The 72,089-nt window shown below is 31.5% G+C and overlaps 4 protein-coding genes across 4 annotated transcripts in view; 1 reads left to right on the top strand and 3 right to left on the bottom strand.

Annotated features, from left to right (window-relative positions):
* Positions 1 to 10,407, bottom strand: part of Tusp (WD40 superfamily protein Tusp) — a 53,236-nt gene extending 42,829 nt beyond the window's left edge. The window contains exon 1 of the mRNA XM_067266826.1: positions 9,655 to 10,407. Within this exon, the coding sequence (XP_067122927.1) occupies positions 9,655 to 9,915 (261 nt within the window). The 5' untranslated portion in view covers positions 9,916 to 10,407. The remainder of the gene's footprint in view (positions 1 to 9,654) is intronic.
* A 2,860-nt stretch (positions 10,408 to 13,267) lies between these two features.
* LOC136972270 (uncharacterized) lies at positions 13,268 to 15,785 on the bottom strand. Its single transcript, XM_067266829.1, has 7 exons — positions 15,687 to 15,785; positions 15,358 to 15,493; positions 15,076 to 15,192; positions 14,917 to 15,003; positions 14,604 to 14,824; positions 13,703 to 14,059; positions 13,268 to 13,626 (listed from the first exon to the last, which is right to left on the bottom strand). The coding sequence occupies exons 2-6, from the start codon at positions 15,461 to 15,463 to the stop codon at positions 13,706 to 13,708; spliced, it is 885 nt and encodes a 294-aa protein (XP_067122930.1). The 5' UTR covers positions 15,464 to 15,493; positions 15,687 to 15,785; the 3' UTR covers positions 13,268 to 13,626; positions 13,703 to 13,705.
* Positions 15,786 to 18,120: 2,335 nt separating this feature from the next.
* On the bottom strand, positions 18,121 to 41,933 carry IntS10 (integrator complex subunit 10). The gene is made up of 20 exons (XM_067266825.1): positions 41,630 to 41,933; positions 41,487 to 41,554; positions 34,356 to 34,459; positions 34,206 to 34,262; positions 33,054 to 33,136; positions 29,417 to 29,498; positions 26,387 to 26,528; positions 26,039 to 26,318; positions 25,890 to 25,968; positions 25,696 to 25,771; positions 25,588 to 25,621; positions 19,720 to 19,858; positions 19,554 to 19,636; positions 19,408 to 19,476; positions 19,283 to 19,336; positions 19,099 to 19,207; positions 18,943 to 19,022; positions 18,693 to 18,858; positions 18,397 to 18,493; positions 18,121 to 18,316 (listed from the first exon to the last, which is right to left on the bottom strand). Exons 1-20 carry the CDS (start codon positions 41,765 to 41,767, stop codon positions 18,160 to 18,162), a joined length of 2,097 nt encoding a protein of 698 aa, XP_067122926.1. The 5' UTR covers positions 41,768 to 41,933; the 3' UTR covers positions 18,121 to 18,159.
* A 27,467-nt stretch (positions 41,934 to 69,400) lies between these two features.
* Positions 69,401 to 72,089, top strand: part of LOC136972262 (postacrosomal sheath WW domain-binding protein-like) — a 2,816-nt gene continuing 127 nt past the window's right edge. The window contains exons 1-2 of the mRNA XM_067266819.1: positions 69,401 to 69,514; positions 70,817 to 71,045. Coding sequence (XP_067122920.1) covers positions 69,463 to 69,514; positions 70,817 to 71,045 — 281 coding nt within the window. The 5' untranslated portion in view covers positions 69,401 to 69,462. The remainder of the gene's footprint in view (positions 69,515 to 70,816; positions 71,046 to 72,089) is intronic.

The following is a 72,089-nucleotide window of genomic DNA, read 5'->3' as shown; positions in this document are numbered from 1 at the left end:
TGATATAATGACAACATTAGTGTACACCAGTGGTCACCGACCTGTGGTCCATGGAAAAATTTGAACATTGATGAACTCAAGGTAACACAAAATATACAAAATAAATGCAAAATGATTGATTGTTTATATACACATCAAACAAAACCTAATATCATATGCAAATACACCTACAACTGCCATAAATGATCGGGCTAAATTTTGGATATATGATTATAGATTAGAAATGAATTTGGCACTAGAGTTTGGCGTTAGGTGCCATCTCTTATTAAAATTAATAATTATAATATTAAATTAATTAATTTAGATTAAACTAAAAGAAAAAAATTGGCCCAAAGCAAGACTCAAACCCACAACTCCTGCTTACGGTTGTGGATGCGTTGCCAGTATTTGCTTATGATATCGGGTTTCATTTGATGTGTATATTTGTATATATATATACCTTGCCATGGTTGCAATGGCCGACTGAGTGCCTTGAGTGAATGTTTCTGGCCGGGGAGTGGGTGTGTCCCCAGTCTACAAAGGTACTCCAAGGATAGATACATTTTAAAAATAAACTCCTTGGATTTAATTGAAGAAATGTGGTAATACCATAACAATACTGAAAATATTACACTTCAAACTAAAACATTTAGTGTTTGAAAACCCTGGAAGGTTATCATCAATTTTAGGTAATTTATGGTAATAATACCTACATAACAATATGAAAATTGGTAAAGTCCATTTTGTTTTTTGTCATTTTTTTTACTGGTTTTATATTTATGGACAGCTTAAAATTTGATTTTTTTTTGTTGACTATTTGAAAGATGATAATGTCACATTGACGAGATTATGTATAATTTTGCACCTCATCTTTGCACTTCTCATACACTAAACCAAATTCATTTGAAATACTAAATTTCTTCAATTCTAAAATGTATATTTTTTATATATTAATTAATATTTCTGAAATCATGGTGCATATTATAGTGATGGTAACTTGTATTCAATATCAAAACAAACTTAAGTGTCTAGTATTTATTATCATTTGACTGATTCTAGAATGAAGGCTCCCAATCTGACAACTGCATGAAAAGTTGTGGCTGTTTTTGTCTTCATATGAGCAAACTTCATATCTGTTCATTCTGCAATCATTTCAGTTATATGCATTGGCATTGGGTTATATACATGCAAATGTACTTTTCATTACTTGTGTTGTTGAATTAGATTAAAATTTGAACACTATTTTCCAGTTAAAATGTCTTCTAAAAACATATTATGATGTTGTACTGAAATTAAAGTCTATTATAGCAAAAAAGCTCATTTAAGTCCATTTCTAATGAGTAATTATTTATTGTGACATTGTCAAAATGCCAGACTGCAATTTTTAATAATTTTTTAAATTTATTTAATTCAAAATGTAGGCTTTGATTTTAGTAGTATCTTGCCCCTGTACATCATACTTTTCCTGTTAACAACAGAGTTATGCAATCATCTATAAAACTCCATTCAGGAGAAAACTTTTGAATTGAATTAACTTCCAGTCCATACTGGAAGTTTGCATATAGTTAATTGAAATCTAAGCTTTCCATATCTGGTCTCAACTTTCATCTATCTAACTCCTGCTCTCAAGACTAAGGAAGACAAGCAGATGGACACCAATGAGAACTTATAGATCTGTAATTTAAAAATAGCCCAATGTCTCTTGATTTCAAAACTATCAGTAGGGCACATGATTGAAAAATGACAAACAAGTAATATCCAGATGACAACAGATTTAGATAAAATGAAAAGTAGAATAGAATTTTCCAACCAAAATTGTGGACCTTTTCTTGGATTACTTAATCCTTGTGAAGCCTCATTATTGTGGAAGAACACAATGATTTGTCTTCCATAAGTAACAGATATGTAATATCAATGGTGTGGGTTCTTTATATTGTTTAAAAATCAATTTCTTTAAAAAAGATCTTTCTTTTTCAAAAAATAATTGATGAAACTTCACAGTTAAGAACGATAAGTTCAACCGTTGTTATTTTATCTGGACTGCATTTCATCAGAGACAAAGACTACTGGGTTTTATCTTTGTTATTCTTTATTTTACTATGCATTTCGGGTGAAATTTTCTGGTCTAACTTCCACCCAAAATGCATAGTAAAATAAAGAATAACAAAGACAAAACCCACTAGTCTTTGTCTCTGATGAAATATGGTCCAGATAAAATAACAACGGTTGAACTTATCATTCTTAACTGTGAAGTTTCATCAATTATTTTTTGAAAAAGAAAGATCTTTTTTAAAGAAATTGATTTTTAAACAATGATTTGTGATGATCAATGTAAGTTATTTTTGGAATAATGTATGAATTGCTCAAGCTGACTTTTTTGAAACTTGTATGTTTGACTTAAATCTGACTCAACAACATTATATTCATTATTATTAATAGGGCCTAGATGTTGATCATCCCTTAAAGAGTACAACATCAGTTCATTCCTTGATGAAAATTTTTTAAACCATTTTTAGCTGTGTATTCCTTACCTTCTCCAAATGTTGGACATATTTGTGATCTGTTTGTATAGCATTGCATGCCAAATTTATATTTATAAACAAACAGACTTGAATTACATTAAACTTATCATTTTTTAATCACTTATTTTTTTTAATCTCAACTTCATACTTGTAATTATAAACTGAATCATTGAATAATTGTCACCTGCAACACATTCCATGTAATTACTGTCAAAATAGTAATACTATGAAAACCATACAATTTTTGGATACTATTCAATATAAAAAAATTATTTTACTAAAGGCAATGTTATTAACATTGTCTTTAGTGAAATAGAAATGATTTGTATATAAATGCATATTTTTTAAATGTAGTATTAATTAAAATTTAAACTATCCTATCTGGATTATATTGATTATATAGTATATCTAATTATTGACTTATATTTTTTGACTGATATTGGATACTAAATTTTTTAAAGATTAAATATACTGATTACTAGAGATATAAAATATTACCATCTGTTTAATAACTTTTATAATTAAGCAAATTGATAATTTTTTAATTAATAATTTACACTTATCTAGAAAAGTTTAAAATGTCTAAACTTGAATTCCATAATAATAAATAAAGTTATACATTAACTTCTAAATTTATACAGTTTGGAGAGAGTCCAGCTTGCCGGGATTCAAATAATGTAATTTGTAATGTTGCCCATTTAATTTACAGGAAAAAAAACAGCTCAATCCAGGACTCAACTCTCTTGCCAATCTATACAACTCTAAATTATCAATCAATAAAATTATGAATTTGTTAATTTATTTATTAACAGATGACAACACTGTCTTTCTATATCTCACTAATAAATTTATCTAATCATTAAGAAATTTTTAAATAAAATCAATTAAAAACTATATTGTAACTCAAAAATTTTATAAGACTGCTTATGTTTGTATTGTTGTACATACATACATACATTGTAAACAATGTATGTATGTACAACAATATGTTGAACACAGATGGGGAAATGAGATAATATTCTTTGTATTTTATTCATATTGAAATTTTTACAATGTATTACTTACATACATACATTACTTATGTAAGTAATACAATTTTTACATGATATATAAGTGTAAACAATGTATTACTTACATACATTGTTTACAATGTATGTATGTAAGTAATACATTGTTTACACTTATATATCATGTAAAAATTTCAATATGAATAAAATACAAAGAATATTATCTCATTTCCCCATCTGTGTTCAACATATCATATGATGATATACTCTCTATTTCATTAATTTAATAATGGGTCAATTTAGCTACGATATTCGGCTATTTTTTAAAAACAAATAAATGAAAATCAAGACATTAAATATTTCAAGCAAACAACATTAATATATATTATATTTAATAATTAGCATTAGTAATTCAAAATAGCAAAACAAACTGAAACAGAAATAAAGGAATAAAATTGTTTTCTACTACTACTTTTTGTACAATTCAATATTAGTTAGAGATGAACTTCATGACTTTTTAAATGTGTACGGGTTACTAGATACTAAAATAAACAAGAGGACAATACTTTTTATGTCTATATTTACAACAAAAGTTCAAGAATAAGAAGTTAATCAATAAGTACTCATACAATAAAATAAAATGAATGTTAATCAGGAGTCATGGTAGTGACTCCCCACCAAGTAAAAAAGTCATTGACTGACTATATATACAGGAATCAGAGTTGCAAATTTTTGAGGGTCAGTTTCTCTGACCCCCATACACCTGAAGCAATTCTGAATATCTCATTTGAAAGACAACAGTTTTCTTAGGTAGTGTGCAAAATTTCAAAATTTTGTATAAAGTGGTAGCAAAAATACAAGCAATTGAAAAGTGCAAAGTTCACCAAAAAAAGCTGTATTTTCTTCTCATTTTTTATCTGGCACTGCAGAAGCTCATAGAGAAAAACTACTGGGTCTAGAAAGTTCAAATTGTAAACTTAAGCTTTTCTTGTTATCAGAGAGGTGCTCACAAAACATCTGGATTGATAAGTCAAAGTTTACGAGGGGTTTCCCATAGAGCTAATTCAGATTTAAGGCTTAATTTTATGGCTTATAAAAATAAAATTGCATGGAAACAAATGATTTTATTCAAAATGCTACTCAATTACAAAAGGTGAAATTTATGCAAATTAAAACTTTTTATAACGATTTTTCTAAATAGTGTATTTAAAGCTTCGGTCAGCAACATGTTTGATTGGCAGAGTGTTCAGTCACCAAGTACCGACCGAATTGCATGTTATCATCTTATGTCTTACATAATAATACAATTATTCAACACAAACAATTGATATCCAAACAAAAATATCTTCAATGTAAAAAAATTACACCAAGTAAAAATTTATGACAGTAAAAATTTTTCTAGGAGTTTTTCATTGATAAAGATAAGCTTGGCACTTGGAAGTGGTACCCACAAGATTTTACCTGTATTATTGTTTTCTTCCAAGCACCAAGCTTACCTTTACCAAAGAAAAACTAAGTAAAATTTTGACCGTCATCTAAATTCTCATAAATTTTTACCTGGAATAATTTTCTTAAATCTCAGATGTTTTTGTCAGCTATTCATTAACTTCTGATTTCAACTCTCAATCTTGAGTTGTGAATATACACATTATAATTGAATGTTTTTTTTTCTTTGAAATACACAGTATTTTAAGTAATAGTATTTATAGAATTACTGAATAATTTGATTTATTATTCAAACCATTCTTATCTTATATTAAAATTTCAGTTAGAAAATGAATTAAAATTAATATTTAAAACTTGAGTTTCTTTATGGTCATTAAGAAAAGAAAAATTCATTTTAAAAACATCAATTTTTAAATGCCTTTAAGAAGCTTTTTCTCATTTCATCAAAATCAATTATGCAAATTTGATTTTAATATTTATGAATTTTTAAATAATACTATGATTGGAAAATCAACATTTTGTAAAGATTTACTTAAAATATTTAAATGCTGAAACCCCTGGCTCACTTGTTGGGACCAGGCTAAATTATTAAAAAAGGTGTTTGATGTCAACAATTTAAAATCAATGGAAGTGTTTGAAATTTTCCAAGCTTTTAGAAAGGGTGTATGCATTAATTTCAAGGAGAAGGAAATGTTATCCACAGCTTGGCAATCTCTATTTGATAACCAGATGAAACAAGTGAACGACATAGGCTAGACTTAATGTTGGTTAATGACATGTAATTTATTTTATTTTAAATTATGTTTTCATTTTAATACGTACATTATTTGTGTGTCAAATTTTTAAATATGCATGTTGTTAGTTTTTGAAGGTTTTCAAATGTTGTAAATTTGAAATAAGCTGTTAGAACTCAGTTTCTTTTTTCTTAATTTGTAATTTGTACATTTTTAACCTGAGGCAGATCTCTGAACAGGATTGAAAACATTTGTTTTAATTAAAATATTGCTGGAAAAGTATATAAAGTGTAGAGTTATTAGTAAAAGAAATCAAATGAAATATTTCACTATTGAGATGACTTTGCTTTCAGAATTGTTTATACTTGTTGATCTTTCATGTATTTTATTATTTCAAACTACAATAAATTTATTTTTTGTGAATTATATTTAGTTTTGTTAATACATTCAGGGCATGTGTTTGCAAATTGATATATTAAAATTTGTTTGATATATTAAAAAATATATCAAACAAATTTAAATACCATTACTTTTAATTAAAGATGACTTATAGAATAATTTACTGCATTAATCTATTAAAATATAATGAAAATAACTTTACTTATCTTGGTCCTATTTCTTAAACTTTGTAAAGTGATTGGTTTGCATCGTTTAGGGTTTAGCCACTGATTAAACTGAACTGGGCTCATCCAAATTCACAATGCAATACCAGTCATCCTGCCATTGGCACCATTGCACTCATAGGTACCAAAGATTGGGATCATCTATTGCAGCTACTGATCTCCAACCAAATATTCCTGTTATTTGAGAGCAACATCTTTAGTAAGATGACAATTTTGTTCCTTTTTACCAGAACCCACTATTACATAATGATCAAATATTAAAAAATTATCTACAATTAAATTTTAATGTAGATAATTTTTTATAAAAATACATTTAATAAATATATAGAAATAATATATATAACAACCTGATTCAATTAGTATTGCAAAATAATCTGCTGGACTTCTAGCCAAATTACTTTACATGTATAATAATTATTAAATTAGCCTTAATATAGCCTGATAAATAATCCAACAAATCCATTTGGTAATATATTAAAATACTTTACACATTTAAAAAGAACAGTGAAAATAATATAAACAATATTATATATAATTTGAAACCATTTTGAGACAATATTGATATTGTATTAATTAAAAAAAATGTAAAGTTTTTATACAGAACAATTTAAAAAATTGAATTCAAAATCTGCTCTTTCAAAAATAAATATTTTCAGTTAAATAAAAAAACTGAATAATTATGTAATAATAAATTTAAAATTTTATATAATAAAGATTATATGAAATTTCTATGATACAGAGTAGTTCATTTTAATAAATCCACTGAAATAACTTGAGAAATATACAGCCTATAAAAAATTCATTACTCCAAAATTGTTAAGATTTCTTTTGTGTTAATTTTAATTAACATGGAGACCTCAAGCTGAGTTTGAGGATAAATTTTAAAAATCAACAAAATACACAAGCTTGCTTGGCTTTAACACACAGTGGCACAACTTTTTGTATCAGTTAATTATTTGAAGAAAAAGAATGATTCCTCCAAATAATAATAATTTCTAATGATTTTTCTTACTTTTTCAATGAACTTCACAGATATCCACAGATGCATGCATGGTTCATGTGTGGATATCTGTGGAGTTCAGAGACAGCCATGTAAAAGTTCAAATGCTCATAATTTCTGATAAGTGCATCTTTCAGAAAAAATGTTACAGATAAAAGTTTGTTTTTTATCTTAGAATCATAATATACAATAAAAATGAAGTTGACTCCATTTCCACCAATAGTGCCATCTTATGGACTCCTTGAAGTCTAACATACTTCATTCAATGAACTTATTCATAGGATACTTATTTTTCAAGTTATTCAAGTGAACTGATAAAAATAAACTACCCTATATATATTATTATTAGATTTAGACTTAAATGATATATTAAGGCATGGTTTTCTAGAGACTATTATCTGTCTGGTATGTGGATGAATCATAATTGTAAAATCAAAAGACCAATAACTGAAATCCTTATTGTTTTAAAGAAATATCAAATTTTCATCAACTATAATTACGTCGGAAACAAATTCATGTTCCAGACATTCATTCACGCTGTTGGCATCTCTTTTATATAGAAGGATAAGTCATCCATGACAAACAAAAAAGACAATACAAAATGCAATAATAGTGCAATGAAGAATTCTCTGTTTTTACTCGTTACTAATTAGTCATTCACAATTCATACCAATAATACTGATTTGGCTGCTAAAAATACTTCCTGCTAAGTTTGTTATAGAAAAATTACAACATAATTAAATATCTCTGAAATTCTAATAATACAAAATTGATTTTTTTCATTTAAAAAAAAAGAACTATCTCTGGCAGTGTTATAGTAATATTTTTATCGATAGAAGAATGCATCTTTAATTTTTTATATAATCCTTATTTTATAATTTAATATTTTAATGACTTAATTTAAATTAACATTGCAAATTTGATTTTTCATTTTGAACTTGTTTGTTTGTATCTATTGAATACTATACGAAAAATCTGTATTAAAACTATTTTTATAACAATCATCAGATATTCTATCAATATAAAAAGTTTTACTAATGTCATGAACTAACATTTAATAAAATTATTTACTAAGCTTTCTAAATATTATCTGATAGCTTTCACTTCTTTATTGATCAGCTTATCAATAAGGTTAGTTATATATACATACATACATATTTTTTTTTATATATATTTTTTTACTTGCACGATACATTTATTCATTTTAGTATCCAAACAGTACAATTATTCCTGAACTAATGTTTTAGGCTAAATATAACTTGGTTTGAACTGTACGAATTGATCAATGGACTATGAAAAACTAATTTATCTAAAATTAAATTCAGATAAAAATTAGTTATAGAGATTTACATTATTATTATTATTATTATTATTATTATTAAATGACGACTCGAGAAAACATTTTAAAATCAATTATTAATTCTATAATATGCATTTATCATGCAAACATATAAAGCAAAATAATTCTACATGTGAAAAATATATATAGAAATAATAAATTCAATTAGCTAACTATTGATAAATAAATAAAAAAACAAAAACTGTTCACTTATTACTTCTAAATACATTAAGCAAAGGTCTTTCTAAATATTTTATTACTTTAAAATAACACATAAATATCCTGCCATTCCATCCTCAGAAACTAAGTGATATAACATGAAATTGAAAATAATTAAACATTTATTAAATAATATTTGTATGGTTACTACTATTTATTTTTCTGCAATATAAAATTAGAAATTAACTGAAAAATTTCTAAATTTTCATCGATTTTAATTTTAACTTGTAGTTCATAACTCAATGTATGCATATGGATTATGTTACAAACTACAAATTGCAATAAAAATCAATGGGAATACTTGAATTTGTTTTTTTTTCTGTTTTGTTTTCTGAATTTTCATTTTAATATCAAAATATAGAATTTGTAGTATATAAAAAACTAATTTTGAAGAAGACAAATACCAAAAACATTTATTTAAAAACTGCTTGATAAAAGTTTAAGCTTTGGATATTTCGTATTTTTATCTTCCGATCGAATTAACTATTAATCAGAGATCTTAAAACGTGGAATTTTTGCCCTTCATTTAAAAAAATTGTGGTATTGGAGAAAACTACATCAAGATATACTTTCACATAATCAGTTTACTTTTGGAAATTTGTTTGAAAAATTATTTTTTCAATAAATTTGCCCAAACTAAGCTGTAATAATATCACAGACGTAACGACGAATCTACGTTTGCATTAAAATGGAATATTTGTAATTTTTGCCTATAATTCTTTTCGGTTATCAATGCAATATCAAAATCCGTAATCAACGGCAACGCAAATAAACAGGATACTAACCTTGGAATGGTGTCCCCTCAAGTTAAAATTTGCTCTCGACGGTACTTCGGTATTCTTTCTGCAGTCGCACGTGGTGAACGTGATACCGACGATACCTCTAGCATTTCCGGTACCCAACCATCCATCCTGGTAATAATTATACGGACTCGCTCTCCATTCTTCGTCATCGGGAATCTCTTCGGGAATCTTTCCCATCCAAGTCAACGACAAGATGGTACAGTCGGTACGAGCCGTGAATGTTCTCTCGAAGTGCAAGTGCATACTTTAGAAAAGTGTCTAAAAAAGGGAGGAAACTATCCAACAGAGATTCATAAAAAAAAAAGGCATAATTTGATCAGTGGATGTTAAATTCTTGTTTCTTTTGGCTTAAGTTGGAATCAGTAAGTGTTCGTGCTTAACTCTTAACAAATCGAATTTTAACAGTTCAATTAACAAATGTAAACTCCGATTTAACCAAAACATTATTTAACAAAACGGAGATACAAACTTGAAAAAAAAATTAATTGAAAACTTCTAAACAGTGCCTAACACATTCCCAACATACATATATATTAAAGTATATATTATATATTTACAGCGTACTACTAGTACATACTAACGATATGTCTTTCTACTTGGACTATTATTTATATATTAGGATGTTAAATACCATCAAAAACATTACAATTTAACAATTTACAAACGAAACAATCTCCTTTTATAATATCCTACATTCTGGACTTCAACACAAATCACAACCTAACAGCAATCACCAACTACACATGCGCACTTGTGATAAGCGCAACGCATTTCGGGATTAAAGTCAGGGTACGAGTATTTCCGATAACTGGATCAATATTTAGTTTATTTCTATCTACTCCTTAATAAAATATTAATTTATTGTAACTTATTATTAAAATATTTACAAAAAAAATTTATTAAAAAATAATTCTCTTTCGTTATTTCTTAAATAAAAATATTTCGTCTTTTTTTTTTAAATAATAAGAATTGATTTTTACTACATACAACGGAATATAGAATATAAATTATTTAATTAAAATTTTCGAAATTTTTAACTTATTTTTTATTTCGTAAAATTATAACTATTATTATTATTATTATTATTATTAACTTAAAAATTTGTAATATCCTCGATGACGTTATCTAACTAGCGACTAATTAACGAAAGGCTTAATTCTTCTTATATTAGAATTAACCAATAGAATTTTAGTTTAGTTCGGAATTTAATTTCAGATTTAAAAAGTTATTTTAAAATCTCGATTAGCCTATACTTCGGTTTACGAACTTTGATCAAAGTTTTCTCGGATCAATTTTGCATTATCCAATAATCATAACAAATCAATAACATAAATTAACGTGCTTTGAAGAGATTCGCCATAAATTTATATTATTTAAAGGAGAGATTAAAAAATATGTATATAGTATATTCATTGTATCCACTTAACTTAGTAACTTTAATTTGTTATTAAGTTATTCGTAATTATTTTAATAAATATAAGTCAATTATATAATGTAACCACCCACAGGGAAACGAGAAGAACACTTGTCGGGAGCGCGAGAGACACGAAAAACACGTGTTGAGAACTATATCATAGAACCCATGGTGAGGGCTTTTAGTGGAGCCTTCACTATGGAAAAAAACTTATGACTTCGCTTCTCTTAGTGGTCTTTTAGTCAGTTTATTCAAGTTAATTTGATAATGATTTTATTAAAATCTAATTTAATAGTTTTACACTTTAATAATTATTAAATTATACAAAAAAATTGTATTAAAGATCGATTTTGATACGATTTTCCAATATTTAATTGGTAAAAATGTTCGAAAATGGATAAATATAATTTGTTTTCCGATTAATTTTTAAAAAAATGCATTAAACAAATTCGTAAGGCGTATTTTAAAACACTTTTAAATCGAAATTTACTGTTATACAAAAGACCAACTCTTGTAATTATTGATGGAAGAATGTAAATTTAAACTGTATTTATATTTAAAACAAAATTTCTCCATTCAGTTTGTTTAAATATCATTTCATGAAAATGCATAACCGAAGAATTAGATTATAATTTATACAGAAACATGTTAAGTGAGTTGATTTTACCACAGAGACTCATCATTATAAAATATTCAAACCTTAGATAATTATTTATTCATTGGTAGAAAAACTTAAGTTAATATGTACCGATTGTCAATATCTTTCATTAAATGTATTTTCATCAAACGAAGTAAATTCGTTACGCCTATTTATAGGTTAAATGTTTAATTAAATAATATCCTCATTATGTAAGTCTACCGAATATTATATAATTGTGTACAAGCTAACGAAATAGTTATTAACGTGGAAAAATACCTAAACATAAGGTTGCAGCAATTATAAATAACTTAGTATACGAAAGGTTTTAAAATAACGTGATAAAGTAAATTTAGTTTAAACGAATTTATAAATATTACTTATGTTAAATATTAATATAAATTCTATTGTTTTGTTATAAAATTTGTAGGAAAAAAAAATATAAAAATCTCTTTCAAACTTTTTAAAACTAATAAGATTGCATGCGTGACAACTTGATTATCTTTCAAATGCAAAACAGGAATGCTATTACCGCACATATACGGTATTTCTCAACAGATTTCGATTTAAAAAATTCCATATATTAAAATTTTGTCTTTAAAAATGTGTGTTTTTTAGGAGAAAATAAAATTTTAATTAATAAATTAATACATTAAAAAGCGAACTAAAGTTAGAATTTTATGATCAAGCATTTAATTGCCTAATTTGAAACTATTCCTTAACCTTTTGCGCTATTACAGAGAAGCAACATTGCCAGGAAGTTAAACTAACGAATTTAATCCGATCATGTAAGAATTTATGACCTTTTTGTAATATTAAGTATAATAATAATAAGGTTAATTTAAAAATTTGTTTATGTTCTTATTTTTAAAAATTTCTTTAGGATTTTTTCCTTATATTCTGTATTAAAAATATACCTAAAAACTTCCACACAATGCATTCTTATGCCTCTAACATTGAGTTTCTTTACCTTACAATATTTTTCAATTTTATATTTTTCTTAACAAACACACATTTTTAACAAAATTATTTGAGATTAAAGCATTCAGAATAGAATGCAATTTTCAAATCCGAATTTACTTAGATAAAAAGGAAAGAAGGAAAATCTAGAAAATCAATAAATTCTGTATACTATGAACAAACATAGGAATAGCTTTTACAATTATTAACTACAGATTTTAATATGTTTTGGTAGAATGTCTTAAATATTTAAATTTAATGAATTTATTCTTATAGTGAATGAAAATAATTACCATTTAAGTGTATTAAGGAGCATTTCACCATTATCATTGCATTCATAGCTGTCGTGCTTTCAAAACTATCTTTAGCTATTAGTGAATTTCTACTAATTGAAATACAATCTGTGAAAGTGGCTCCACATAAAATTTACATATTTATTCAATTTTATAGTAAAATATATTTCATTGATAATTATCAATTACCAGAGAAGAGGGGAGAAAAAAATCAAGTGTCTTCTTATGATAAGAATGCTTGGAAGTTTATTATTCACATAAATATTCATTCTGAATAAATCTACACAATAATTTTTAACTGTAAATAATTTATTCGATTATCACAATATAGGAAACATCAAATCTTATAGGAGTAACAATATTTGGTCATGGTTAAAACAACAATAATACTTTACATATATATATATCAATATAATATAGCAATGGTAATATATATAAAAAATTAAAATCTTTCATAAATAAAAATCAATAAAGCATTTGTGTAAATATTTGTATATTTATTTTCTTTTATAAATATTGATATGAGGAGTTTTTAAGTAGGAAGATGGAATTTGTGATAAATAATTAAGTTATATATAAATCAAAACTAAACATAATCCAATGGTGGGATTCACAGCAATTTTTAAGCATTTCTTGAGTAAAAGTGGAGTCTGAAAAGGGAAAAATATTATACGTTAATAAAATAAAAGCAAATATTTTAATAATTTGATTAAACACGTAACAAACTTCTTATAGATCTCTAGGAATATCTCTTTCGTGTTGACCTAAAAAGTCGTAAATACTGTAATCGTCGTACTCGGGAGAGGCATCGTCATTTACGGTGAGAGGACGTCTTCGATACAGAGACGGAGCTATTTTTGCGCCATTTTGTTTCATCCACATAATATCTTTCATTGGTAATAAAATATTGTTAAGATTGTACTCTAATGGGGGCTCTTTCTTTGAAGAGGCGAATAAGTGTTTGGGATATTTATTTAATGTAAGAAAATCGTCTAAAGAATCTGCTTCTGCATATGGCTGTTCATTTTCTTCCATCACGTAATAACGAAGCGGAATAGAATCATCCTCATTTAGGTTGCCTTCCTAAATAATAAATAATTAAATAAATGATTATTTTCATAATATATTTGAAAACAGAAACAAAAAATATTTAAGGTTTTTTTATTTAAATATATTATATTTAGTTTATACGAAACAGATTAAATTGTTGTTTATTTTGCTCTTCAGAATGGCGAACGGGGATCAACATGCAATTAATACATTAAATAAGCTTATACGTACGAATAATTTCCATTATAATCTTGCCTATTCATAGGACAAACTGCAAAATAATCCTTTACAAATTGAAGTAAAAACAATGAGAAAATTTTATGAAACTGGAGCCGCTAAATTAACGCTTAAATCCACAAATAAACAAAATTTCTCAATTAAATACTCTTAGATTCAAAAATCTAGGTCTTTATATATTAAATTGATTTTATTGATCAGTTTACTAATGACTACTGAAACTAGTTAACGCGTTAAGTTGACTTTATTCACCGTTTTCTAGAATTTCAAAATAAAAATCGAACGGTATAAGCGTTAAATCATTCTTGGACATACGGAAAATTTAATTTAAAAAACTCACGTCATCAGTTTGAAAATAACGTGGATTATCGTCAGGTTCTAAGTTTCTTAACCAATTGAGAATATCTGATTGTCTTTTGATTCTTAAGCGTTGATGTTGTCTTTCATTCAACAGGTCCTCGATTTTGTTTCTGATTTCCATCGGGACAGACCTGCGTTTTTTTCTGAATATCGTTTCATCATTTTCATAAACAGGATAATAATCGATAAGAGAATTCGCCGCTGAAATAAAACACTTGCTTGTTTTTTTATATTATTTTTAAAAAAAGCTATTTTTATCACAGAAAAAAAAAACAACCAAGAGATTATCTTACGGATGGGAAAGTTTCTTCTTCCTAACTCCTCTGCGTTTTCTTCTTCTTTATCCATTTGCTTATCTGTATTCTGACTCGATTTATCTCCTAAAATTAAAGTTTAGAAACTATCAAAACGTGGAAATTTAATTTAATTTTACGAATGAAACATCTGTTTACCGTCAGACGCAGATGAGTTATCTTCAGTCATTTCTGGAAAAGAAAGGCTGTCATCTACCATCCCTGCGGGCTTATTTTGTTGATTGCCGAACATAATATCTTCTTGAGAACCTTTTTCTGAAGAAAAATAAAGTTATAATAAATTTTTATTCATAAGATAGAGATATTAAAACTTAAAAGTTTGAAAATTAACAGCGTCGTTACGTAATTAAATGCTATGACGTCGCTATTGTTTGTTTCTAACCAATTAGAATATTTATTAAAAAAACGATTTCAAATTACCTTTATCGAGGGAATTGTCTGTATTTTCGTCATCTTTTAGGGGTGTTGCGATAATCAACGATTCGCACCATAAAAAACAAATTAATAAAGTCCAATTTTTAAACATCTTGATGTATTAAAATGGAGTAAAATATTCCTAAGAGAAGAAATAAAAATAATCGATGTCGTTTCCACATTAGTAATAAAAACAAATAGTTTTATTACATAAACAAATGCAACATATGGTTAGAGTATGGAAGAAAGGGGTGAATAGTAATACACAATTTGTATTACATAGATATAATCAAAGTAAAATTTACATTATATATGTATATTAATTAAATACTTACCGATATTATATATAACAACTATTCGGTTTATATTTCTGAACAACCTTTTAAATGCCAAAACCTCGCTTCTACTCGCATCCAGATTGGTGCGCAAACGCCAGGTAGGTTGTCATGGCAACACTGTGTGTGTGTGTGTGTGTGTGTTTTTTTTTAAATTAAAAAAATAAGAAAAAAAATTGTAGGAGGCGCAAATGAAAGTTTTATCCGTCTGCTACATTCACGACTTTTATTTTTATATATATATTTTTTTTATTTTTGAAAACGAAAGGGGGAAAATGGTATGTAAATATTTAAAGTAATTTTGCTGAATTTACCTTTGGGATAGATGAAGAATGTAAGAGATATAGCAGCTATAAAGCAGCGATGTGGAACTTCCTCTTTTCTGTTTATTATTCACTAGAGTTAGGTCATTATACGCCATTTGTCATCGCGCGTATACTGTATATATATACATAAATATAAATTCTCTTTGAAAAGGAAGTTTAAACGAAATCTAAGGACAATACACACTTGCTAATCCGTCCCTCGATAATCCGACATGCCCCCCCCGCGATCGTCTACGCACTTCTTCCATTTCCACGAACATGTTAGTTATGTGGCAAGTCTTGTATTATTCGGGTTCCGTTTCTGTATACAGTATTGCATTTTAGCGTGCCGAAGACGATTATTTGGCCGCCCGCCTCCGAAAAGAATCGGTACCGAATGGCGACAGGTGACGTCATTTGCCGCCTTTAGGACTACGCACTCTCGGTAATCCGGCTCCCCCTCTGTGCATGGGATGGCCGAATTAGCAAGAATCCAATATATTTGTTAATAGATAACGACGTTTTAATTAATCTGCATTTTATAACGATTTTTATATAAAGTTCTTTATTTATATATTACCAATTTAAGTTAATCGCAATAATTATTTATTACGCATCCTTTCTTTCTACCACTTTTTATTTTGTGTTGGATTTTCCGAAATTGAATAAATATAAAGAATACACATATTGGAAAAAATTGAAATGCTTGCCATCACTAACCGATACAGTATATCATCGGCTCAAGTTGTCAAAACATTTTAGTATGATTCTATCCATCTGACGGAGAATAATATTTATGAAAATATTCGGATCGATCTTATATTTGTGTAGAACAGCAACGGTTCTGCAGACTTTTCCCCCCCTTTGCTTACACAGAAAAATCTATGCTCTAAATTATTTGTAATCTTATTTCAAATTTTTAAAATTCTGTTTTCTGTTCTGGACTACAGAAAAATAAACTATAAAACTAAATGTATTAATCACATTTAAATAATTGTATAACTAATATTTAGTTTAAAAAATAAAAAAATAAACTAATTATTACTTAAGCCCTAAGGAAGGAAAAAAAACTCTATTCCTCCTAGTATCTAACATACATAATAGAAAAATAAACAAGCATCTTCAAAGAAATCTGATTAAAGCTTCCAAAAAAACTGCCTGAACAGAATAAAAACTGCTAACCAGGAATTAAAAACAAAACTTTTTCAAAGTAAACAAAATGAACAAGAAATTCAACTTAACCCCTCAATAACAAAGAAATTATAAATAAAGTGCAACCCCAAATTCAGAAACAGAGTCAATGTATACAAAATATAACAGGGAGGGCAAACCTTGTCACAACAGGTGTCATATATTGCTTATCAGAAACATATGAGTGTGGCATACTATATTAAACTTTATATATGTAATAATGTTCTGTTTATAAAGTAAGCAATACGGGAGCAGTGTAGGGATCTAGAAGAGCCACTTGCAGCCCAACAGTTGCAGTTTGGCCACCAGCTTCGTGACAGCTTCAATGATTTATTTTAACCTTAATCGATTATATTTGAAAAATATTAATTGAATGATATTTTTCTTTTCTTTTCAATTCGTACAGAAATTATTACTTACCATTTATATTTTATTAACGTTTTTTATTCTTTTTCATAATTTTATATCATTGATTTAAAATCATATTTTTATGAATAATTAATTAGACATTAAAAGCTTTCATAATTTAAAAAAATTTCGAAAATTTAATTTTTATTAATTTTATCTATAAATAAAATGCTAAGATATTTATGAATAAAACATGATATATACATTTATATGGCAAATTTTTTTTTCTCTTAAATAAAATAAATTGAATTTAATCTAAATTTGAATATAGTTTTAAATAATTCATATTGCCTAAGGATTCATGAATTGTGTAAAATGTAAATAATACAAAATTAATAAATTGCATTCTTATATTATGAATTAATTATTTACTTATAGATACATCTGAAAACCAGATGCTTTAACCAAACAATCACTGTAATGAATTGGGCTAATTTTAGTGCTATTATTAATAATTAATTATTATTTATGTGATTTGTAGATTTCAAATATTTTGACTTGAAAATTTAAAAATTTGAAATGAAATGCAATTAGTTTAAAATTATTTTATTTCATACATGAAAAATATATTACATTAATGTTTCTTTAATTATGTCCCTTTCTTGTTTAAAAAACTGTACTAATAATTGATTGAGATTTTCATCACTTCGAGACATTTGTCTTTCCATTGCAGATTTAAGATCTTCTTTGGCACCTTTATTTACTCCTCTCGTAACAGCCCTTTGCCTAATTAAATTCAATTAATTAAATCATTCCAAACTTATTTTAAATTTATGTATATATCTGATTATAAACACATGACTTACTTTCCAACTTGCAATGTTGAACTTGGAAGTAAATCTAAATCAACATTTCCACCATTATCAGTAGTGAGATGCATAAATTCTTCTAAAATATCTGGGACTAGTATTAGATAAGAAATACTTAACATTTCTTTGTTTAAAATAAAACTACATTATTAAAATTATTACTGTCTATTATTTTATTGATTAATTTTATATAAAATAATTTTAAATCTTGTATCTTTCACTTGATACTGAAAATTTTAAAAGGAATGAAGAATGAATCATTCTTTGTTGTAAGTAAATTAATAAAAGGATACTGATAATATAACTAAAAAATAAACCATAGCAGAAGCTTCCATGCTTTTTAACAACATCTAATATTTGGAGAAATAACTGTTCTTCTCTTGGCCAATCATGCTGAACAAGAACAAGTAAATGTCCAATTGCTAAATCATTTTTAATGGTTGAATGAAAAGCATTTTCCTAATCAAAGAATCACATTAGTATTTTCATTTAATTAGTAGATTTTGTAAGGTTAAAAAACTGTATAAATAATAATATACTTACTTTGAAACATGTAATTAATAGTTTTACACAATGATGCAAGATTTCATCAGGTTTATAAGAAATAAAATGTAAATGTCTACCTAAAATATTTTAATATTGAACATGTCACAATATCATTTTTATCAATATAAATATATTTAGTTATGTAAATAATACCTGATTTCCTTGGATGAATTTGTTGGTCATGAACTAAAGCACATTGAGATGATAAAGATGACATATTTAAAAATGTTGAAATTACATCCAGCATGTGCTCACATGCAGTCTAAATTTAAAATTTAATCATATACATATTTCTATTTATATTTATATAGTGTTATTTAATTATAAAGAGACTTACTGCAAAATTTCCTAAACAGTAAAAACAACTTGCTAATTGAATTTTGTTCTTATTCTGTTAGTAAATAATTAATTTTAATATAAAACTTTTTATAAAAGAAATTTAATCAAACATAATTAACTTACTATAACATGTTGCTTTGCAAGTGGCCTATGATGATGCATCAATGTTTCAATTGCTTCCTTGTATGAACCCTAATATTAACAATTAAAGATAATCAATAATTGAAAATTAACTTATAAAATTTACCTAATTGAAATTTAAACTTTACTTGATATATTAATGTGTTGATAAGAAAATCTTGAAACCAAGGCCAATCATCCATATGTATATGTTGTCTTAAACGACTTATTTCTTTAAAAAAATTTATTTAGTTTTCACATTAAAAATTTTTGATATTTTTATTGTGAAATTGAAAATTATAAAATATTACAAACCTTTTTTTAAATGGTTATTGCTATGCAATATATCCCAGCATTTGAAAGCTGTTGTAAAATACTGTGTTAATGAGCTTGCTATTTCAACTGGTGCACTTTTACTCATAGTAAGATAAGGTACAATTTCTGTATCTCTATTCTAAACAAATATATTTTATATTTATATAAGTTTTAATTAAAACTTTTTAAGATTATACAATGTATTTTATGAATTGCATGTGTAAACTATATGGCTTAAAATAATTTTTTAGAAATATTTTATCTCTAAATTAACATTATTTCATTTATTAATATTTTTGGAACTGTTTAGCAAATATATATATATGAAAATATCAAAAATAAATGTTTAAATTAAATAAACAAATATGTTTAATGATATATGTAAAAATTGTTTTTAAATATTTATAATTAAACTTTTAGGTTAACTACAAAATGTCTATAAAGTTTGTGTGCACTTTTAAATATTAATAATTTTGGAACCATACACAATAAAATTAATCTGTAAAAAACATTTATAAGTTTGATATGTCTAGTTTTTTTCTCATTATTTCAAAAATTGATTATTTTTATCCTTACCCATTATTATTTATTTATTTATTTAAAACTTCAAAAGGACTGTTCTCTTATCAGAATTGTTATTGACCCATGGACCCTTCTTTAGACAGAAGTGATGGATTTCAGCTCAGCCAACCGAAGAACACAGTTTACTTTCTCTTCTAGAGAAATCATGGGTCAATAACAGTTCTGAAAAGAAAAGAACCATTTTGAAGTTTCAGGAAAAAATAAATAAATAATAATGACTAAGAAGAATAATAATCAATTTTTGAACTACATTTTTGAATTAATGTTTTGAAATAATGTTTTCTACAGATTAATTTTATCATGTATAGTTCCAAAATTATTAACATTTAAAAGTGGATATGGACTTTATAGACACTCTGTATATAAAATTTGCTGTTATAAAAATACATTGAAAGAAAAATTTTATTATTAAAAAAGAAATGTCAAAATCAAGTCATTTTTATTAAAAATGGCGGCAGAATTTTAACAATTATTTATTCCAAGATTATTTTTTTGTATATAAAGTTAGACTATTGGCCATGCATAGTGCAAGTAAGTGAATTTTCCTCATTAACAGTAAAGGAGTGAATGAAATTAATGCAAAAGATTCTCCTTTCTTGTTCTCGATAAAATCATTATGTACTAGTACAAGTTTTTCCATCTATGTTCAAAAAAAAAAGAAAATGAACTGATGTCAGTATTTATCACTATCAAAAAATAAACCAATATTTTTAGGATTGTTACATAAATATTACTTTACAAAAAATAATCTAATAATAATTTGATTAAACAAACATATCATCTAATTTTGTTCCTCTGCTACTTTATTCTGCCTAGGTATTAAAATATCTAAATTACAATGATTAAGTTGCTTATCCCTTCTTGCTTAAATATCTTAAAGAATTATATACATAAATTCAAAAATGAAATAAGAATGAATTACTGCACATGCATAGTATAAAGTGAGAACTGCTAGCTATGATAAAAATCAAATAGTATCAGATATCTGTAAGTGCAATACTTTTTATTATATGAGTGACATTTCCCATTCTTCACGAGCTTTGCAAAAGTAATAACACCATCAACTTCTCACTTGCTGCTGTTTTTGCATCTGCATGGTTATAGCCTTAAAAAAATGATACTATGCTTAATTTTATAAAACATTCTTGCAAAAAAAAAATTAAAGTGGCACACCAGATATTCAAAGCAGTTTTTTTTTTAAACAAAATTATAATATTTTCAATTTTCTTAAAGAAAGATCTATCTGTTGTTAAACAAAATATTGCTCCATTTATTTATAACAGAATTTCAATTACCTAAATATTAATGTATAATTTCATACAGAGTATCGGTAAAATTGGATTTTAAATTTTCCCGACTTTTTCAGGTTTTCCAGAATATTAAATTAAAAATTCCAGGTATTCTAAAAATTGAAAATTTACCAAATATCGATTAACAAGATAAAATGCTTTAAAATAATGTAAATTGTAGTTGACTTATAATGATTTCATACTTAAGACAGCCAGAACTCATATTAAAAATATATTTGTGAATCCCAGCCAATCATTCATTCTTTCTAATTATGTAGTATGACAATTATAACATTGCATGCACTTGCTGCTTTTCCTCAGAGTATGTGTAATATAAATCTCCACTATTAAAATATTACCAAGATCCATGTGCTTTCAACAGGCTACATCCATAATATGAGAACATTAGTATTTTTTTTTCTATTGTTATTTTTTATCATAAATTGATTGTTTATTACAAACATATAATAAAGTATAATTGGCAATCATGCAAATATTTCACTTCCAACTTATTTTGAACTGATTAAGAAATAAGATCATTTCATGATTAATTCTGCAAGTCAGATGCAAAATATTTTCAGGAAAATCATATTTTCAAAAGATATTAAACATTAGTTTCAATTTTAATATACAGTAGAGCATCAATTATCCGACTTAATTGGGGACTGCGGTTGGTCGGATAACTGAAAAGTCGGATAACCGAAAAGTATGAAAAAATACATTATTAGTATAGTATATTAAGCCTGGTTTAAATACTAGCCTCCCTTTCATGGTCGAGCCAGTGCTGCCAGCTAAAACATGCAAAAATTTAACAAAAATAATATTAAAGTAGCCAAGACATAACCAAATATTGTAGCGCCACATCACTAGCGGACATTTGAATTTGCCGACTAGAACGCGGTCGGTTAATCGGGAGTCAGATAATCGATGCTCTACTGTATTTAGATAGCATCTCTCTGTTGTTCTCATATTACACATTTGCAATAACTTGATTACCGTAACCATAAATACATGTGTGGTATTAAAACTTATGAATAGTCTATACCAGTATTTCTCAACCTTTTCCTCATCACAAACCAGTAAAATTATCCCATAATTTTACTGGAACCAGTAATTATATGCAACTATGAATTATACTTATTTATTATGCTTATACACGCCTATCTAGATTACTATTTGAATGTCACCCATAATCAAATGCACTAGCATCAGTATGGTCACATATTTTTCTGTGGACCAGCACTGGTCCATAGTTTGGTGGTTGAGAAACACTGGTCTATATTATACAACATACACTACTTTTAAATCTATTATATAGGATTACCATAACTAAAGAAAGGTGTTTAGAATTCTCTGTAGAAAGAACTATTGGTAAATCTCAATTTGGTATGCACCCTGTTCTGTCCCATGACAGAGGTGGGTAACAACACTTGGCATACATGCCAATAACTTGTTTCTGGAACACAACCCAAAGCTTAACTTAAAAAATCTAGCAATGAGTTGCTTAACTTTTCCAGCAATATTTGGTGACGCCATCTGTTATGATATTTTATTAAACATTTTATATTTTTAACTATTATAAAATGTCAAAAAGCTTAATTTTGAGGGTACGGATGAGTTTTATATAAAAATTGTAAATGCTAATAATAAGTAAAATCATCATTGAGTTTGACCATACTTGAGATATGACACATAATCCCATTTATCTCCCAACCTCCTTGACTTTTAATCACCAAAATTTAATAGTATCAATCCTCCTAATAAACAAACCTCCCTGAAAAATTTCAGAAATTTTTGACAAAAAGCACATAAGTTATTAAGCTTCAAAAAGGATGAACTAAATCATGCTCCTCACACACAGGAAAAAAACCCTAAATTTTTTTGCATTTCTCAATGTTTCAAGGTGTCCTAAGCCCAAAAATGTAAAATCTTGGGGGTCATTTTTAGACTGATTGCCATACTTTCCCTTTTCTATCTATAACAGCCAGGATAGTAAAAATAAATACCCAACATCTTTCCTGTGTTGCATGTTCTAACTCAACAAAATATAATTTTATTGAGTAGAGCAACACTATATAAAAATGCAATAAAGAAGCAAACACAATCAAGTAATAACTATTGTTTAAGTAATAATAAGTAATAAGAAAATGAAACAAATATCCTATTTCCAAGACATCTGTCTCTGAGATATACCGACTTACAAGCACAGTTGCCAATTTATTAGAAAAATCTTGTAAATTTAGCTTTTCTGTAGCAACATCTAGCTGCTAGATCAAATAATAATAAGCTCTCAAAAATTTTGCATCATAGATTTTGTGATTTTGGTATGTACACTTAAAAAAATTTTCTATTCCTGTCCTATAACAAAACCAGATCTAATTAAATTAAAATACTTTAAAATGTTTAAACTCAAGAAAATAAAATGTTTCTTCTTCAAGAATAAGTAAAAATATTTGAGTAGAAATTAAGAAATAAGGACAATAAATTTCAGTTCTATTAACAATAAATGTTCCCTGTAAATATAATTAAATTAGCAACAAAAATTTATGTAAAATAATTTATGCGCAAAGTTCATAATAGCATGTTTCACACAAATTTTTTAAACATTATTATATATAATGTTTTTTGTAATAACACTCCTTTAACTGCCGTATATCATCAGGCTATAATTTGGCAATAATAATTATAAATTACTGATAAATTTCACCCTAGAGAGAGGTATTATGTGCCATCTAGTATTAAATTTAATAATTATAATTTAATTAAATAATTTTAGATTAAACTTATATATATATACAAAAAAGTTTAACTTTTGAGAATAAAATAATTCTAAATCAAACAAAAGGTCAAGTCTAACATTGCAAAAATACAAATAAATCTGAACAAACTTAAACACTTGGCTAAATTATATCTTTAAAAAAGAAATGGCAAGAGATCTCACATGTCTTTCTTGGCACTCAAATAGAAGATTAAGGGGATCAGAATAGAAGAACAAGTTTTGATTATACTATGATATAAAATTTAAATAATAATAAAAGCTTAAAGGAGTAATGTTGTTGAATAATGATAAATTACTCCATTTTTCAAAAAGAATATCGTTTAAAAAATTGTATATGGCTCCATCTGTTGAGATTTTATTAAAAAATAATTTTTATATTATTAATTTTTAGGGCTAGGAGTGAGGTTTTTAAAAAAATTTTAAATGCCAATAACAAGTAAAAGTTTCATTAAATTTGATGCCAGTTGAGGTATAATACATGATCCTATCTATCTCCCACCACTTGACTTTTAAGTGCTTAAAAGTATTAATGCTTCTTATATATAGCAATGGTTCCCAACCAGTGGTCCACAAGAGCTAAAATATGGTCTGTGAAAGATTTAAAACTTTTATTCATTTTAAATTATTATTCCCACATTGATACAAACTGAATTTAATTTTTACCAAAAATGTTAAATTTTACCAAAAAAGTTTTAATTAAAGTTTATTTTTAGATTGACACAGTTTATTTTTCTTAAACCTTGTGGTCCCTGCTAACAACAATGAAATCAAAGTGGTCCCTGGTCAAAAAAAGGTTAGGAACCGCTGATATATAGAAATAATCCTTCCAAGTTTAAAAATTTTTGGTTTATCCAGTCCTGAAATATAATGCATAATAGATGTTGACACACACAAAACAATTTTTTATGAGTTTCATTTACATTTTTGGCTTGTAGAATGTCAACATTGAGAAATACAAAAAAACCAGAGATCAAAATTAATTAGACTAATCACTGTAATTTTTCCCTATGCTATATTCTATAAAAGTCGGAAAAGTAAAATACAGAAATATGGAATTGTATTTCAGAAGAATAAGTCATAAATTTAATATCGATTTCCCTATAATGAACAAAGAAATTATCAGTAAAATTTGAATTAATGCCTAACAAATAAATATTTTATATCTAAAATATGAAATTCAAAACTAAAACAAGAATATGTCTCGTAAACATAACTTACCTCACAATCAAGTTTTCTTTTTTTATGTTTTATTCTGAAAAATTTTATAAAATATCCTTATTAAAGATAAATAAATTTAAAATGATTATGATAAAATCTTATATTTACTGTTCAACTGCTTCATCTTGAATCAAATTTAATCCCTCAATAAGAATATAACTTGATTCACCCAAATTATTGCTTGCTATCAAATTTATAAAACAAAAATAATGCTTATGTATTTTAATGAATATATCAATATATATATTTTTTTAAATAAAATAGTAAACACTCTATCAATTATTATTATTATTATTATTTACCTCCAAGCCATTCAGAATTAACTAATTGACCATAATGATATAAGGAATATAGGAAAATCACTGTAGCACAGAAAAATACCTGAAAAATTAAACAGAATAAAATAATCTAGAAATTAAAAATAATAAATTTGAGATTAAAATTAACCAACTTGTTTATTTTGTGCCATAACATAATCATCAGATAAATTTAATGCTTGACAACTACTGCTTGTACTAAAATCATTGATTCCTCCAGGCTCACCTAGAGACATATAAGGTCTTTTTTGAATAAAAGAAACAATTCTTTGCCATAAACCTTCACTACCAACAACTGTAGAAAATATATCTGCAAGTTCCCATTCTAATTTTTTCCCAGCAGCTTCTAAAAGATGAAAAAGTTGATCCCAAGGATCATCAATTGGTCTATCAATTGTATGTTTCTCATCTTTTCTATGGAAGAAAATGAAAAATTTAATTATTTAGACATAAATTAAGTATTGTATCTAGAAATGATCTACCTAGCGGTCTGGGCTTCTTTCCAAGATGACTGAACAATATAACAAATATAAAATTCTACCGATTTTTGAAGTAAACGAAACATTTGCTTTGATGGAATCTGAATTTCACTGGAGTTTAATATAACTGGCATGACATCACATACTGAAAAGTATATTTTCATATAAAATACTATCTATTAGTTTATAATAATAATTTAAATTGTTTGTACCTTTAATAAATTTTTAAGAATATATTGCTTTTATTTACATTAAAATTTTCAGAATAAAAAAGATTAAATTATTATTTTTTGTTTATTTCTAATTAGATTTAATCAAATCTTCCAAAATTTGTCATTAAAAACATGACACAGATTTCAATAAATAAGATTTTTAGCACGGCTAAAGAAGAATAACAGCATTTAAGATTAATACTAATAATATTGAAAGAATGCAGATCTGTATCAATTGCTGTCAATGCCAGATGACATTTGTGTTCACTACACAGTTTACAAAATGGTGTCACCTATATCAAATTGCACCACAATTTAACAGCAAGTTGTTATTCTATTTTTGACAGCCAAAGGCATTACACTTATAAATTGGTGAGATCCATTACAGGTTGTATGCACATCAAGAGTCCCATATGTTGCTGCAAAAAGCTTACAAGTTGGTTCAAAGGTTCAAGGAAGACCAAACAAAACATAGATGATGAGCCACATAGACTTTGGAGTCCAAGCTTTTTGTAGCAGCATACACAATTCTCCCTATTGTGCATGTGATGGATTTAATCAGGACTAATGCCTTCAACTATCAAAACTTTAATAACGGGTCATTGTTCAATTGTGGTGCAGTTTTATATTGGCAATGTCATTTTATAAACCATATAACAGATGCAAATGCCACCTGGCAGATATGACTATTGGTATAGCACTGCATTACTCTTCACTATTATTAATCACAACCTTGAACACTACATTAGTAGTGTTGTTAAAGAAAAATAATCTTATTTACTAAATCTGCCTTACACAAAGACAATACAGTCAACTGAAGTTAATATGAATCACTAGGTGAACAGTTCACTTGATCAAAAATTTGTATTAACAATTTTCAGGGTCAATGTCAGGGTTATATAATTTAGGAAGTTAAGCTTAATAGGTGATCAAAATCTCTAAATTATAATTTTTTGAATTAATTTGCTACATAAAGTTAAATAAAATTAAACTTATTGATTTGAAATCGTTTAGAACATTTATTTACAAAAACAAACAAAATAAGGAGGAGACTTTATTCACTGTTTAAGTATGGAGCAGTATATCAGTGGTTAAACAAAACAAAGCTAAAAGAAATCTGTAATTTTTTTTCTATTAAAGATTGTTTGAAAAAGTAGAAAAAAATATTTTTTTTCAATTGCAAATGTCATCTTAGATATTCATCTGCATCACTTTCAAACTGCAGATAGCAGCATATGGTCTCTACTATGTCCATTGCATCCTTGAAAGGCAGCTTTGATGGATGAACATCATTGTCAATCTTTCTTTCATTTATAGAATCATCACTTTCTGGGATGTCCTGACATTATTGTGCAGAGTATGATGTATGAGTTATGTTAATAGTAGCAAATGCTTAGCCAAAAAGTAGCCAAGATCAACTTTTTTTTATCAAAGTAGTCAACTTCTTTTTTGATCCCAAAAGAGTTAAAAAGGAGCCAAATTTGATGCAAAGTAGCCAAACCTGCCATCACTGTATACTGTCCTGATATGTAAACTAATAAATGTAGTCTCATACAAACACATGTTTGTATGGGATTACATCCATTTAAAGGGGTGGGCACCCTTAAACTTCAAATCCTATTTTTTGATTATAGTAGAATGTTCACTAAAACTAGATGTTTGAAATGTTCTACAATGAGGGGTCAAACACGTCTTTTCTTAGTAAAAGAAGAAAATCTATTCTAATCAAAAAGAAACATTTTTTTTTAAATTTTAATGTAAATAAAATTAAAATTGATTAATTAATTATTGACTATGTCTTGTCTCTAAAATCACACTGCTGTCAACGGCTGCACACTGTAGAGGTATGAAAGAGTACATGTCAGGAGTTGCAATTTGGCACAGAGTATTTGGTGTCCAAATCATGAACACATAAAATAAACTAGACTTTAGGTAGTCAGGGAACCGAGAACCGGGTCAAAACAAAATATGAAATGCTGAGACTGTTTCTACAAACAGGTGCAAGAGCGAGATTTACGCATGCATTGCTTGTGCTCTCTGAGACATAGTCTCATCCCAAAAATGGCTTTGCCATTTTTCTTGTTTTTATTTTTAGTTTTGATGTAAACTGGTTTTAATTACTATTTTTAAATTTAATTATTAGTTTTAGCTTAATTAACTGGCTACTTAATATTAATAAATATCAATATTATAATATTATATTAATAAATTTTTGTAATTTAATTTAACTTAAGCATATCTAAACACAAATTCTTGAATGCCATTTGTATTACATGAATGTCAATTAATGCAGTTTTTATTAATTAATTTGATTTAAATTCAACTGTGGTGTGTACAGAAAAATGAAAATAGTATCTTCCCCCTATACACATTGAAATATATTTTAAATAGCAACATCATTGATGATTTGTTACATGATGGGAGGCAATCTTGGCACCACTAACTTCTGAATTGGTAGCTGTGTCGTTGATTGGTTGGGATTTCAACTTTCTTTAACACAGGAAGTATAGGGATTTCACAATCTGTGAACAGTTCTTGCCAAGTAGCTTGTTTGGAAACCAAGTTATCATATGGCAACCGGAGCAAATATGACATTCAAAATTCTGTTTGTAAACAGGAGTGTTTGTAACATGAGGTTTGACTGTATTTTCTTAAATTGATTTAAATGCTTGTTTATGCATTGTAATCTTAGTTTAATTTTCCTAATAATAAAATTTGTTTTTAAACTCAAAAACAGTACTGTATTTTTATTTCTCAATGTTTAAAAATATATCTATTTTTCATAAAAACAAAAATATGATTAATATTAAATTGTTTTTACCTAATAGTTTACGATACTGGTTTACTGGAGACTGATAATGTCCATGTTTCTCAGCAGCAAACAATGTGTCAATTAATTGCATCTAAGAAGTAAAATAACTCATTCATAAAAGTGTATAGACAATATTAAATCATAATTTTTAAAGTTTTAGCAGATATATAAAATATTTATAGATATAATTATAATCAAATTTTCTAATAATTTACTACTGAAGTTAAAACAGAGTGTAAAATGCCATAAAATTTAAATAAATAATAAATATATTATAACAAAACATTTTATAAAAAAGTTAGCCATATTTATGGATAATACTCTTTAAAACTAACTAAGATTATTTATTATGACAGCAGTTTCAAACATTTTTTGACTTGCAGTCCATTTTTCCTAAGTTTTATTTCGTGTGTTAGTCAAACAGTGGGTTTTGGTCAATAATACAGTGCTGTACAATTATGCATCAAAAAGTGTTTTTTGAGTTGAAAAGCATTGGAAGGAGGAAGGACACAGATAAATATAATAAAAATATAATTATATTTTTATTTAAAACTAGGCATTGAATACTGTGACACTGCCAAATCTGAATATTCTTATAGAACATCCACCATTATTAATTTTTTCTTGCATACCCCCAACCACCAAGAGTGTATCCCAGTTGGGAATCGCTGTATTAAGATAATGATAAAACTTAAAAGATATCAAAAATTAATTTAAAAACAAAAATAATTTATTTCAAAATGCTTTATAGTAAAAATATTCTAAAAACACACATTAATCTTGCTTTTTAAATCCTTTATCAATTTGTTTTGCTATTAATTTATAACATAAAAATTATTTTTACTCTTTTTAAAAAAATTTTTGCCAGGACAAATTTTGTAAAAGTAATTACAAAAAAAAATATATTTCTTGAGACTATAATAAATTTTTTAAATGCATTTATTAATTTTATCATTGTGCCATCACTAGAGGACTATTTTAACTTTTTTAACATTAGATGGCAGACGAGTGGCAGCCTACAATAAAAGGTCAACTCCGTCGTGGAATTGTCATTACCTCAACAGCATGTGAAGGGACCGAATGAAATTGACTCATCCTGTATGTATAGTCTCGAGAAATATATTTTTTTGTAGAAATATTTTTACTCTTATTTGAGGTTTTACTTGTTTTCAAAATATAACTCTTTTTATATTTTTATCTTCAGCTCTCAACATAAATATTAAATCATCATTATTAATACATTTATATTTCAATAATAAAGTATCATTGCTAAAACAATACTTTTTAAACATGAACCAATAGCACTTTTCTTAAATTTGAATATTAACAAATCTGAAATATTTGAATTCTGAATACTTAGTGAATTTAATTATCTTATTTAATTTTAAATATTATTATTATTAATTACTATTTAATAAATATTAAATAAAATAAAAAGTAAAAATAAAAACAATTTACTAAGTTCTAAGAAACAAAATTTAAACTTTTTATTTTGTGTTTTACAGCAGCTTTTCTTCAAGTACTCTTATCTTAACTACAATGAATTAATCAATAATTGTTCTCATTCTCATCTACTACAGATTTTTAATTGAGAAAACAAGCATTTGAACACATTCAGGAGCTAGTCTACTTCTTTTCTGATCAAAAATTAAACCAGAGATAATGTCTTACATACAGTACAACATTGGAGATATTCATAGTGTGAGGACCGGAAGCCCCCCGTTCTCTCTCCTTGTATTATGGGATTAATTTAATAATCTACTTATAATTATATATAAGAATTTTATAAAATAATATAATTTTATTTATGTTAAAACTAACATTTTGTGAAAGGAAGACGTTTCCGTTTAGAACTTCCTTGCAGATGTTAACGGAACTTTCTCACCCACCAATCTATTCCCCCTCACCATCGATAAGCTTAATTATTACCAAGTGGTTACTTTAGATAACCCCTTTGTTTTATACTATCATATGTAGAATTTATTGTACTATCTGAAAAATGTTATTATATTAGATATTGAAGAATTTATTAAATGAAATAATTGATTTTAGAAAGGAGAGGATTTCATCCCCCTTTCATTTCAAAGGAAATAGAGTTCCGTTTTTAAGATCCTTATCGATGAAAAAAGCTTATTGACGTCAATTGTCTTACCACTTTGTTTTACCCCTATTATGATGTAAGATTGAAAGGTTTTGATTGGGTAAAGCACAAGAATATTATCGAAATTTGCACCCAAATTGAGGAGTTCCCAAGAAGTTCTTGTGGTAAGAAACATTGAGAAAGGGAATCTCCCATGAGTAGATAGGAGCTCATCGATAGTTCCACATGAAATTAATTATGAATTAAGTCCTAATATATAAGTGGAAGATAAAGGCTTAAATTTATGTGCCAATAGAAACCATCTGGATTCATCAAAATATGAGGTATTATAATTGTAAATCATTTTGTAAACTCTCTCTCTTGGGTGATAGGAATTAGATTAAGATAGATATAGATCCGATTGAATATGTTACATTTATCCTTTGTATTTAATTTTTTTTATTATTAAATATATAATTGTTATTGTTTATAATGCTGTTCTCTGACTCATATTTTAGTAAGTCTTTCCAAACTTACGTCTCTCCCACTCGTTATTTCGCGAGGTTTAAAGCGCGTTAACCCGCTAATTTCCTAGGTTAACTGGTGTCAGGAGAAAACGACCCACAGGGGATCTTTGCAGATCCTTGTTCAATTATAATATATCTTAAGGAAGTCATCCTAGACTTTAGAGAGGCCGTTTAGAATGGAGCCCAGTAAGTGGTGTAGAGTAAATTCGTACTTTCTGCACCCTGGCTGTAATCTCACAATAGTATTTGAATTTATTTTTTTTATTAGCATTATATTCGAGATCTCATATAACAAGCTTTCTAGTATTCAAGTATTTGTGGATTATATTTGCCAATCTTTAATATTTTTTAAGTGATGTATGATTCTAATTAATTAATAATTAAAAATTCATCAATTATCTTCATAAAATTAAAATTTTTCTTTATTATCATTACCATTAAACAATAAGATAGAATTTTAACTTCTGAAGGAAAGCTGATATATAACTAATTATTAATTACTGATAATTTGACTGCAATTTTCACATTGTAGACCTATACACTTCCACTGTCATCTGTTCAATGTCTGTCTGTCCTTCGTTAATCTCAAGAATGGAGTTAGATAGATAAAAATTAAGAACAGAGCAGATATGGAAAACTTCTGGTCTAGACCAGAAGTCACATGATTTTTTTAGACTAAAAGATTATTGTCACAATGCTGGCCTACAATTTTTAATGTCACAATACATAATTGTTTGTCTTAAGTTTTAAATAACCTTGAAACATTATTATTTTTCCTTTTAATTTTCTAATTTTTTTCAAATCATTTTTTCAAATATGTGTTTGAGAAAGCACACTTCTATATTATACTTTGTAAGTTTAACTGAGACAATTAAGAAATATTATGTTTTATAAAATTAACAAGTTAAATTAACAAACATTATGGCAAATGTGTTTTATAATTTATTCTTATTTTAACTGAGAGAAATTTAAATCATTCACATAAATTGTAATTTTTTTTAATTATAAAAACATATTTTAAATAAATAATTTTACTTACTCCATGATTTAAAACTTTATCTGGAAATTTACTCAGTAATAAAACCATTAAACAACAGTGTTCCATTGTATCTTCACTATGCTCTATTAAATAACAAATCCAAATAATTATAATTTCATTTACAAAAAACATCTCTCAAATGTTTTGCTTTTAAATATTTAAAATAAACAGATTATAAAATTATAGAAATTTACTCAGGTAGAGACTATAAAATGCAAATAAAAAATCTTTTAAGATTTGAACAAAATTTTTAATTAGATTAATTAGACAACTTCAACTAAATTAAAATTCCAATAGGAATAAAACTTATAAATAAATATAATCCTTAAAAATTATTAAACTGAAACATACTCAAAACATATGGTATTGATATTTCATCTCTGGCTCCCTAGCTATTTTTTAAAATGCTATTTCTTCCTTTCATTCAATACTTGAATTACATTGAATGTTCCAATAGTGTAAATGGCAGAAAAAACTTTTTGTTTTGGACAGATTTACTTATTCCGACTGTACTCCTTAAATACGACAAACACGCCTTATATAATTTCTATACATTGTGTATAGATTTGTATTTATTAGTTTATTTTGTTTTATTCCATTTATTTTCATTTAGTTTCATGTAGTTATTATTGATTATATTTTTTTGTATATTTTGATATTTTGATGATTGAACCTCTTTGAATTTGTTATCACATATTCATTCGAATATGAAACAATTGTAAATGTTCCAAGGAATTTAAAAACCTGACTATGGTCTGTTGATCAGATTGAAAACATTTGTTTTAAGTAATAAAGTTGTTTCTCAGCACTAGAAGGTGTGTTTGTCATATTTATTATATGTTCATTGTTGTTAATTGTTTTTATAAAATAACAAGAATAAACAACAACTTTGTTATTGTTATTTGTTTAAAGTAAAAGCAAATAACAATAACAAAGAACATGTCTGTTATCAGAGGTAGTTCTTTCCTGTCCACTAGACATTACCTGTATTAATTTAAATAAAATAATAATAAAATATTAACTTATATTCAGGTCCTAATTTTATTTTTCAAAAAGTAAGGATTCCAGAATTGGGAGTTGATGTATATTTGGGCCAATAGAATATATATATAAAATATTATTTATTACAGTAAAAAATAAAAACATAAACACCTGCAACAGCTAATAACATCTCATGCTGAACTTTAACTGACAATTCTGTAAACAAATCTGAAAAAATTTCAAAAAGTCTTATTTAAATGTATTTTTAAAATAATAATAATAATTTGCAATTAATTAGACAAAATTAGAAAAAAAACATACGCCAATAGAATTCTGTAGAATTAACTTGTAAATTTTGTTGTAAAGCATCAGCCACAGCTTGCATTTCTAACCATAATAAACTTTCATTTGGAAAATTTTTAAACCTTTTAAAACATTAATTATATAAATAAATATATTTTGTTAATAATAATATATAAATAAATATTTTATAATATATTAAAATTTTTATGATTATATTTAAAATTATAACTAGAAATGTTATAAAATAAATATATATTATATTACATTGATTATTAAAATCAAGAATGTTAAGAAGTTTCTATTTCCTTAAGCACAAAAATCAAACAGTTACAGTTATTATTATTATTATGAAAAAGTTAGGAACACTTGAAAAAGAGTAATTATAAAATAAAAGGAAACAAAGCGTAAAAGACAAAAAAAAATATTTTAAAGTTAAGATTGATGTAGTCAAGAAAGAAGTATGATTAATTTTAACAGTGAACTGTATAAAAAACTATAGATAGTATAAAAGTTTATAGAAGATATACCATCAAACCTTACAGAATAAAGCTGTTAATATAAAAAAATGGAAATTATTTTTTTACTCTAAAAATAGCTATAAAAAATAAAGATTATAATAAATACATAAAATTGAGGCTTAAACAACAGTTAAACTTATTAGGATTATCACCATATACGAGGTGATTTGGTGAATACAAGATTACTGAATGTTACATACATTTGTTGGAAAGGGTATCAGTTTTGAGATGGTACACATTCTTTTCAGTACTCTTCTGTGTAGGAATGTCTGCATTTTTTTATGTAGTGAGAGTGTAGCAAAAATGACGTCGCAAGCAGCTATCACTACAAGTCATTGCATTATAGTGCATTTCTGCTCGAGCTAAACATGGATGCCGTAATCTAGCCTTTAATTCCAGTTACAACCGAAAGTAGTGCTTTAGTTAAAAAACTACAATATTTAAATAAAGAGATATAAAGAATTGAGCATTTCTCTTTCCAAAAATGTGAGCAAAGTAAAGAGATAGGAGATAGATAATTATATTTAAAATATAGTATTTTCTTATTCTTTAGATAACTTTCAGAGTCATTTTATAAAATTTAATCTTTCCATAATATTTTTATCAACAGTCACTTAGACTTTTTTATCTTCACAGCATATTATCGCATTTGATACACAAGTGTCCATTTTGCTTTACACATGTAGTGGATGTGAAAGCTGCTTTATCTTTGCTGCAGTGACCCCTTGCAGCAAGCATTTAGAAACAGTTTGCTACAATATAGTTCTTCATTTAGAAATGCTCGGCTGTGTAGCAATCAAGCAGTGTTGCATAAAGGAATGCGACCAATAGGAATGCAAAATAGCAGTCACACTGCAGCAGAAGCCCAACCTATAGTATGGTATGTAAAACAGGAGAGTTCTGGCAAGTTTACAAGTGTCACCATGCTCCATCACATTAGGACATTGTAAAATTGTACCAGAAATTCCTGCAAGCGGGTCTGATTTTATCTCACACCAGAGGAAGACTACATGACAGGCATAGAGAAAAGAATACTTGGAAGGCCATTATTCAAAGTCCAAAGTAGTTGATGTACAGTACCAGTCAGTGGAACATGACATTCTTTACAGCACATATCAGAGAAATGTGCATTGGTACTTGAGAATATTACCATACCACATGCAGTGAGTATAAGCATTGTAAAAACATGATGATGCTCACTTTATATCAGGTGGATGCATAATCTGTTATGGCAGCCATGTTAAGTATTAGTTTCTTTTAAGCATAAACTGACAACCTTCTAACACATCCATGTAACATTCAGTAACCTCTAATTGCTTTGCTTTATTTTTTACACATTTAGTTTCATTATATTCCAATCAACCATCTGTATAATTAACTGCTTTCTTATGTTTACATTTGTGTTACATTAAATTTACATTTCAACATATTTATGTTTGAAATTTAATTAACTAACAATAATTCAGAAAACAGAAAATGTTCTATGTAGCAATAATTACTGTACATTAGTCTTTATAGTAATCTACTTTGCATTTAATTACAGATTTTTATAAAATTACATATTAGTTTTTTAAAATTTTTAAAGAAAAATGAATATTTATGTTTGAACATTAATATACTACAATAAAAAAAATAAGGAAGTCTATAGAAAGATTTTGAGCCTAGCAATAATGATATAACATTCAGAAACAAACCATCTATGCATAAAATTTCAAATTTGTATAATTAGAATAAAAAATTAAATATTATAAAGTTGTTGTACCCATTTATACCAAGATCATTACCCTCAACACTAACTCAGGAGAAATTTGTGTATTACAAGCATTCTAATAATTATTGATATTATAAATACAAACACTTCAAAACTTAACAAGTAAGTATAAACATGAACAAAACTGTTTAATTAAAATGCTGATATACAGGGTGAACCAAAAGTAGGTGGACAGTAAAAGGTAACATTTATTGAGATTACATATACACTCAAACCTGTTTTTGTGTGGTCTTTTTTTGTGCAATTTTTTATACGTGCAATGTGTTTTGTGCAATTATTTTTGTGCAGTATACCAATTTGATTGAAATTCATATACTGCACACAAAAAATCACACAAAACAAATCGCACAAAAACAGGTTTGAGTGTACAATTATATTTACTAATACAATACAATAATATTTTATCAAAGCAGGGTGCTCCATTGTCTATCAGAATTTACACAGCTTTGAAGTCACATTTCACCATTTCATGCTTCAACAAACATTTTTGCACAAGTATCTTGTGTATTAATTTCTTGAAATGCATCTGTGATGTAATTTTTCAACCATAACCATAACCAAATTAAATATATACCATTGTTATAATATAACTCTAACACAAACTCTATTCCACCTACTGTCCACCTACTTTTTGTTCATCCTGTATATTCAATATTTAGTATATGTGAGATCTTAATTCATAGATGAAATTTTGCTAGAATATATGGATATCTACAGTATGCATCTAAATTTTATTTGTAAATGAGGATCATTAGGAAAGTAAGGTCCAATTGATAATAAAAGAAACATGGAAACATCATAAAAATATATATTAAAATTACATGTTACTATGGTATCCTATCCATTATCCACATAATTTCCATAATTTTCAATGCATTTCTTATAACAAAATACAAGCTTTTTGATGCCATTATCAAAAGAAGCTTTTTGCCTGTAAATGCAATTAGCCTTTCACAGCCTTTTTCAGCTCTTCATCTGTATGGAAATGCTTTCCATCCAAAAACAACTTCAAATGAAGAAACAAGTGATAATCACTAGGTCTAAGGTCCAGATTATATGGTTGTGAGTAAACACTTTCCACTTGGAACTTCTAAAGAATATCTTTAAAGCAATTTGCAGTGTGTGGGTGGACAGTATTTTGAATGAAAAAATTCCAGATGACAAGAGTCCGTGTTGTTTATTTTGAATCAGTCTCCTTAATTTTTTGTGTAGTATAGTAAGTTTTAGAAGTTATACCAGTGGCGTGCCGTGACATTTGATGACAGGGAAGCTGTGTTTCTGTAAGAAGCCGACTTCCAGGGGCAATCAGTTAATTGCGCGTCAGTGATGGTCTTGGGCAGTGGTTCTTAACCTTTTTATACTCGCGGCTCACCAAATATTTCATAATTTTTTTGTGACCCCCATTTTTTAATAATAATTTATATTTGATAATTTGATAATTTATCTATAATAAATTGATTTTTTTATTATTGCTTTATTTTTTATATAATAAATGTAAATCATAACTTTATTATTTCATTATCTATTTAAATAACATTCAAACTTCACAATTAAACATGAAAACTCATTAATTTTTAACAGAAAATAAAATAAGAAACATGTCGATAAATCAATCCAATGTCGATGCTAAAACTAAACTAAAACTAAAACTCCTACTTGTCGTAAGGATTTTGCATAACGTTTGCAAAAATATTTAAATTTTCAAAGCCTACTATTTTTCCTAATTATTTTTAAAATTCCAAGCATTAATAGTTTCTTAAAATTGCTTTGGAATAAAAGAAGTAAATACTGCGGTGTAAGTAGCATATTTACATTTATTTCTTCTGTACTAACAAAGTTGTATGTAGGAAGAAATACAAAAATAAAGTTTTCCTATTTAGTTTTTATTTATTTATCTTTCTTATTTCACTTTTCAATACGATATTCGGATTATACATCAATTTTCTTTTTATTATATTCTGAAGGAAATTTTGCATAATTTGGCGGCCCCCGGCAAACTTCTTATGGACCCCCAGGGGCCGCGGCCCCCCTGTTAAGAATCACTGGTCTAGGGTCCATTCGTTCGATAAGCCAGTAAAAACTGTAGACTTCTCTAAATGTATTTTTAATATCACAATTACATTCTGAATCGCTAGCCACGATATAAAAGCTAAAATTAAAAATAAATTATAAAAACTTACTCGGTGAAATAAAATGTGCGGCGGATATACATACCTGGTACAATGTATTGTTCGATTGTATTAATATACTTTTAAAGAAAATTATAATTAAAATATAGCTTTGTAAAGAAACGTACATAAAAATAACATAAAATATTCTTTACTTTTTAAATCTTAAAACAATCCACTTAGTCAAATATCTTGATACGAGTAGCTAATGGATGGAACTAGTGACGGTCCAGGTAGGTGTGTAGTGAGTGTGTGCGTGCCAAATCCCGAGGGTGCCGATACTGGTCAATGTCAAATGCCTCTTTTGTCACATCACTAGTATATCTCAAAGGATGCCACAGGGCTGTTGTAAATTTTAAACGTTTCTCACCGTAGCTGTAAAAATCTATGTTAAACTTAATAGTCATTTGTTTTCTAACTAATTCGTTTTAATACCAGGTGTACACGGAAATCAGTTTCCCACTGTACTGAGCGAGTGATTGGTTCTGTTAAGCTTTTGTTGAAGTAAAATTCTGGCTCTTTCAACAGGATTTTATTTATGTCCCCATTCCCTAATCTCTTAATTATTTAGTCACTTCTTAAGTAGAAATAAGTCGAAACCAGTTACTTTGTACCTGAATATCTGTAGTCTTGGGAAAACAGTGGAAAGACAAATTTTTATGACAACGGATATATAAATCGTAAATTTAAGGAAAATAAATTCTAGAGCTTTTTTTTGTACCATTGTATGTACTGTACATCTCATTCATTAAATTTGGTTGTAAATGATGCTGCCAAAGTAACAGTTAATTTTTAACACTGTACTAGAATTGTACACGTTTTTTTCTGCATCCCCTTAGAGATGGGAAATAGTAAATTGTAATATCACCGGTTTAACATTGAAATCCGTAAGTAATATAAGATGGGAGAGTGGAATAAATGCAGAATAAGTATATCAAATATTTTAATGGAGTTTTTTTAAACTCCTGTCAACTATACAGAACTATCATAAAAACGTGCCAGTAAACTCCTATCGGTTGGGTTGTTATAAATCTAGTCTAGGGTGGGCAACCCTTTTTATAACGTGGGCCAGAATAAATTTTACGTTTTTTTCCGCGCCGTAGTAGTTAATTGACGCCTTCTTGTGACTCGTAATTTTTTTAGTCTGCAAATATGAAATAAATAAATAAAAAGTTAATTACTACATTTATTTCTCTTATCGTTTTCGAAAATTACAAAGAATTGGAAAAATAACTATTAATTAGTTATTTTTCCAATCTAATAATCTATTAAAGATCTCGCGGGCCGGATAGAAACTTTTCGCCAGCCGTAGCTGACCCACGGGTTGCCCGCCGTTGATCTAGTCTGCTCGTGATTCACATAATCGGGCGAGGGTGGTCGAATATCTAGCAGGCGGCTAACAGCCCACAACCGCTCCGGGATATAAAGTCGCGTACTCTTTACGCGTGTGTCGCTTCTACCAGCTAAACCGTGACGTTGGTGCTATGTAAAGCGCATGCGCCAATGCCTATAATCTGGCTGCTTGGAAGTTGACAGGCAGGCGGATAACAGCCCACAACCGCTCCGGGATATAAAGTAGGACTCTTTACGAGTGTGTCGCTTCTACCAGCTAAACCGGGTGAGGTTGGTGCACTGTAAACCGCATGTGCTAATGCCTATATAATCTGGCTGATTGGAGACTGACCCGGTTTCGACATTCCTTCCGCCACCGAATTATTCGAATATACAATAGCAATCTTATCGTTTTTTTCACATGTAGTATAGAAATTTATAAAAGATACATAATGCAGTTATGTATCTTTTATAAGTTTCTATACTACAGTTATAGCAGTTATAATAAAATATTAATTTTAATTAATTCAAAGTACGTTAAAATATGAAAATTTATATTTTATAAAATTCAAGGGAAGGTCATTGGAAGGTGGAATCGGCGCTTCCATCGACGGCACGCCACTGAGTTATACTGTTTCTGCATGACCTGGCAGTGTTGAAGGAGGGTTGTATAAATTCTGCTTCAAGATTAGCTCTCACCTCAGGTTTACATCACTGACTACATCAGGGTTTTGAAAATCCTACAGATATTTAAAGTAACGAACAAGGAAGTCTGCATCAATTTCAAGAAGCTGAATTGTTATCTTCAGAGCGGCAATATTTTTACAATAACCCGAGGAAAAAGCAGAGAGATAGTGGCCAAATGTGAATTATGTTCTCGGCATTTATAAGTCTTAACATGATCTACATCTTGTACATTATCTTTTAGAATTCAATTTGGAATGCTTCTCCATTCTAAACATTGAACATACAAATGTTATGTTAAGTCCTGATGTTAGACTAGCAAGAAAACATTTCTGACTACATTAAAAACCTTTCTTAGATAAGAAGTAAAAGTTTTTATTTACTTGTTGGATAAACTTTTCCAGTTTTTGTTGTAACTTTTTAAAATATTTGACAAAATGCAAAATTTTTCAATGCAATATGAACATTATTTTGTGTGTACTCATTGTTTGTATTTGTATTCGTTTTGGCCTAATGAAGTCATAATAAAAGCAAAAATGTTTGCATTGCAGTTTTATTTACTCAATTTTGGCTTATTGTTTTTCAATTTAGATTTATTTGGTTATAATGTCAATGGAGAGATCAATATGAAAAATTTCATGCCAATTTAAACAAATATTTCATAGATATTACTTACATTTCTTCAAAATATAATGCAGCTTCTTTTACACAACCGGTATCTTTTGCCATCCTATAAGCTTCAAACTATAATACATATTATTATTATTAATCTGTAATCAAAGCATCAACAGTGCAAATAGAAAATCATAAGTAACAAACCTGAATCCCGAAATGATCCGGAAAAAGAGATTTTGCAGTAATTACCCAAGCTTTAGCTGCTGAAGGATCAACAAAATGATGTCTTTTAGCCATCATTATCAAATAATCTTCGTCTTTTAATTCGCTTTCTCCGTTCATTTTTATGTTTAATGCTCTAATTTATGATTAAAAAGTTAAAGATATGTTTACGTTATATTTACAAAATATTATTTTCGATTTATTTCATATTCAGTATTGCTAACATAATATAAAACCGACTCTGGTCAAATGTCATGCTTTAAGTCGATCGATATCGATGATATAAACACATTGGCTACTTTCGCGACATCTACAATTTGGTATTTTTTAAAGGAAAAAAATATTAAATTTATTTTTATAAATAAAATTTTATAAAGTATAAAAAAATAATAATAAACTAAAAATTCAATTCAATTCAATTTATTTACGTTTATAACCCGTTACAAGAGGGGAACAATAGTTAGAATAATACAATGTTAATTGATTTACTTTCTGACAGGCTGGTGATTCCAGATTGATGTCTGATATCTGGATATCCCTTACATGTGCAAATTATATGGAAAATTGATTTCTGCTCTCGACATAATTTACATTGATCTTCACTAATATTTAAATATTTCGAATCAACCAGTGAACAGTAACTATTCAATCGAAGTTGCATATAAAATCTTTTTAATGCAAACGGTAAATGAAAATAAATATATTCATTCAAAGGTGGAAAACTAAGATTATCAATGTACCATGGATGATATTTAGAGCTCTGTAATTTTATCCTTTCTTGTTGGATTGAATTGTTGAACATATTTTCTACTAACATCGAATGACCGAATTTCCAGTGCGCTTCTGAGTTATTAAAAAAAATAGGTGAAATACCTTAGTTGGCCAACATTTTGCTAAATTTACTATACCAATTGTTTAAGTAATTTTTCTTTGACTCGGATATACTTATAAGTTTTTTTAAAGTAGTATTAATCAATATTTTGACTACTAGTCAGTCTTGTATAAAATTTTAAAATTCTTAATACTAAATAAGGCTCCAATAGTAATCGGTTTGTATCGTGTCGGATAGCGTATCCAGGTACAGCTCTATCCAATCCGTATATTTTTCTTATATATGATAGTTGAATTTTTTATAGACGTGATATCTATATACGATATCAAATAGGAAAGGCGTAACATATTGAATTTTGCCGAAAAGAGCTGCATCTGTTTTTGTATAGAGTTGATTTTAATTTTAGCTAATAGGTAAATCAGGTTATTAATTAATTTGTTAGCTTTATTCTGCACTTCTTGGACGTGAGTTTTAAAAGACAATGTCAAATTTAAATAAACTCCCAAATATGAGATCTCCTCAACAACATTTAGTTTTTCATTTAAAAGATAAAAATGATAGTCCTGTTTGGCCAGTCTTCCTCCTTTACGAAAAATTTGAATAAAAGTTTTATTTGGATTAATTTTCAATCCTATATCTGCATTACATTTATTTTTCTCTGCAGTCCCATTTTAGTGCTTGAAATCAGTACTATATCGTCGGCGTATTGTATTGAATGAATCAATTTATTTTCTATCAGTATTCCGTCTTCTTCTTTATTGAATTGTTGATTAATATCATATATTAAAAAATTAAATAAGTATGGCGATAGTGGATCGCCTTGCAGAAGGCCACCACACGCGGCCGGATGGCCGAGCGGTCAAGGTGGCAGCCTACCGCTCTGGGGGACCCGGGTTCGAATCCCGACGGGTCGTAAAATCCCCAGGAATTTTTCGGGGGGTGGTCCGTCCGGATATGTCGGGCCCCGTCCCTCACCACCCGGTCGCCCCATTGTGGGCCTGGCCGAACCCATAATGGCTTGCAAAAAGAGGCCCTCTTAGTGCCCACAGGGCGGAAAGAGTTAAAAAAAAAAAAAAAAAGGCCACCACAAATATCAAAAGAAGGGTGGACAATATTGCCACATTTAATAATAACATTATAATTACCAAATAGCAAATCTATTATTTTCCTGAACATTGAGTTTGCACCATGTGTTTTCAGGTTTTCGAATAATATTCCCATTGAAACAGAATCAAAAGCTTTTTCTGAGTTTAAGTAGGCTGCATAATGTTTATTTCTTTTTCTGGATAGGTGGATTTGGATAATTGATATTAAAATGAAAACTGCTGACTCTGTTCCACTCTTTTTCGTAAATGCAAATTGGGTATCAGAATACAGTAAATTTGCTTCTATCCACTGGTTGAATCTATTTGCGAAAATTGATGTAAAAATCTTTCTTAATGATGACAGTATAGCAATAGGTCTATAGTTACTAGGATTTGATCTGTCACCTTTCTTGAATATCATACAGAAATATGTAGTGCTTCACGTTTCAGGAAGTATACTATTCTCATACATATAATTAAAATTAAGTGTCAGCATATCGATCGATTCGGGTGGTAGTCTTTTTAAAAAACTGGTGGGAATTAAATCAGGACCGGTGGCAGTGGTTTCTTTTAACTTTTTAATAATATCTATTATTTCTAGTTCAAAACCATCTCATCTCTATTTGGTGTTTCTCGATCCGTTTCTGAGGTATTAATTATGTTACTTTGTTGTCTTTTTTGGAAGAAAAAAGCATACCATTTATCATAGTTAATAAGTTCTTGATTATAATAAACTAAAAATAAATTTTAATACAGTAATATAATATAATTTCTTTATATTAAACATTAAAAATAGATATGTAAAGTGAACCGACATCTTGAATCACTTGGCATACTCATTCTGTAAGGGAGGAAAATAATGCTTTATTTTAGAACAACAAGCTTGTCGAGGCGGCTAAGACACCTGCAGAACCCGGAATTAAATCCTAGAAATTAAAAAAGCTCAGGAATTTTCAGAGCGGTTTATTCCGGATATGTCGGTTCCATCCCGCTTCTGGGTTGGCCACTGCGTTGTAGGTTAGCAAACCCAAAATAGGCTTGCTTAAAAGGCTTTCTTGGTGCCCACACAGCAAAATGAGTTGAAAAAAAGTTGTATCTATTATCGGCTTGGCCGACCTATTACAGATATGAAAAAAGTCCTTTAGTGCCCAAAAGAAGAAAAGAGCCAAATGTATAAAAAATAAAATTGTATTCAAGGAACGCTTTTCTGAGAAAAACTAATCAAAACGAACGAGAGTTTGTTAATGCTTTGGAAAAACCTTTATAATGAACGAAATGAGCGAAAATGAAGTCCGAGACAACGGGGAAACCGACACGGAGGAAAACAAACTGAGCCGGGGAGAAGCCATCATTCTTTCTCCATGAATTTCTGGCTTTTTAAAGGATCTGTCCTGTGAAGTCCCAAAAACGGGTTAACATTAATCATTTATATTAGAAAATTTGTGAAAACGAATGTAGAAAATCGTCCATTGTTACAGGGGACAAAAGCCGATCAAAGATCGGATTAGACGCGTTAGTCATTTGAAACCGCGACGCATGAAAAAAAAGGAGAAAGATGTCAAAAGGCAAAAAGGGCCTAATGTAAAATAAAACGCAATAATTGTAATGATTAATTATTGTAGACGAACGTCCTCCAGTAGAGATGGACCTTTGATAAGTCGCTCGTGTACGAAATTTAGATCAATCAATATTTGAAAAAAGGGAAAAGTTTTCAATAAAAAGGAACTTCACATCAAAGCATTAAATTTCAGAAATATCCCAGACTAGACAACAATGGGGAAAATATGAGCGCAAGTTCAAAGTTCCATCAATTCTTTCCATCCTGAGTAAACGGAGAGTGTCAAGTAAGTTCGTCTAGGCGGCTCTTTCTCGTGACTCGAACAGGGGTCGTTTTTCGCTTGGAGACAAACGAGGGACCAATCGAGAAGCGAGAAAGGAGGGACGTAGAGCCAATCAACATGAACAATACGAAAAAGGGAGATCGAGATAATCGCCGAGCGAGGACGAAGAGAGGTCTTTTTCCTTCTACTCGCGGAGAGGCCGGACAAAAAAACTGTCAATCCGCTTACGGCTAATACGCGCACAAAGACAATTTATTTTTCATGTATCGTGCCGATCTGCTAATTAGTGCCACTAAGGACAGACCAACAGTGACCAGAGGCGAACATCTCCACCTGCTGCTGCCCCGGGGCCTACAGTAGAAGACGTCAGGAAAACGCCGGCGTGACTGAGACTTTTCGAAGAATTTCATCGTTCGAGAAGAAGTCTGTACTAGATGTAAGTTCCTTTACGTCTAAATAAACGACTTTTTGTGAGACACTTGTTGTTTGAGTCACCTCCCTCACACCCACACGCGAACGACCCTAGACCATCCTGTCGAGGGATTAACAATTCCCTAAAGGTCGGCGAACTTACAGTCCCCTAAATTCTTAATTTGATCGGCTAATCAATTTACACTTTCGCTCGACTTGGTCCGCAAGTGTTGATCCAACTTTGAAACTTTCGCTCGCCATGATATTTTACTTTTTGACGGCTAAGAATTTTTTTTTTTTTTTGCCTTCATTACGTACGACGCGACAATTTTGCTTTCGAAGGAATCTATGTTTATTTCCAAATTTTGTCATGTCTACGAGAGTCAGAGTCAAAGCTGGATGTTTCCCATCGGCATTGCGATCCGCTAGTTCGCGTCGACCCGTGACCTCATTTAAATTAAATAATAGTATGACCGCCTCATTGATAAATTTATATCAATAGTGAATAAGATAAGGACGACGTAATAAAAAACCCGATGTATGTCAGTTTTAAAAGAGCGTTAATATTTTATAATTAAAGTAGAGCATCGATTATCCGACCCCCGATTAACCGACTTATCAGTTAACCGACCGCGTTCTAGTCGGCAAATTCAAATGCCCTCTAGTGATGTAGCGCTACAATATTTGGTTATGTCTTAGCTACTTTAATATTATTTTTGTTAAATTTTTGCATGTTTTAGATGGCAGCACTGGCTCGACCATGAAATGGAGGCTAGTATTTAAACCAGGCCAGAGTCGGTAGATTAACTGGTCTTTCGACTTATAGTTCAAACTTAGCTAGAGACAATATTTGCCGCTAGTTGGCGCCACTGTTCGCAGAAGAGCGTTGTTCTTGCTTTGGATATACCGAGCTCAGTGATTTCGACCTATAATAATTGTTTTTTTTAGCTACATAAAAATGCCAACGTGCTTTGTGCCAGGATGCAAGGCAGGATATAAGTCATCGAACGAGAAGAGACATTTCTTCCGTGTTCCTAGCGATAAGATTGAGAAGTGGATGCGATGCATTCCACGAGACGACAAGATGCTAACAAGTAAATGTTATGTTTGTGACGTACATTTTGCGAGTAGATTTATTTTAAAAACCTACTCCCATGTTATAAATGGAGAGAAAGTAGAAATTCCACGAGATCGCTGGGCATTAACGTCAGATGCATATCCATCAAACTTCCCTAATTGTCCTAAGTACATTAGTAAGTCTGTACCTCAAAAATGATCAACGCGATGTCTCACAAGAAATGAAGAACCATCTACGAAGAGATACCGAAAAGTCAATACCAAAGGTAAATATTTATATGTTTTTTATGTAATCTTAATCCTTAGTGAGCCATGTAACTTTTTGCCCTTGCCTGAGTTGCAGTGGGTCTCTCGGACCCTGTGTTTTAATATAAATTTTTCGATTGGAAGCTTAAGACATCTAGTCTAAGTAAAATCAAATAAAAAGAAAACGTTCTAATCTCATGTTGATCGGGCCGAAAAGTTGAAAAAATATAAATTTTTTCAGTATTTTTAAGGAACATTTTATATTTAAAAAATGCTAACTAAAGATTGAGCTGGGTTTGTGAGACCCACTGTGATTCACTGAGGGCTATCTCTCTGTGGCCTAACTTTCCTTATAAATACTTTAAGATTAATTGTCTGATTTTTTTAATATTTTTTTATCAATCATTAGATTTGCATGATACACACTCCCAAGTAACAACTGTAGAAAATGAAATAGAAGAACCCTCCACATCTGAAGCAGCAACTACACAGCATCCTGAGCTGTTATATGTCAATAAAATCTCTGCTTTGCAGTCTGAATTGTTAAAAGTCAAAGAGGATTTGTATCGGTGCAGAAAGCAAAAGATGATCTATAGGAAGAAACTGAAAACTCTTCAAACAGAAAATCTCAAGCTTCATCAAGAAAATGCTGAACTTAAAATAAAACAGTTGTCAGCTGATAAACTTGATTCCTTACCACCGAGACAGAAACTTGTAATAGAGCACATGCTGAAAGCATGCCATATAAAATGCAAAAAGGGTATGAGATATGACATTAATTGGTTACTTGACTGTTTGCTTTTAAAAATTAGGTCACCATCTGTCTATGAATTTTTGAGAAATAATGATTACTTGCCTTTACCTTGTCAGTCTACACTGCATCAATATATCAGAGGCATTAATGCCAAATTTGAATTTGACGAAGATCTTTTTGTTATTTTAAAGTCAAAATTGGAGACTATTCCACAAACAGAATGCCAGGGAGTTTTAATTTTTGATGAAATTACACTTCAAAAACATATAGAACTTTCAAAAGCTACTGGTGAAATGATTGGACTTGTTGATTGTGGTGATAATTCTGTGTTGCCACAGAGTGAATTTACAGCAGGTGATCATGGCCTAGTGTTTATGTTCAGACCTCACTTTGCTAGTTGGGTACAATGTATTGGCACATTCTGTTCAAAAAGCTCTGTCCCAGGTTCTACTATTGCAAAACTTATTTTGCAAGCAATTATTCATTTAGAGCAGTGTGGTATAATAGTCAATGCAATAGTTTGTGATGGTGCCAGCACAAACAAAGCAGCTTTAAAAGCTCTAGGAATTTGTGCAGACACAAATAATATACAATGCTCATTTACAAATCCTGCTGCAGATAGACAAGTACTGGCAATTATTGATGTACCACATATTTTAAAATGTATACGAAACAATCTTTTGAAAAGTAGATACTTTCAGGTAAAACTAAGAAAATAAAGTGTTTTCACCTAATTTATAATATAAGCCATTGCATTATTCTTCATTTTTACTTTTAGTTTCCTGAAGGAAGGGTAGAATTACAGCATTTTAAAGCAGTTGTTGATGAAGATTCCAAATTACCAAAGGGATTAAAGGCATGTCCCAAAGTAACTGAAATACATGTTAATCCCAATAACTTCCAGAGAATGAGTGTATTGCTGGCAGCTCAAGTAACACTTTTTTTTTTTTACTTATATAATCTGATTTGATAAGAATACTTTTATTTATCTCATTTCTTTATAGATATTTAGTAATACTTTTGCTGATGCTATGCTGTTTTATAAACAGCGTGAGGTTGCTAGCCTAAAGAATGCAAATGTTACAATAAGTTTCATACGTCGCATCAATGCTCTTTTTGATGCTTTAAATCGCAGATTGCCACAGGATGGAATCAGACATGATTCAAATGATCTCAAGGTAATAGTAATGATTCACTAGGAAAAACTATAAATGTTTTAATAAACAACTTTTTTAAAATAGGTTATTGAAGAATCTCTAGAATGGTTAAATAGATGGGAAACATTCAGATTACAGATTGAAAGCAGTGATCAAAAGGGATTTTTGAGCCACCAGACAGCAGAAAATCTACGCTTGACGCTAACTAGTATCTCAGCACTCATTAAACAATTGCTTCCAAACTCATATTATATCTTGACAGCTCACTTTAATCAGGATCCATTAGAGGTAAAACTGACTTAGTGTAATGATTATATAATCTTGTATTAAACTCTTAACTTATGTTTTCTTTTCAATTAGCGTTTCTTTGGAATGATAAGACAAGGAAGTGGAAGCAATTCTCATCCCACAACAGTACAGTTCTTATACCTGTATAGACTGATAACTGTGTACAGTTTGGTTCGTCCTCCCAAACGAGCATCAGTTCAAACTGATCCCGGATCTTCCCTTGTTACTTTAAAAAATCTTCTTCAGAGTCATAAAAAACCATTTAAGGAAGTTCAAGAACAATTGGAAGAACATTTACAAAATTTGCTTTGTAATCCAAGACTGCCCTGTGGATCCTACTGATAATGAATTATTAGATCACGATTATTGCGCACCAGAAACATTTAAGTTTATTTTACATTATTTAGGAGGTTACATTGTTCGTTATCTGCTGCCATCACTTGGTTGTGATGAATGCAAAAATATATTAACAGCAAAACCTGAAGACATTTACATTCATCAAATCTCGAGGTGGTTTGTTATATCCAAGCTATAAGCTTTGCCAATTGATGTACTGGGCAGAAAGCAAAGTGTGTGAACAATTAACAAACCCAAACATGAATGTTTATTTTTCAATAATGGATAGTATATTAAATCAGTGTTCTGTTACATTGATGATAGGATGCCACAATGCTGGTCACAAGTCCTACTTGACCTCCAGATTTTTGCACTTTTTTGTTACCTGTCGATTGCATTTTTTCACGCGAACGATTAATCAATCATTTATTTCATCAATTGAAAGTAAAAAACATAGAAAAATTTCTCACTTAAAGTAAATTTTAATAGCGCAAATAATAATAATTATTATTATAATTATGTGTAATATAATTTGTTTGTATGTATAATAAATTTTTAACGTATAATAAATTGGCATAATAGCACAATTTAATAATTGTACTATTATGTCAGTTTTGTTCCTTGTCATTTATTTAACTGAATATCAATCTTTATTAAATAAACATTTCTCAGCGATGGAAGGTGTTTAATGTTTTATTAAGTTTATTTATTTATACATAAACCTGGTTTTGGGTTTAAATAAAAGCCTTTTCATTCTTATAATAAAATTCATAGAAAATTATGAAATCGAACTCGAAGGTTATATAACTTTCAATAAATAAAAAAAATATTCGACCTCATTGCGATGCGATCTAGCGCTCTTGTAGTGATTGCAATGCCCCTGGTGGTAACATTTGTCTCTAGTTGATTTCAACTACTAGCGAAGATAGGAAGTCGAAAGACCAGTTAATCTACCGACTCTGAACCAGGCCCAATACACTATACTAATAATGTATTTTTTCATACTTTTCGGTTATCCGACTTTTCAGTTATCCGACCAACCCCAGTCCCCAATTAAGTCGGATAATCGATGCTCTACTGTATTATTATTATTATTATTATTATTATTATTATGTTGGGTTAAGTTAGATATACTCGGTTAACACCGGTGGCTAAGTACTATGCCGGACCAAAGTCAAGGCATAGTAACCAAAACAGAATTAAAGAAGTGTATCAGTGTGTGTGTCTGTATTCAGGAATTTTCTCACAATATGACATGTATTCAATATAGTGGCCTTCTGTAGTGTGATGTATGTGTTTCTATTCAATTGTAATGTGCCCAGGCTTTTGTGTAGTGTGTGTGGTATGACACCTGTAGAGGAGAGAACTACAGGTACAATAAGCACCCTATCCATCCTCCACAGATGCCTTATTTCCTGCGCGAGTTCTGTGTACTTGCTAATTTTTTCAGTGCATGCATTTTGTATATTGTGAGTGTTTGGAATGGATATGTCTATAATGTATGTGATTTTATTGTGTTTGTCAATGAGTGTGATGTCTGGTCTGTTGTGGTAAATTGTTTTATCTGTGATTATGGCTCTGTCGTAGTACATTTTGTGCATGTTGTTTTCCAATACTGTCTGTGGAATGTATTTGTAGTATGGTTCGTGGATGTCTGCTAATTTGTGTTTCTTTGCAAGCTCTTGGTGTATTATATTTGCTACTTGATTATGTCTGTGTAAATAATCTGTCTGTGCCAAGAGCTTGCAACCAGAGGTGATGTGTTGTATAGTTTCTGGCATGATGTGACATTTTCTGCATGTGTCATTTGTGAGTGTTGCATCTTTGAGTATGTGTTTTCTGTAGTTTTTAGTATTTATGACCTGATCCTGTATGGCAATCATGAATCCTTCCATCTCCCCAAAGAGGCATCCCCGAGCTAACCAGCTGTTTGACGCAGTTTTGTCAACAAAATCCTGGGCCAGATCGTAAGGATGCCTGCCATGGAGTGCCTTTCGAGCCCACGATTGCTTAATGGTGTCTATGCTTTTTATATGTTGTGTTGTGTCCATATGATGTGAGTGTAAGTTTAATGGTGTGTTATTCGAGTCTGCTAGAGTTACTGCTTTATGTAATTGTGATGTTTCTTGTTTTTTGTAGAAAAACTCTCGCAGTGACTGTATTTGTTTGTAGTGAAGGTTAACTATGTCAATCAGACCACGTCCGCCATCTTTACGTGGAAGGGTTAATCTTTCTGTGGCGGATTTAGGATGATGTTGTTTATGCTTAGTAAGTGTTGTTCTTGTTTTCCTTTGGAGTTGCTCAAGATCTGTGTGAGTCCAATGTATAACTCCAAAAGAATATGTGAGTACTGGGATGACATATGTGTTTATTGCTTTAACTGTGTGTTTTGCATTTAACTGTGTTCTGAGAATAGCATTTAACCTACTTTGGTATTCTTTAATTAATCTTTGCTTTATTTGTGCATGTTCTGTTAGTTTGGCCTGTTGGAATCCTAAATACTTGTAGAACTCGCCCTGTTCCATGGATTCAATAATGTCTCCATTTCCAAGTGCAAAATCTTCTTTCTTCAAGATTCCTTTTTCTATGTGAACTGTTTTGCATTTATCTAGGCCAAATTCCATTTGTATGTCCTTGGTGTATGAATGTGTGATTTGTAGGAGTTGATGAAGTTGTTTTTGTGTGGATGCATAAAGTTTTATGTCATCCATGTACATGAGATGTGACAATGTAAACTGTGTTGTTTTTTTGTGTCTAATATTGTAACCATATTGCGTGTTGTTTAACATGTTGGATAATGGGTTCAGGGCCAAGCAGAACCAGAGAGGACTCATGGAATCTCCTTGAAAAATTCCTCGCCTAATAGAAATTTGGTTTGTTTGTATGGAAGTGTTACTAACCCTGAGATGTAGTGTTGTTCTCCAGTGCTGCATAGTGTTTTGAAAGAATGCAATGAGTGACGGATGTATTTTGTACATGTGTAGAATATGTAGCAGCCAACTATGTGGAACACTGTCGAATGCTTTTCTGTAGTCTATATATGCCATGTGTATGTTTCTGTGTTGTTTGTGTGCTTGCCATAGAATGACTGAATCTATGAGTAGCTGTTCTTTGCATCCCCTGTGATTTCTACGGCAACCTTTTTGTTGTTCCGTTAGAATGTCGTGTTCTTCAATATGTTTGTATATTTTGTTTGCGATACAGGATGTCAATAATTTGTAGAGTGTTGGAAGACATGTAATTGGTCTGTATTGTGTGGGGTCTGTGGTATTGTTGTTTTTAGGTTTCATGTAGGTGATGCCCTGAGTAAGAAAATTTGGCATGTCTTGTGGATTGATGATGATGTGTGTTAGGTGTTTAGCTAGTTCCTGGTGCAGTGATGTAAACTTTTTGTACCAGAAATTGTGAATGTTGTCTACACCAGGTGTCTTCCAGTTGTGTGTTCTGTTAACAGTGTATTGGAAATCATGTATATTTATTTCAGCACAGGGCATAGTTGGTATGTTGTGCAAGTTTCTGTTCTCCTCCTCGATCCAGCCTGCATCAGCATTGTGCGTGACAGCACTGGACCAAAGAGGAGACCAATATGTTGTGAGTTCTTCTTCTGTTGGTGTGCCACTGTGCTGTGTATCAGTGTTTGCTTTGTTATTAATTTGTCTGTAAAAGAGTTTTTCATTGTTTGTAAATAATTTATTTTGTTGTTTTCGTAGTGTACATGTTTTGTATCGTTTGAGTCTACGTGCTTTGGCAGCAAGTTTTTGTTTTAGTGTATCAATGTATTCTGTAATGGTGTGTTGTGATGTTCATGTTTTGTGTGTGTTTTTATTTTCTTGAAAATGTTTTTGAGCTGTTTCCTTAATTTGAGTGTTATGTTGCTTTTAGTGTATTGTGTCAGCCTGCCTAATTGCTGTCTAATGTCATTTATTTGTATTTCTATTCTTCTCTGCCAGGCAGGCTTGTTATAGAATTGTGTTTTCTGTGTATTTGTCTGTGGTTGTACTTTCAGTCCATGGTGTGTCACTACTGTGACTGCCCCAGCATAAACTAATGTATGAATGTCTGAGAGTGTAGAAATTGAATGTAGTGTGGTCGTGAGTGTTTACATAATTTAGTGTTTTTCCTACTTCCTTTGACGTGTTGATTTTTGGTATTCGTGGTCTTTGTGTGGGATCTGTGCCTGTATATTTAGTGAGTGTTTCCTGAAATATAAGTGAGAGCGTGTTAACTAAATCCATGTCTATGTTATCAGTGATGGATGAGAAAGTGTCTTTACTATCATTAGTGGTAATTGTTGTATGTGTGTTATTATCAATGCTTGTTGCTGGATTATCCTGACAGGTTACATGATCTTCATTAATGTTAGATGTTTCTGTCTGTTGATGTATTTGATCAGCAACCTGTTGTTTGATAAGTTCAAGTGTTGTTTGTGGACTAAGGTTGTTCTGTATAATTGTTCTTTTTTGATCAACAACTCTTTGTTCGGTGACAGTGAGATGAGGATATTGTTGTGTGAATCTATGGTGTAGTTGTTGTCTGTATGCTGTCATGTTTGTTTCGAGTTTTGTGATCGTGTAGTAAGTACGGATGATAAACTCGTTCATTTCTACTGTCCATTTCATCTGTTGGCGTGGTTTTCCAGCCTTTGTGGTCTGAGTTACTGAGTTACAGAGTAGGGGGCTGTCTGGAAGACTTAGCTTGGCGAAGAATGGGGGAGAAGGATGGGAGAGGGGTATAGGTGGAAAGTAAGGAAGGAAGGGAGTGGGAATGGGATCTCCTGAGATCTTACATCGCAAGTATTTATGAAAACAGTAATAAAATACAAACAAACTGCCAATTTGGCGGAGATGAATGTTGGTACACTTACATACAATATATGCAAACAGTACAGCGAGTCACATAATCCAATAATACATTGTAAGAAAGGAAGTAATACAGGAAGAAGATACGTGTACAAGAAAGATTAAAACTGTAGTTTACAATGAGAACAAAACAACAAGAGTTTAATGGCTAGTACATGCATACACAGTATGCTGTAAGCCAATACATGAACATGTACAATGAAGTCAAATTGAAACAGAGATACAACATTACACAGTACACAAGAAAGACACATTCACATACCACAGAATGTGAGAGTTTATAAACTGTCCATGGTTGAGAGGCCAACAAGCTTTTTCCGCTTGTCCCTTAATAGTGGGAATAGTATCCCGCTGTTGTAGTTCAGATTGCAGGCTGTGCTGAAGTCTGTGTTGCCCGGAATATGCTGCAGGATTCGACGAAAGTCACTAGGTGCCGGTAAGCCTCCTTGTCCGCACAGAGAAAATCGAGTTGGGGTGGCCAGTTTTGGCCCTTTTGTATACAGTAGACAAATAAGTCGTGCCGTTCTGCATCATAGTGCGGGCAGTCAATTAAAGTATGAAACACATCCCTCAAGGAGACACCATCACAGTCACAGGAATTGCAGTTGCTCTTCCCAAACCGATGAGGATAATAAGGAAAGTTTCTGTGCCCGGTCAGACACTGAGTAAGGCTATAGGTGGGAGATATGTGGAAAAGCCGTTGCCGGCTCTGCACCGATGGTAGGAAGCGGAAGGTGGTACGCCCAGTGGTAGACGCAGTCCATTCAGACTGCCAAGCGGACAGAGTCTTCTTCTGAAGATAGCTATTTATGTAGCTTATAGGCACTGTGTTGAAGGAAGGTGAGACATCTAGTGTGGCTACTCTTTTTGCTAGCTCGTCTGCCCTTTCATTCCCGCTGATGCCATTATGACCTGGAACCCAGCAAAAGAAAACATTCTTCCTTCTTTTGAGGTTGTTGATAGGATGTCTTACCTTGACCCCTGTTGCGGTACACTTCTACGTGCCCTTTATCACATCTAGGACGTATCTGCTGTCAGTCAGAAATTGAAAATTCCCTTTTAGGGTTTTTAGTTTTGCCGTTATTGTTGTTAGGGCTTTACACATTGCCCAGAGCTCCGCTTGATAGCCTTTGTGGTCTGTGGATGCATTGCCCAACCAGGGCCGGATTTACCAATCCAGGGGCCCTGGGCACAAATTCGGTGGGGGTCCCCCCTTTAAGAGTAGGCAAATTTGATGATTTAGAAAATTTACACAAAATACTGTACTTTCAATTAGATTTGAACTAGGTTGAATAACTTTAAGTTGTAAATTTCATTTAAAAATAAGGTTATTGTAAACATACGTGTATTTTATTGTGTAAAACTAATTATTTTAATTTAACTGAAAAATACCTATGTGAAATTTTTTCCCGAAATTTTTCGATGTTTCATAGGTTTTTTTCCGGGTTTGGTTTTCTCTGCCTGTTGCCCTCATGATTAGGACACACTAGGCTGTCGCGGTAATAGAAAAAAAAATTATGTTTAAACATAATTTTTTTTTTAGTCTTGTGGAGGCCCTGGGCACAGGCCCCAAATGCCCTTATGTAAATCCGGCCCTGATTGCCACCGAAACACCAAGGCTGGGTTGGTTCCTCATACCTGTTGAGGGCATTGCAGTAGCCATGCTTGGGCCGGTGCTGCTTTCGCCACCGGTAACCAAGGGAGACTGTGGCCTATTTTTCGAATGTGAGCCTCTGCCTAACTCACGAACGCGGACCTTGTTAACCCGGGCGACGTCCGAGCCGGTATCACACTTTGATCTAGTTATTACCATAATAAATATCACCACAGAATGTGGGTGTGGTCACTCTTAGCTTCATTTCTCCCCATAGACCTTACTGGCATGGGTGTCCCTACCAGGAGCTTGTGCTCCAGCCTGCATTGCCCTATGGATCAGTAAAATTACTGGGCTCTCTCACCACGGCCAGGTGGTGACCACGGGAGAGTTATTATTATTATGTTGGGTTAAGTGAGATATACTCGGTTAACACCGGTGGCTGTGTACTATGCCGGACCAAAGTCAAGGCATAGTAACCAAAACAGAAATTAAAGAAGTGTATCAGTGTGTGTGTCTGTATTCAGGAATTTTCTCACAATATGACATGTATTCAATATAGTGGCCTTCTGTAGTGTGATGTATGTGTTTCTATTCAATTCTAATGTGCCCAGGCTTTTGTGTAGTGTGTGTGGTATGACACCTGTAGAGGAGAGAACAACAGGTACAATAAGCACCCTATCCATCCTCCACAGATGCCTTATTTCCTGCGCGAGTTCTGTGTACTTGCTAATTTTTTCAGTGCATGCATTTTGTATATTGTGAGTGTTTGGAATGGATATGTCTATAATGTATGTGATTTTATTGTGTTTGTCAATGAGTGTGATGTCTGGTCTGTTGTGGTATATTGTTTTATCTGTGATTATAGCTCTGTCGTAGTACATTTTGTGCGTGTTGTTTTCCAATACTGTCTGTGGAATGTATTTGTAGTATGGTTCGTGGATGTCTACTAATTTGTGTTTCTTTGCAAGCTCTTGGTGTATTATATTTGCTACTTGATTATGTCTGTGTAAATAATCTGTCTGTGCCAAGAGCTTGCAACCAGAAGTGATGTGTTGTATAGTTTCTGGCATGATGTGACATTTTCTGCACGTCATTCGTGAGTGTTGCATCTTTGAGTATGTGTTTTCTGTAGTTTTTAGTATTTATGACCTGATCCTGTATGGCAATCATGAATCCTTCTGTCTCCCCAAAGAGGCATCCCCGAGCTAACCAGCTGTTTGACGCAGTTTTGTCAACAAAATCCTGGGCCAGATCATAAGGATGCCTGCCATGGAGTGCCTTTTGAGCCCACGATTGCTTAATGGTGTCTATGCCTTTTATATGTTGTGTTGTGTCCATATGATGTGAGTGTAAGTTTAATGGTGTGTTATTCGAGTCTGCTAGAGTTACTGCTTTATGTAATTGTGATGTTTCTTGTTTTTTGTAGAAAAACTCTCGCAGTGACTGTATTTGTTTGTAGTGAAGGTTAACTATGTCAATCAGGCCACGTCCGCCATCTTTACGTGGAAGGGTTAATCTTTCTGTGGCAGATTTAGGATGATGTTGTTTATGCTTAGTAAGTGTTGTTCTTGTTTTCCTTTGGAGTTGCTCAAGATCTGTGTGAGTCCAATGTATAACTCCAAAAGAATATGTGAGTACTGGGATGACATATGTGTTTATTGCTTTAACTGTGTGTTTTGCATTTAACTGTGTTCTGAGAATAGCATTTAACCTACTTTGGTATTCTTTAATTAATCTTTGCTTTATTTGTGTATGTTCTGTTAGTTTGGCCTGTTGGAATCCTAAATACTTGTAGAACTCGCCCTCTTCCATGGATTCAATAATGTCTCCATTTCCAAGTGCAAAATCTTCTTTCTTCAGGATTCCTTTTTCTATGTGAACTGTTTTGCATTTATCTAGGCCAAATTCCATTTGTATGTCCTTGGTGTATGAATGTGTGATTTGTAGGAGTTGATGAAGTTGTTTTTGTGTGGATGCATAAAGTTTTATGTCATCCATGTACATGAGATGTGACAGTGTAAACTGTGTTGTTTTTTTGTGTCTGATATTGTAACCATATTGCGTGTTGTTTAACATGTTGGATAATGGGTTCAGGGCTAAGCAGAACCAGAGAGGACTCAAGGAATCTCCTTGAAAAATTCCTTGCCTAATAAAAATTTGGTTTGTTTGTATGGAAGTGTTATGGGCCCTGAGATGTAGTGTTGTTCTCCAGTGCTGCATAGTGTTTTGAAAGAATGCAATGAGTGATGGATGTATTTTGTACATGTGTAGGATATGTAGCAGCCAACTGTGTGGAACACTGTCGAATGCTTTTCTGTAGTCTATATATGCCATGTGTATGTTTCTGTGTTGTCTGTGTGCTTGCCGTAGAATGACTGAATCTATGAGTAACTGTTCTTTGCATCCCCTGTGGTTTCTACGACAACCTTTTTGTTGTTCTGTTAGAATGTCGTGTTCTTCAACATGTTTGTATATTTTGTTTGCAATACAGGATGTCAATAATTTGTAGAGTGTTGGAAGACATGTAATTGGTCTGTATTGTGTGGGGTCTGTGGTATTGTTGTTTTTAGGTTTCATGTAGGTGATGCCCTGAGTAAGAAAATTTGGCATGTCTTGTGGATTGATGATGATGTGTGTTAGATGTTTAGCTAGTTCCTGGTGCAGTGATGTAAACTTTTTGTACCAGAAATTGTGAATGTTGTCTACACCAGGTGTCTTCCAGTTGTGTGTTCTGTTAACAGTGTATTGGAAATCATGTATGTTTATTTCAGCACAGGGCATAGTTGGTATGTTGTGCAAGTTTCTGTTCTCCTCCTCGATCCAGCCTGCATCAGCATTGTGCGTGACAGCACTGGACCAAAGAGAAGACCAATATGTTGTGAGTTCTTCTTCTGTTGGTGTGCCACTGTGCTGTGTATCAGTGTTTGCTTTGTTATTAATTTGTCTGTAAAAGAGTTTTTCATTGTTTGTAAATAATTTATTTTGTTGTTTTCGTAGTGTACATGTTTTGTATCGTTTGAGTCTACGTGCTTTGGCAGCAAGTTTTTGTTTTAGTGTATCAATGTATTCTGTAATGCGTGTGTTGTGATGTTCATGTTTTGTGTGTGTTTTTATTTTCTTGAAAATGTTTTTGAGCTGTTTCCTTAATTTGGGTGTTATGTTGTTTTTAGTGTATTGTGTCAGCCTGCCTAATTGCTGTCTAATGTCATTTATTTGTGTTTCTATTCTTCTCTGCCAGGCAGGCTTGTGATAGAATTGTGTTTTCTGTGTATTTGTCTGTGATTGTACTCTCAGTCCATGGTGTGTCACTATTGTGACTGCCCCAGCATAAACTAATGTATGAATGTCTGTGAGTGTAGAAATTGAATGAATGTAGTGTGGTAGTAAGTGAGTGTTTACATAATTTAGTGTTTTTCCTACTTCCTTCGACGTGTTGATTTTTGGTATTCGTGGTCGTTGTGTGGGATCTGTGCCTGTATATTTAGTGAGTGTTTCCTGAAATATAAGTGAGAGCATATTAACTAAATCCATGTCTATGTTATCAGTGATGGATGAGGAAGTGTCTGTAGTATCATTAGTGGTAATTGTTGTATGTGTGTTATTATCAATGCTTGTTGCTGGATTATCCTGACAGGTTACATGATCTTCATTAATGTTAAATGTTTCTGTCTGTTGATGTATTTGATCAGCAACCTGTTGTTTGATAAGTTCAAGTGTTGTTTGTGGAATAAGGTTGTTGTGTATAATTGTTCTTTTTTGATCAACAACCCTTTGTTCGGTGACAGTGAGATGAGGATACTGTTGTGTGACTCTATGGTGTAGTTGTTGTCTGTATGCTGTCATGTTTGTTTCGAGTTTTGTGATGGTGTAATAAGTACGGATGATAAACTCGTTCATTTCTACTGTCCATTTCATCCGTTGGCGTGGTTTTCCAGCCTTTGTGGTCTGTGGATGCATTGCCACAGAAACACCAAGGCTGGGTTGGTTCCTCACATCTGTTGAGGGCATTGCAGTAGCCATGCTTGGGCCGGTGCTGCTTTCGCCACCGGTAACCAAGGGAGACTGTGACCTATTTTTCGAACGTGAGCCTCTGCCTAACCCACGAACGCGGACCTTGTTAACCCGGGCGACGTCCGAGCCGGTATCACACTTTGATCTAGTTATTACCATGATGAATATCTCCACAGAATGTGGGTGTGGTCACTCTTAGCTTCATTTCTCCCCATAGACCTTACTGGCATGGGTGTCCCTACCAGGAGCTTATGCTCCAGCCTGCATTGCCCTATCGATCAGTAAAATTACTGGGCTCTCCCACCACGACCAGGTGGTGACCACGGGAGAGTTATTATTATTATTATTATTATTATTATTATTATTATCAAGTCGTCTCGACTATATATATAGATATGGTTAAGATTTATGATGTATTTGTTATGAATTATGGGTTACGAGTTATTTGGAAAAGGTAATGTTTTGTTATGCGATACGCTTCTTGTCTAGTCTTGTGTTCAATTATACGAGCGCTAAGGTGGCTTTTCTTTTTCACTAGACTTATTATATCATGAATAAAAAGTAGGGCAAGCTTTATAAAAACTTTTTATTTCTTCAAGAAAACATTTCGGACAGTTATGTCCCTTTTTAACTCTTGTGTTACAGCTATATAGGAAAAATTACATACAGGTTAGCATAATGTTTACAAGTTAGCATAAATTTATTGTAATGTGACAAAATTGTAAAAGATCATTAGGAAAGTTTCATGGATTATGAGAAATGCAGGAGTTGTGACATTAGATAAAATATAGATGGCGATTATTGATTAACAGGTATAAGCTAAAATAATAATTAAATTGGAAATGATTTACAAAAGGGAAAAACAAACAACACAGATGTAAAAAGTTTTGAACTTACTGAAAAACATGATGGCATGGTACATAGTGTTAGAAAAACACCCCAGTATACATGACACGGTGCTGAGTTAAGATTATAAAATTTGGGAAACCGTGATCTTGGTTACGGCAAGAACAATAGAAAAAACCCTTTGGAACAACAGTACGATGAAGTGAAGGTAGTGCAGCGTTAAAATAAAAGGGACCTAAGAAGATTGGTTTAATTTACAGTAGAGTTTTAGACCAGTGATTCTTAACAAGGGGGCCGCGGCCCCCTGGGGTCCATAAGAAGTTTGCCGGGGAGCCGCCAAATTATGCAAAATTTCCTTCAGAATAGTAGTAGGCTTAGTAGTAGGCTTTGAAAATTTAAATATTTTTGCAAAAGATATGCAAAATCTTTACGACAAGTTGTGGGTGTTTTAGTTTCAATTTAGTTTTAGCATCGACTTTGGATCGATTTATCGACATGTTTCTTATTTTATTTTTTGTTAAAAATGAATGAATTTTCAAGTTTCATTGTGAAGTTTGAATGCTATTTAAATAGATAATGAAATAATAAAGTTATGATTTACATTTATTATATAAAAAATAAATCAATAATAAAAATATCAATTTATTATCGATAATTTAACAAATATAAATTATTATTTTAAAAAATGGGAATCACAAAAAATTCTGAAACATTTGGTGGGCCTGGAGTATAAAAAGGTTAAGAACCACTGTTTTAGACGATGGAATGGTCCACAAATTGTAAGTGGGAGAGTTAACAGGATGCATCAGAAAGGCATCATCCTGAGATGAGGGAGATAGTGGGTGGGATGGTCTTAAGGGAAGACAGGGTCGAAAAGGGGGTTTTTTTTGAGGGATTTGGGAAATGTATAAGAGTGAAGAGTGAAGGGTGAAGTAGAAGTGAGACGTATGAACACCCTGCTGGGTACCGTTCGGAAACGATTCACAGAGTTAACGAGAATCTGCCGTACTTTAACACATTATTTAATCACTATCTCCATAATGTTTTGGAATAAAGTCTCGTAATGTCTTTGTAATGTTTTGAAACAAAGTCTCGTAGCGTCGTTAATTATTGTATGTCAGACGCGATTAACAAAGCACACGAAAGAAAAGCAGTTCTTCAAAAACAAATTCTTTCGAAGAACTTTCATAATTTTTTGTTTTAATGTATATTTGTTAATTTTGAGATAAGTATGAACTGTCCTTCGAGACTTTTCTATTTACTTGTCAAAATAAATAAATAAATAATGTAAAATGTTGTTAATTATAGAATAGTTCTTTTATCTCGTTTACTCGTTTCTTAAAAAATATTATTTAAATATACCGGGTAAGAGATCAATAGGAAAACGAATTGTGTGTTAATATAGAAAACGAAAAGTTTTGTATTTTGTCTATTATTCATCTCTTATTTTGTCGCCCAGTTGATGGTGTCTGGACGGATCAACCATTCGGGAAAGCATTTCTCGCTAGCTTATTTAACCTTCCGTTAAGCGTTTTCTAGTTTCTGCACAACGTCGAGAGATTTAGATTGACACGGCGATTCTATGTATAAGACCCACGGAAACATCGTTTGAATAATTTATTATGGGTGGCACACTCGGGATTTAATTTTGGAGAAGCTGAGGTGAACGGAAAAAACATTTGTAATGCGAAATTCGATAAAATTCCCATCTTGTGAAAACGCCAATTCATAAATAGTATGTAAATAGAAGATATACATTAGAATATAAAAACTTATTTTAATAAATTTGAATATATTCAAAAATTGTATTTTCTATAATAGCCGCAGAAATATGAATTTTCGGAAATATTTTCTCAATGTGTTTACATACAATCACAAAAGCTAAATTAGAAATCTATATTGACATAATAGAATTAGCACAGCTGAATTAAAATATGAGCTTCTGTAGAATAAACAAAGCATTTTTCTAGTTACATCCTGTACGAATATTAATTTTAATTATTCAATTTTATTATTAAAAGATTCATATAAAAATATATAAAACAATCGTTCCCAACCGTTTTTTAATCGCGACCCTTTTTAGTTTTTTAAAAATGTTCGCGACCCCCTTTTGCATCCGTCATATTTGATCAATAAAACAAAAAATAAAAAATTTGACAAAATATATTTTAGGACTTAACAATAGTGATGATATTTTTTATTAAGTATTAATTATTAATGTGATGATTGAGCTTTCATCGGACTATAGAGATAGTGGAAGGAACGACGAAACTAGATTGAGGCGCCTCTACCGGCGACGCCGAGTAACAGAATCGGGGCTACAAAGCACCACTAAAAGTATGACGCGCGAAATGGCCTTGTTAACGAAGGTCTCAACTATACCCGGCTAGTTTGCCACAGTCAAATTTCACCAGGCATAAGAAGAGGTGCGGGCCCCGGCTGCCCACTGATTACGTCGAATATCTCGCGTGTTGCCAAGCATAAATAAATTATTAACATTAAGGCGACCCCCTTGTGGGTCGTGACCCACCGGTTGGGAACCGTTGATATAAAATGATTATGTCGGACATCCAATGACGGCCATCTCCGAACAAGACCATATTTTACAATTTAAAAAGTAAAACAATTAAAATGCTCGCTAATAAACCGGTAATTAAAAAAATATGTAATTTCAGAGGAAAAGCCTCTAATAAAAGATCATTTCTGAGAGGAAAGACTGTTTTGTTCACGATGATTAGATAGGACGGAGTTGAAGACGATTTAGTTTCTTCTGTATATTTTTTAAATTGCAAAGATATCGTCTGACATTTATGTTTCCGTCAGTGGCCATTGTTAGAGGTTTGACTGTATTTTCAGCATTGGAGGATAATAGTCTGGAAATAGAAGACTTGTTTATGAACAATGAATTTGACATAGTAATTTTATATGCTAAGAATGAATATATTTTTAATGGTTTTAATAATAATTACAAATTATTCTATGAAAGTGATATTCGAGTGATAATAAAATATCTTTCAAGCGTAGATAAATTTCTTTTGTCATTAAATTATATTACGAATGTTGTTTTTCCCGGAATAAAAAATTGAATATTATAAACTTTCTTACTCTGCTCTGTGGGCGCTAAGAGGACGTTTTTAGCAATCTATTTTAGGTTCGATCGGGCCCATGATGTCGGGTTCCGTCCTCACGTGCTGGGAACGGAACCTGACATATCAGGATGGACCGTCCTCGGAAAATTCCCGGAGTTCTTCGACCCGCCGTATTCGATCCCGCCTCCGCTGAGCGGTAGGCTGCCACCTTAACATCTCGGCCACCCGGCCGTTAATAGAAGAGGCCCAAAACTTTGTAGGAGAGTAATACACGTTATATCAAACTCGAATAGGGTTTTTATATAGTTTTTTCATGCTCTTCAAAATTTTAAATTTAAATAAAGTAATTAACGTTCATCAATCGAATAAACCAGGCATGTCAAACACGCGGCCCGCGGGCCGCATGCGGCCCACCAACACTTAAGTTGCGGCCCGCCGAGACTTTGAAAAAAAATTTTAAATATCAAGCTTTGACGCTTGAAGTTGGAAAGTTTGAACTTTTTTGAACTGTACGATTCCCGCCCTTTTTGTGTTTGTTCGTTCCGTATTTCGTCCAACCAATTCAAATTGGTCGACGCTACGAAAGACGGTTGGATAACGGCCGCGGCTTTGAATCTACGAACGATGATTGGCCGGCAAACATCGTACGAGAGCGGACGTCGTGGAAGACTGCTGCGTGCTGATTTGTCCATCAGCGATTGCTACAATCCATATAAAAGGAAAGGTTTTGGCGCGAAAGTCAAGTGTTTGCTGGAACGTCAAGGCGGACGTTTGTGCGCTCTGCCGTAAGGTGTTTCGTCTACTATTGCCGTGACGAGTGACTGTATCCAAAGCTATACGTCGCAAGGTGTCTTTTCGACGGATCTGTTCGGGAATAGTGACTTTCGGAACTTTGACTGTTTGTGTGAATCTACTTTGTAAACGTCATAATTTTTGTGATTTGTAAATTATATTCGGGCAGGTGGATTTAATAATCTCAATTCGCTTCATTTCTGGAAGATAGAATGCGAATACACCGATCTACCATATTATACGGAAGTTCGTTGGCTTTCGAGTCGTAAAGTGCTAAACCGATTCTTCAAATTGCTGGACGAAATCATAATTTTCTTGGAAACAAAAAATTATGAATGTGCTGAATTAAAAGATGGACAAAGGATAGTGGTCCTGGTTTTCTCAGTTGAGATTACGAGTCATCTTAATCAACTTAATCTTAAGCTTCGAGGCAAAAATCGTGTTGCGACAACGCTATTTGATAATATTAACGCTTTCAAACAAAAATGATTACTTTGGCGAAAACAAATAGGAAAAGAAAGCTTTGAAAGCTGTCAATATCTATTGCTTAAATCACCTAAATTAAAATTTACAGAATACGCTGACCAAATTAAATTGTTAGAAACTGAATTCGATCGAAGATTTTGTAATTTTAAAAGCTGTGAATTACAATTTCGTCTTTTTACTTCACCTCTATCCATCGATATTGAAACTGTTGATGAAAACTTACAAATGGAATTAATTAAAATCCAATGTGATAATTTGCTGAAGCGAAAATATATGGATGTTGGAATTCCAGATTTTTATACATATTTATCTGTAGATCGGTTTCCTAATGTGAGGATCCTAAAATCGCGCCGGGAATTCGATTGTTTACAAGATGGCGACATCGGGAAAATGTCGGAAAGTCAATCGGAGCGAGAACGCGCATCGGGCTACAAATCGGACAGATGTAAAGCATTTCTTCTAAAACAAACACAACGCGGTAATAAACGATGAAGGAGATGTCGCGGTGCGGTGCTCGTATACAAGAGTCGAGATGTAAACAATTAACAAAAAGGGGAGAAAGAAGAGAGACATATGGTCAAGGACACCTGCTAAACTAGTGAGCCCGGGACCGTCTCGAAAGGGGGGGGCGGCCACAGAATGTTCGGCTGATCGGCGCCAGATGTCCGCGCGAAGGGGGGGGAAAACAGTGTAAATTATGCGAGTAGCTGTCAACCCCCGGGCGCCGTCCCCGGCCAAACTTGGTTTTCGTCTTGCTTAGAAACAAGAGACTGACCAATCGAGAAAAGGAAAAAGGGACTCAAGACCAATCAAGAGGGGAAGATTCGAGGGAAAATCGTATAAAAACCCCCGAATCAAGGTCGAAAGGGGAGACGACGGAGCTTTCTACCAGGAAGTGAACGACGGGACTCCAAACAGCCAACTACTCCTTCGCCGACGTCCGTCACCGACCCCTCGGACTCTTCTGCCTGACTGCCCCGGGGCTTCAACGACGATTCCGACAGCACTCTCCGATCGCCGTCATCAGGAGCTCCTTCTGCCGCAGACGATCTAGATCGCAACTCGTATTGTACTTTGTAAGTTTGTTTTGATGTTAAAATAAACGGTTATTGTAAGACACTTGTCATCTTTGCCTCTGCCGCTACCACCCACATACGATCGGTCCCTAGGTTTTTCCTGACGTGCAATTAACTAATTGCCCCCACATGTCGGCAGCTTACACTAAAATGTTATCGTTTGTTACCCGTATACTGGCTATGTTCGGAAGCACTTATTTATGCCAGCAACTATTTTCTTTAATGAAAAATAACAAAAATTCAGAAAGGTCGAGGTTAACCGATCAACATTTATCATCAGTTTTAAAAATTGCATCGGCTCAATATATTCAACCAAATTTTGATGACTCGCTTTGTGAAAAACGTTGTCAAATATCTTCTAAAAAATAATATTAAACTGCGATTTTGTTTATTTTTTATTATAACTTTTGTTTTTGTTTTTTATAAAAAATATAAAATATTTTTAAGTTTAAAAAATAATATGAAATATAAAATGTCTATGTATACGTATAATATACAATACATTGAGTCTAATAAATACATAATATAATCATTCTAAAAATCGTATTTTATTAATTTTTTGAACATTGAATACATGCGGCCCCCGACTTATACAAAATAGATCATGTGGCCCGTAATATCATATGAGTTTGACATGCCTGGAATAAACTAATGAGAAACTTTCTATAAAGTACAGGAAACTGGTGCGACTAAAAACAAACATCCCGTCGTGTGACGGCGTCGGGGGTTGTACACGTGTTAATTAGAGTATCTTCGTCACGCACACTTCCAGACAGGTTGTTGCGTGACCTAGATACTGTAACTGCTATTCGGATCTGTTTTTTCGAACATTTTTTAAAATTTGGTTGCCAATGTATTTCTGCGAATACCCTATGACCAGTCGGGGCTTCTAAATAAATGGAGTTTTGATAAATTACAAAAAAAATTATAGCCCGATGCTAAAAATTTTATCTTTAGCGGCAAAATTTTAAAATACAACAGTGGTAAATAGTGGTATGTTTGTGATAAAATATACACGTGTTCTAGGAGCAAAATATCGTAATTAAAAACTGTCGTCCGTCCTTCCTTCCGTCCGCCTGTCTTCCCTTAATCTCGAGTACGGAGTTAGATGAAAGTCAAGATCAGATATAGAAAGACTAAAAGCAGGAGGCTCCGATTAACTATATAAGAATTTCTGATACAAAACGGAAGTCACGTTTTCTCAATTCAAAAATATTCTCTTAAAAAGAAGTTAGATACATGCTGGCATCAGGGCCTGATTTACATAATGGCATTTGGGGCCTGTGCCCAGGGCCCCCACAAAATAGGGGCCCCCACAAAACTAAAAAAAAATTATGTTTAAACATAATTTTTTTTCTATTACCGGACAGCCTAGTGTGGCCTAATCATGAGGACAACAGGCAGAGAAAACCAAACCCGGAAAAAAACCTATGAAACATCGGAAAATTTCGGGAAAAAATTTCACATAGGTATTTTTCAGTTAAATTAAAATAATTAGTTTTACACAATAAAATATATGTATGTTTACAATAACCTTATTTTTAAATGAAATTTACAACTTCCTAGTTCAAATCTAATTGAAAGTACAGTATTTTGTGTAAATTTTCTAAATCATCAAATTTGCCTACTCTTAAAGGGTGAATTCCCACCGAATTTGTGCCCAGGGCCCCTGGATTGATAAATCCGGCCTTGGCTGGCATGACTGTTTTTAACAGAAAGAGTATGACGTATGGGCAAGACTACCAATTTCAGGCAGAGAACATGCAATTCAAATATTGATATGATTAAAAATTTCAGCCTGGCATTGTGATGTCACTCACAAACAATAAGAATGGAATTTTATGATTTACAGTTTACTTGCTATTATGCGGAAGCATTCCGCATTTCTCAAGTTATGTTATGTTATTGATTTGGCCGCGTTTCTTTATGAAGCGCTCGAGAAGCACTTTACAGCGAACACACTGAAACTGGTTTCTAATTGGCCAACACTGCTCGTGATGTCATTTCGCTACACTCTCGTGGCATTAAGAAACGCGGCCTTTCCAAAATGTCTTCCGTGTGGTCTCCGTTGCCGCTCATAGCGGTGGTGACCGGACCCTAAACACTGGGAAGTTCGGTCGTGGATTCGCGCCGCGACTCGGACAAGCTGGCTGCTAGGGTTTTCTCCTAGCCAATAACGACTGAATAGGAGGCCAGTTCCCCATAAAAGTCCTCCCGGAAAGCACTGTTTCCCGCGCGTACGTTTAGGCCGTGAGATAAACGGCTGGCTCTTCGGTCGCGAAGCGATCATTACACAGCACTTCGGAAGAAAGGCGAATTAAGGCTATAACCTCCATATGAACCTGAGAGGAGAGAATGAATGAATTGTCTTCCGTTTCCACATTAGACAGGTTTCCGATTTATAATAGTATTTTACACTGGAAATCTTTTCATTCAGAGATTTATTTTGTTTAAGTTTTTGTTTTAAGCCCTCTTTAGACAAGTTTTATTATATAAACATACATACACAATTATGAAGTACATTTATCGCATTCGTAAAGAATTCTTAATACATTAATCAATTTATTCGTTTTCTATAGATTCCGGCTGTATTAAAACGTGCAGAATACGTAATTATGTAGGCTGTTTTTTTCCAAGCTCCGATAGTCCATAAACAAAAGACAAGTGTAAATAACAAAATGAATTTATTACCGAAAGTTAGATATAAACATGGTTATTTTTCAACATAATCACTGTGAAGATTGAGGCATGCATTTGTCATATCTGTGGACGAGCTTTTCCATCCCCTTGTCACCGGGGTTCAGATTAAGGACTCTCTACTGTATTCAGTTATTCCCACGACAGCTTAATAAATAAATTCTCTCATTGGTTAATTCTATGGCTGAATTTGTTTACAGAATGAAATAATTTAATTGCGAAGCTCCAATAAATGGGATTTTCGTAGATAAAACAAATAGAGGAACGTGGATTTATAAAATTCTAGAGTATAAATATTTCAATTAGTAAAGGATCAGAAGCTATCTTCGTTCAACATGAAGAAATTCCCACTTTGCCTGTGTTTGATTCTGTTGATCGATGTCTTGAGTAAGTTCTTTATCTTGCACTTATTTTACAATAATTTTTTCTTTGGATTATAAAGATATTGATCTTCTGAAGGAATTCAATTGTGGGTACCGAGGAGGTACGACGAAGTCGGACCTCCGTCAAATTTCGGCTAACAAGTCGGAGGGACTTGCCCACGAGTCAGAGATGGCTTACTTTTCTGTAGGATTTCCCGCGGGGACGGGACTACTTTTTCACCCGGTCAAGTGTAGGGGGAAAAGGGGTCGTGGTAAGGCGATAGGCGAATATTCGAGTAAGCAAGACACCATTTAACAAGATAACAACAATTTAGTGGAATAAAAAAAAAAACGTTACAAAAGTCTAACATTAAAGGGGTGACACATATAGATATACAGAGCCGTAACTAGGATTTTGGACGCCTATGGCCAAGAATAAAAATAGCGCCCTTTTAATTTTTGTTATTAAATAAAAACAAAAATGGTGATTTATTTTTGAAATATATGTTCATAGAAATTACAGATCATAAATACTATATAAATATAAATATAGAAGTTTTTTTGTGTTATTAATTTCGAATACATATTATTCCGAAACCTTCTCGTTGGCGCCTTTATTAAATCAGCGCCTATGGCGGGGGCTACGTTGGCCATACCCTAGTTATGGCTCTGTAGATATATATTCCTAACACGCAAGGAGAGAGAGAGAGTTCACATTGGTGGGTTCCATACCTCTTAGAGAATCCGATTTTCGTGTAGAGTCGTTTCCGTATTTCTAATCCGTAGGATATCCAATTTCTTTAGGACCAAGAGACGGTAATTCTTTAATTCTTTAGACACAAGAGACACAAGGCACAAGGTAATTCTTTAGGCACAACCTCTTTCGATGCCAGTCGGCGATTGACTCTCCCGGAGGGGGAAGAAAGCATCTTTTATAGCTTTTTGATGGGAAAATCGGTCACGTGATCTCTCGCGGAATGTGATCAGGCCATAGGCGTTCCCGTGATTTAAATAATACGGCGAATTCGGACGCTAACTATAAACTCAAGCTGCAAGCTGATCCGCACACAGCGCGAGAATAATGGATAGTTGACATTTATATGGCAAGGGACGCAATATTTTCTTGGTTAGGCATGTTTCTATCGAGGTTGTTTATAATAGGGAAAAATTATTACAATTTTGAGTCTAATGGAATTTCCAGATCTCACACAATTAATTTTTTAAATAGAATTTTATATTGCAGTTTATAAAATGAGAATTTGAAAATATTATAACTGATTTGCTACAATATATAAAATTATACTTAAGACTAATATAATTATTTCAGTTACCGAAGGGGAAAATAGTGGTGGACCTCCCGGCGGTGGAGGTGGACCTCCTCGCGGTGGAGGTGGACCTCCCGGCGGTGGAGGTGGACCTCCCCGCGGTGGAGGTGGACCTCCCGGCGGTGGAGGTGGACCTCCTCGCGGTGGAGGTGGACCTCCTCGCGGTGGAGGTGGACCTCCCGGCGGTGGAGGTGGACCTCCCGCGGTGGAGGTGGACCTCCCGCGGTGGAGGTGGATCTCCTCGCGGTGGAGGTGGACCTCCTCGCGGTGGAGGTGGACCTCCCGGCGGCGGAGGTGGACCTCCCCGCGGTGGAGGTGGACCTCCCGGCGGTGGAGGTGGACCTCCCCGCGGTGGAGGTGGACCTCCCCGCGGTGGAGGTGGACCTCCCCGCGGTGGAGGTGGACCTCCCGGCGATGAAGGTGAACATCCCGGCAATGAAGGTGGACATCCCGGCGGTGGAGGTGGAGGTGGACGTGGGGTGAGTTTTTTTATACCTCCGCGTAACCCCGCGCGAGCGGCATCCATTAAAAAATTCATGCGGAACACTTTCCTATATTCCCGTTGGAGTGCGGACCGTTGGAGTGCGCACGGCAAAAACGGCCACTCGTAGTAGTAGTAGTTTACGGTAAAATGGCAACACGGCGTCCTCCATGGCTCGGACAGTTTAGTTACGGGATCCATTATGTGTTTTATGAATAAAAATTTAGTTGTATAAATATATAAAAAAAACAACGTTTAACAAATTACTTTGCTTTTCGTTTATTCTTCTGTCGTTCGCTACCAGTTGACAAGTCCACATTTCCACAAATACGGAGGCGACCTCACCAAATAGCACCAGGGGATGTTTTACCTATTTTACATTTTGTTACGGCGGCAGCAGCCTAAAAAGAAAGGTCGCCTCCGTATTTGTGGAAATGTGGACTTGTCAACTGGTAGCGAACGACGGAAGAATAAACGAAAAGCAAAGTAATTTTGTTAAACGTTATTTTTTCATATATTTATACAATGTATTACCGTCGGCCATGTGTTATATTTTATATTTACTTAAAAATTTAGTTGTAAAAGTGCAAGTTAGTGCACACTAGGGTTTCTCCAAATGGATCCCGTCTGTTTTTTAACCCAGGAAATCCCGCAAATTTCTTAAAACAACACTTTTTTTTTATTTTTTGTGTTAAGGTTGAGGAAATTTTGCAAATAGAAAGTATAATTAACTCAAACTGTCAGAATACGTTTGTATTTATTTATTTTAAGCCTGCTTATTACTTTTTTAAATT

Source organism: Centruroides vittatus, unplaced genomic scaffold (genome assembly GCF_030686945.1).
Source record: "Centruroides vittatus isolate TY-2023 unplaced genomic scaffold, ASM3068694v2 contig_2883, whole genome shotgun sequence".
In the NCBI taxonomy this organism is placed as follows: domain Eukaryota; kingdom Metazoa; phylum Arthropoda; class Arachnida; order Scorpiones; family Buthidae; genus Centruroides; species Centruroides vittatus.
The sequence above is the reverse complement of the archived record's forward strand: the minus strand, read 5'-3'. Positions and strand labels throughout refer to the sequence as shown.

Bases quoted from the DNA above. Each gene is read 5' to 3' on its own strand.
- LOC136972270 (XM_067266829.1), bottom strand. From the start codon at position 15,463: ATGTTTAAAAATTGGACTTTATTAATTTGTTTTTTATGGTGCGAATCG. The intron at 15,004-15,075 runs GTAAACAGATGT...CTTTAATTTTAG, and splicing joins TAACTCATCTGCGTCTGACG to GAGATAAATCGAGTCAGAAT. The intron at 14,060-14,603 runs GTGAGTTTTTTA...TTTATTATTTAG, and splicing joins GTTATTTTCAAACTGATGAC to GAAGGCAACCTAAATGAGGA.
- IntS10 (XM_067266825.1), bottom strand. From the start codon at position 41,767: ATGAACGGAGAAAGCGAATTAAAAGACGAAGATTATTTGATAATGATG. The intron at 34,460-41,486 runs GTAAGTAATATC...ATGTTTTAAAAG, and splicing joins GCATTATATTTTGAAGAAAT to GTTTAAAAATTTTCCAAATG. The intron at 19,859-25,587 runs GTAAGTTATGTT...ATATTTGTTTAG, and splicing joins AAAGAAAACTTGATTGTGAG to AATAGAGATACAGAAATTGT.